This window comes from Apium graveolens, chromosome 10 (assembly GCF_009905375.1).
Source record: "Apium graveolens cultivar Ventura chromosome 10, ASM990537v1, whole genome shotgun sequence".
Lineage (NCBI taxonomy): Eukaryota > Viridiplantae > Streptophyta > Magnoliopsida > Apiales > Apiaceae > Apium > Apium graveolens.
In genome coordinates, this window is record NC_133656.1 from 58,790,983 (window position 1) to 58,863,071 (window position 72,089).

The 72,089-nt window shown below is 34.9% G+C and overlaps 3 protein-coding genes and 1 non-coding gene across 13 annotated transcripts; 2 read left to right on the plus strand and 2 right to left on the minus strand.

Annotated features, from left to right (window-relative positions):
• The first annotated feature begins 29,128 nt into the window (after positions 1-29,128).
• LOC141693694 (uncharacterized) lies at positions 29,129-48,631 on the plus strand. 8 transcript variants are annotated; one of them, XR_012563182.1, is made up of 13 exons: positions 29,139-29,434; positions 29,517-29,545; positions 29,817-29,902; positions 30,738-30,818; positions 33,028-33,107; positions 33,461-33,512; positions 33,924-34,013; positions 35,846-35,914; positions 36,075-36,176; positions 36,411-36,479; positions 37,866-37,922; positions 44,037-44,173; positions 47,360-47,446. XR_012563182.1 is itself a non-coding variant. In XM_074498854.1 (13 exons), the coding sequence occupies exons 1-12, from the start codon at positions 29,337-29,339 to the stop codon at positions 44,152-44,154; spliced, it is 843 nt and encodes a 280-aa protein (XP_074354955.1). In that variant the 5' UTR covers positions 29,139-29,336; the 3' UTR covers positions 44,155-44,173; positions 47,360-48,631. The 8 variants fall into 8 exon arrangements, 6 of the variants coding, with proteins under 6 accessions (XP_074354949.1, XP_074354950.1, XP_074354955.1 ...); XM_074498854.1 differs by having other exon boundaries at positions 44,125-44,173; positions 47,360-48,631; XR_012563181.1 differs by having other exon boundaries at positions 29,140-29,434; positions 44,037-44,197; positions 47,360-47,435.
• On the plus strand, positions 38,729-39,719 carry LOC141693695 (uncharacterized). The gene is made up of 2 exons (XM_074498855.1): positions 38,729-38,951; positions 39,301-39,719. Exons 1-2 carry the CDS (start codon positions 38,783-38,785, stop codon positions 39,717-39,719), a joined length of 588 nt encoding a protein of 195 aa, XP_074354956.1. The 5' UTR covers positions 38,729-38,782.
• Positions 48,632-49,696: 1,065 nt separating the features above from the next.
• On the minus strand, positions 49,697-58,475 carry LOC141693413 (signal peptide peptidase-like 2). 3 transcript variants are annotated; one of them, XM_074498513.1, is made up of 14 exons: positions 58,125-58,475; positions 57,063-57,221; positions 56,819-56,930; positions 55,494-55,613; positions 54,975-55,126; positions 54,679-54,861; positions 53,811-53,845; positions 52,909-53,065; positions 51,861-51,914; positions 51,114-51,206; positions 50,873-51,015; positions 50,665-50,735; positions 50,268-50,351; positions 49,697-50,107 (listed from the first exon to the last, which is right to left on the minus strand). In XM_074498513.1, exons 1-14 carry the CDS (start codon positions 58,284-58,286, stop codon positions 50,010-50,012), a joined length of 1,623 nt encoding a protein of 540 aa, XP_074354614.1. In that variant the 5' UTR covers positions 58,287-58,475; the 3' UTR covers positions 49,697-50,009. The 3 variants fall into 3 exon arrangements, with proteins under 3 accessions (XP_074354614.1, XP_074354613.1, XP_074354616.1); XM_074498512.1 differs by having other exon boundaries at positions 52,909-53,071; XM_074498515.1 differs by lacking the exon at positions 58,125-58,475 and having other exon boundaries at positions 52,909-53,071; positions 56,819-56,923; positions 57,063-57,190.
• Positions 58,476-67,770: 9,295 nt separating this feature from the next.
• Positions 67,771-67,877, minus strand: LOC141694863 (small nucleolar RNA R71). The gene has a single exon (XR_012564144.1). It is a non-coding gene; the product is annotated as a small nucleolar RNA R71 (small nucleolar RNA).
• Between the last annotated feature and the right edge of the window lie 4,212 nt (positions 67,878-72,089).

The window sequence follows — 72,089 nt, forward strand, 5'->3', positions numbered from 1 at the left end:
GTTAATTAGACCTTTATTTAAGTCACATAATTCCTTAAAAAATCATAAAAATGTCACAGAACACATAGTCATGCACACAGACAACAATCTCATATATATAATCACATAACGACTCAGGTCTAATCATGGAATTTATCCTTCTTTAATTTTTATCCTTTTCTACGCTTACCGGGTCACGTTCAGCCTGACGGCCTGACGCTCATCGTTTCAATTACGCTTCTCATTATCTTTTCCAATCAACACGTCATTTAGGACGAAATACTTTATTTACTCATTCATTTCATTCAATCACACATAATTCACATTTTATATTCTTTAATTCCTTATTAGGACGGGTTATGTTCTACCTGACAGCCCGACGACACAGCTTAACTTTTAAGCTGACTCTTTAAATTGGAACATTTTTATTTACGCTCCTATATTCTAATATACAGCAAAGACATTTGATCAACACTTAATCACATAATTATAATCACATAACATACTTTATTGACTTGAATACGTCGCAAAATTCTCAGTCGTCACAAACATGCTAGATACATCATTATCAATGTGTGGTATCATGGCATTGTTCTCAGGTAGTTTGAAACAAGACTGTATATCATCATAGTTAATACAGTAATCTTTACCTTTGAGAGAGAAAGTGATGGTCATATCTGTGGGATTGAACTCTGTAGTTGTCCAAATCTCCTCAATTTTCACAGTAAATAGTTGGGGCTTCTAGCATTGCATAGCTTAGTTTGCAATTTTTGATGAAGATCAACACTTAATCACATAATTATAATCACATAACATACTTTATTGACTTGAATACGTCACAAAATTCTCAGTCGTCACAAACATGCTAGATACATCATTATCAGTGTGTGGTGTCATGGTATTATTCTCAGGTAGTTTGAAACAAGACTGTATATCATCATAGTTAATACAGTAATCTTTACCTTTGAGAGAGAAAGTGATCGTCATATCTGTGGGATTGAACTCAAAAGTGAAAATAAGAATTCAAAAGGCTTTTATACTTTCTCGAATTATAACGTAAGGAGAATGATTAAATAATACTTTTAAGTAAATTACAGTTGTTTGAGAATAAAGAGAACTGTATGAATTCTAAAACTGCCTTTAATACAAATACATACAACTATGTATATATATATGTATCAACGGTTAAGTAAAAGAATCAACGGTTGTGACTTACTTAAAACAACTGATGTGACAATTCAACGGATAAGGTAAATAGTTATCCGTTGAAGATTAACACAGTTTTATCCGTTGAAGGATAAAATTACCAGAAATGTATTTGTCTTTCAACGGATAATGAACATCCGTTGATAGAACAATTTTGGCTTTCAACGGATAGGGAATATCCATTGATAGAATAATCTTTACTTAAAGCCAACTTTGTTCTTGCAGCAAATTCATTTCAGGCTTCAAAATAGATTATAATTAGGACATGAATTTATGAATAATTAAGCATACCTAGCTCACTTACTAATCTTGTGAATGTTGATTCATCAAGTGGCTTGGTAAATATGTCTGCAATCTGCTTTTCACTTGGAACAAGATGAAGTTTCACTGTACCATTCATCACATGTTCCCTTATGAATTGGTACTTGATGTCAATGTGCTTGGTTCTTGAGTGCTGTACTGGATTTTCAGTAATGGCAATGGCACTGTGTTGTCACAGAATATTGGAATTTTGTCAACAGTTATCCCATAGTCAAATAGTTGATTCCTCATCCACAGTATCTGTGCACAGCAACTACCAGCAGCAATGTACTCAGCTTCAGCTGTTGATGTAGAAACAGAATTTTGCTTCTTGCTGAACCATGACACAAGCTTATTCCCTAGAAATTGACAGGTGCCAGTTGTACTTTTCCTGTCTATTTTGCAACCTGCATAATCTGCATCTGAGTAGCCAATTAGATCAAAACCAGACTCTCTAGGATACCAAATTCCTAGATTTGGAGTCCCTTTGAGATATCTGAAGATTCTTTTAATAGCCACTAAGTGAGATTCTTTAGGGTCAGCTTGAAATCTAGCACAGAGACATGTAGAAAACATTATATCAGGTCTACTAGCAGTTAAATATTGAAGTGAGCCAACCATCCTCTATAACTTGTAATATCCACAGACTTTTCAGCCTTGTTTAATTCAAGCTTGGTGGCAGTGGCCATGGGAGTTTTTGCAGATGAACAATCTATTAAGTCAAACTTCTTTAAAAGATCATAAATATATTTAGTTTGACTAATGAAAATTCCACCACCAACTTGTTTAACTTGTAAACCAAGAAAATAAGTTAGCTCTCCCATCATGCTCATTTCATATTTACTTTGCATTAACTTAGAAAACTTTTTACAAAGATTATCATCTGTAGAACCAAATATAATATCATCTACATAGATTTGAACAAGTATTGTAGAGCCATTAACATTTCTAAAGAAAAGAGTTTTGTCAACAGTACCTCTTGTGAAGTGATTATCTAGAAGAAATTGTGACAAAGTCTCATACCAGGCTCTAGGTGCTTACTTTAGTCCATAGAGTGCTTTCAACAGATAATACACATAGTCTGGAAAATTTGGATCTTCAAATCCTGGAGGTTGGCTTACATAAATTTCTTCCTCCAATTCTCCATTCAGAAATGCACTCTTGACATCCATTTGATAGACTTTGAAATTGGCATAGGCTGCATAGGCTAGAAAGATTCTGATGGCTTCAAGCATTGCAACTGGAGCAAATGTCTCATCAAAATCTATTCCTTCTTGTTGAGAATAGCCCTTGGCAACCAATCTGGCTTTATTCCTTATGACAATGCCATTTTTATCCATCTTGTTTCTGAATACCCATTTTGTATCAATAGAGCTCTTGTTCTTTGGCTTGGGTACCAGCTTCCATACCTTGTTCCTCTCAAATTGGTTTAGCTCCTCTTGCATTTCTAAAATCCAATCTGGATCCAATAGAGCTTCTTCCACTCTCTTAGGTTCCTCATGTGATAGAAAACTACTATATAGACATTCATCTTGAGTAGCCCTTCTAGTTTGTACTTTAGATGTAGCATCACCAATGATCAATTCAAAAGGGTGATTCTTAGTCCATTTCCTTTGAGGTGGTAGATTAGCTCTAGATGAGGTTGCCTCAGTATTGTCATGATGTGAGATAGAGTGTTGATTGGTTGAAACTCCCCCTGAGTTACTGATCCTCTGAAAGGAACTGGGAGTTCTATCAAATGATGAGGTAAATTGATTATCCATTGATAGACTATGATCAACGGATGCTTCATTATGTACTTCAACGGATGATGCACTTTGTCTTTCAACGGATGCTGAATTATGACTTTCAACTGATGCAGCATTTTGTGCATTATCCAAAGGCAAATTTTGAATTCTTTTCGAGGTGCCTTCTCCATCATTCTCATCTTCACTATCATCACAATATATCTCAATGTTATCAAATTTGAGTCCTTCATGATGTCCCTCATCTGTTAGTCCATCAATCTTTTTATCATCAAACACAACATGCACAGATTCCATGATAATATTGGTTCTTAGATTGTAGACCCTATATGATTTTCCAGCAGAATAACCAACAAATATTCCTTCATCAGCCTTTGCATCAAACTTCCCTTTGTGATCAGGTTGATTCCTTAGAATGTAGCATTAGCAACCAAAGACATGAAGAAAGTTTAAAGCTGGTTTTCTTCTCTTGAACAATTGATAGGGAGTCATGCCTTTTTCCTGATTGATTAGAGAAATATTTTGAGTGTAACATGCACAGTTAACAGCCTCAGCCCAAAAGTATGTTGGGAGTTTTGACTCTTCAAGCATAGTTCTTGCAGCTTCAATTAGTGATCTGTTCTTCCTTTCCACCACACCATTCTGTTGTGGAGTCCTTGGAGCTGAGAACTCATGCATGATCCCATTTTCTTCACAGAACAACCTCATGGTAGAATTCCTGAACTCAGTTCCATTGTCACTCCTGATATTCCTTACTTTGAAATCTGGATGATTGTTGACTTGCTTGATATGATTGATGATGATTTCACTAGCTTCATCCTTTGATCCAAGAAAGTAGGTCCATGAAAACTTTGAGAAATCTTCTACAATCACTAGGCAATATCTTTTTCTTAAAATTGACAAAACATTGACTGGTCCAAAAAGATCCATGTGTAGCAGTTGTAATGGTTCATCAATTGCTGATTCAAGCTTCTTGTTGAATGATGCTCTCTTTTGTTTTCCTTTCTGACCGGCATCACACAGTCCATCCCTTGAGAATTCCACTAGAGGCATTCCTCTAACTAAGTCCTTTTTGACTAGATCATTCATTGTCTTGAAATTCAAATGAGACAGCTTCTTGTGCCATAGCCAACTTTCATCTGGACTTGCTTTGCTGAGAAGACAAGTAATTGATTATGCATCTGTAGAGTTGAAGTCAGCCAAGTACACATTCCCTTTTCTAACTCTAGTTAGAACCACTTTGTTGTCCTTCTTACTTGTGACAATACAGGCTTCAGAATTGAAGGAAACAGTATTCCCTCTGTCACATAGTTGACTGATGTTCAATAGATTGTGTTTGAGACCATCAACTAATGCAACTTCATCAATGATGACATTTTCTTTTGAAATCAAGCCATATCCCATAGTGAACCCTTTGTTGTCATCTCCAAAGGTTATGCTAGGGCCAGCTCTCTCCTTGAACTATGTGAGCAGGGTGAAATCTCTTGTCATGTGCCTTGAACAACCACTATCCAAGTACCATAGATTCCTTCTTTTTCCCTGCACACAACAAAATCAATCAAGTTGATTTTGGTACCCAAGTTTCCTTGGGTCCAGCCTTGTTAGTCTTTTTACTAGACTTCATACCTCCTGCATCTTTTGACTTAGGTAACTTTGGGTCAACTTTGGTCTCAGATGTAGTTGGTTGAAGTGTAGGGTTTGTCACAGAATCATTTAGCACATTTGGTTGAATTTGATAAGGCATAGATTGTGCAAACATATTATTCCACATAGGCATGTTGTATGGCATTTGAGGCATACTGAATGCAGCAAAATAAGGATTATTAACATATGGCATGTTTGCAAAATGTGCATGAGGATTCTGTTGAGACATAACAGGCATAGCATGCAGAGGTGACATAGACATGTTAGGCATGGAAGGAGTTAAAGGCATGAGAGCATTCTTAACTGACTTGCAGTTAGCATATAGATGATTAACACTTTTGCAATGCACACAACTTTTTCTAGGAGCATATTTATCAGGTGTGTAATTGTTATGTTTGTTAATCCTTACCTTCCCATTTCTATTTGATTTTCTTTTAGTTTCCTTTTTATCCTCAACCATCTTAAGCCTATTTTTCAACTGATCTAAAGTCATGTGTCCTATATTCACCTTACTGGCATCTTTGGATGTGCTAGCTTCTTATTTGACAAAGTTCTTGGAAGTTGAACCAAACTTCTTATTGAGATTTTTCAAATTGTTCTTTTTAGAGTCATTTGCCTGTTTTAATTGATGAGCCTTCAACAGATGCTCCTTTTCTTCCTTCAACGGATAACTTTCATCATCCGTTGATTCCACAATCTTGATAATCCATCAATTAATTCTACTTCCTTTTTGTTTTTCTTCCAGGCATTCTCACAGAGTGATTCAATTCCCTGAACCTTGACAATCTGAGCACTAACATCCCTAGATATTTTTCAGGCCTTGATTACATCTTGTTCACGTTCTAATTGTTTAGAAAGAATTTCCACTTTCTTAACAGATTCTTCAAGTTCATTCTCAACAGTTATGCATTTAATTTTAATCTTTTCAAGCTCAATTACCTTACCCTCTAACACAGCATTCCTATCATTTAAAAACAAATTATTCTATTTAATTCTTGTGTTTTCTTTAGCTAGTGATTTAAGAGAAACACGCAAATGATATAATTCATTGGACATATCATTTATAGCTTCATTGCATTCAATCTTAGAAAGCTGGGAGAGGTCAGTAGTAATTACCTGGTTGCTTGATGAACTAGTTTTATTTTCATCAGAATTAGCCATCAGGGCTAGGTTGACATATTCCATATCATCATCTTCATTGACTCCATCTGCTGCCCAGTCATCCTGAATCAGAAAAGCTCTTTCCTTTTGTTTGAGCAAATCGAAATATTTCTTTTTATAATCCACCTGCTCAAATTTCTTCTTATCAGAGGTTGGCTTTCTGCACTCATTTGCAAAGTGTCCACTTATGCCACAGTTATAACATTTGAACTTAGATTTGTCCACCATGTTCTTGTTTGACTTAGTGAATTTAGCATTTTTCTTGAATTTCATCTTTGCAAACCTCCTGGACAGAAAGGCTAGATGTTCATCAACATCATCAGAGTCATCTTGACTGGAATTATCTTCAACCTCAGCTACTTGCTCATTTCCCTTGCTTGATTCTGATTTGCTTGTGTCAATTTTGAGACTTGGCATTGTCTTTTCTTCATTCCTGGCTTCAGTCTTCTCATTTTCAGCTACAAGTGCAACTGATCCACCTTTTCTCTTTCCCTTTTCCAACATCTCATCTTACTCCATCTCAAGTTCATAGGTCTTCAAAATTCCATATAATCTTTCAAGTGTGAAGTCCTTATAATCTTGAGAATTCCTTAGTGAAACAGTCATAGGCTTCCATTCCTTTGGTAGAGACATCAGAAATTTTAAGTTGGAGTCCTTGACTTGGTACACTCTGCCATACAGCTTTAATCCATTCAACAGTTTCTGAAATCTATTGAAGGTATCATTCAGTGATTCTCCTTCTTCAAAGTGAAAGTATTCATACTGTTGAATGAGAAGCTGCATTTTGTTTTCTCTAACTTGTTCAGTACCTTCACATATAAGTTGCACAGTATCCCAAATTTCCTTAACAGTTTGGCTGTTAATGACATTATCAAACATATCTTGATCTAGACCATTAAACAGAATGTTCATGGCTTTTTTGTCCTTGTGAACCTCTTCAATATCTTCATCAGTCCATTCTGCTTTTGGCTTGGGAATAGACTGTCCAATAGCAACTGTGGCAGTTGCAGCTGTGGCCACCTTGTGAGGGATGTGAGGACCATTTTAAATGCAGTTGATGTAGCTTTCATCTTGAGAGAGAAGATGTAGATGCATCTTCACTTTCCAGTGATGATAATTATCTCTTTCTAGGATTGGAATCTTTACACCAATATCCTTCTTACTCATGATGTTAGTAGAATAGATCTTTAAACTCTTTGTAAGTTAAGAGCTTGCTCTGATACCAATTGTTATTCCCAAGGAACTAACAATGAGATTTACAGAAGGGGGTTGAATGTAAATCTTAAAACTTTTTCAAGTTTTGAGCAGTTTCAAAGGCTATGTGTTTTGATGAACAAGTGTGTGTGAATTGCTTTGAGCTGGTGCAGACAGATATATATTCAAACACAAATGTAAAGAACAAAAAAACTTTTTTGGTGGATTTGTTGTTCCACCAGAGATGTGTTATTTCAGAAAATCTGTGATTCAAGAAATTGATCACAGCTGCTTCCTAGTACAAACTAGATGATTTTCTCTCAATGTTTTTCTAAACAGCTCTGGAAAATTCACACTCTAATTACTAGCTGTAACTTGGTTTATATATCACCAAGTTTACAAGTAAAGACAAAAAAATATAAAATACAATTGAAAAGATTCTTCAAATGTTTCTTCTTCATTTCTCTATCCAATGCAATCTAGGATAATCTGTGAATCTTTGAATACTTCCTTGTTTGCACCAGAATGGAAATGCTGCATTTTCTTGATTCCTCCTAGAGGCTGCCACATTTCAATTATCTCTGTCAATCCATGTGCCTCTGTCAGCTTATGAATTGTCACTGTCAACTGCTATTGAACTTAGCATCCGTTGAAGCTTTCATCCGTTGATGGCTTTATCCTTTGATGCATTAGCAGTTGAAGCTTTATCCGTTGATGCACTCATCCGTTGATGGATGTTATCCGTTGAAGCTTTAGAGACATACGTTGAAGCTTTGTTTCTTATCCGTTGAAGGCCTTTAACTTATCAGTTGATACTACTTCACTTATACAAAATTACAAGGCATGAAATATTTACAGTTAGCCCTCCTATTTGCATATCCACTAGTAGTCAACATGACTTATAATTTCCCACAATATCTAAGAATCATAACTTGAATACAGAAACTGAAATGTGCTACAATACTAAACTTATTTTTAAGTAAAGCTACTCCATCAACGGATAGCGATGGTCTTATCCGTTGAGGCTATAGACACTGGATTCCTACTTAAGTGTTTTGTTTAACTTATCATCAAACTAATACACATATTCTTAACAGTGTAAGATTAATGGTAAAGATTAACTGATAAAGGAAAATTAAAGTGAACACAGGATGCTAAAGATATGCTAAGCCAGAAATGGAAGATCTGTTTTTCTATAAATAGAAATGTCAAGTGATAGTTTAGAAAAGCTAATAGCATGTCTTATTACACAATGTGTAAACCAGCAGTTAACTGAGTTATAAAGTTAACACTGGTCCTTAGTCAGTAGAAGAGGACTGAATAGATTAGAAATTGTATTCTCTCTCAAGAAAAAAGCTAAGTTCTAGACCAAGAACTTAGAGATTTTGTAGCAAAACAATGCTTTATTTTTAATATAAAATTAAGTGAGTTTTGAAGATCTTTGTTTTACATATTTGCATTGTTATTTATGTTTAACATCTATTCTACAAAATCATTGATAACAACCAACTGGTAAACCCTAAGTCGATCAAAAAGTAACCATTTAAGCCAAAACACATTCACCCCCTCTATGTTGTATTCATATCTAACAAGTGGTATCAGAGCAAAATCTGAAAGTAAACAGATTATATCTTGGAAAAATGAATACACAGAAAATCAGTAGTATCAAGATTCCTCCCTTTGATAAGGCCAAATACACTTTATGGAAAAAGAAAATGTTGTTATTTATAAGAATGGTCAATCACCTTTACATTCAGATCCTCAAGAATGGGCCCTTCACTCCTATGGTTAGAGTTGAGGAAACCACAGATGGAGACATGGTTATTCCAGCTCATTTTGCTCCCAAAGATGCCTCTGAGTATACTAATATTAAAAGAGAGAAAGTTTCCCTAGACAGTGCTTTGCAGCTGATACTAATTGAGTCACTTGACAATGTAATGCATAATAACATTGTCAACTGTGACACTGCTAAACAGATCTGGGAAAAGATTGAGATACTCTGTGAAGGAACTGAGGAGGTTAGGTCAAATCAAAGAAGGATATTGATTTCTCAGTATGAGGGTTTTATAGCTAAACCAAATGAAGGTATTACTGATATGTTTGAAAGGTTTAATAAGCTGATAAATGACTTGCAGCTTCATGATAAATTTTATGATGTTAAAGAAGTGAATTTGAAGTTCTTGCTTACTCTCCCTGATCATTTGGAACAAAAGATCTCTACAATCAGAGAAAGAAGGGATTTGAGTAGAATCACACTGGAAGTGCTCTATGGGGTTCTGAAAACTTATGAACTTGAAATGATTCAAAAGAAATCATTAAGGGCTGGTCAAGGATATGTAATAGATGGCTTAAGTGCACTGATTGTGAATGATGGCCAGACCTCTAATGATGAGCAAAGATCTCAAACTCCAGAAATTTCTACAAGTGAGAAAAGAGTCAATGACACTAAAGAGCAAGTCATACTGGAATTGGATGAAGAAGATGAGTTCTACACTCTTGATGAGCTTGATGAGCTAGACAAATCAATGGCTTACTTGGCTAGAAAATTCTCTAACATTAGAGTGAAGAAACCAAAATTTTTCAAGAGCAAAGGACAGTCCTTCAACAAAGACAGCAGCTGGAAAGGAAAAGGGAAGTACACTCCTGATAGCAAAACTGGCTACAAAACTGGATATGTTGACAGATCAAACATAAGGTGCTTCAACTGTGATGAGTTGGGCCATTTTGCTACAGAATGTAGGAAACCCAAGAAGGCAAAGAAAGACAAAACCTATCTTGAATCGGAAGCAAAGTATGATGCTCTTCTAAAGAAGCAACAAGGGAAAGCTTATATTGCTGAGGGCAAGAGCTGGGATGATTCAGATAACGATGAAGATGAAGAAGTTGGAAACTATGCACTCATGGCCTTGGAGCAAGGAGACTCTTCATCATCTAAATCACAGGTACCAACTCTTACCACAATTGATTTAAATGTGAGTCAATATAAGGAAACTGTTGAAAAGATGAGCACAGAAATGTTCCACATTCATACAAGCATGGTTGCTATAAATGAGGAAGTTAGCAGATTGAAAAAGATCAATGAAAAACTTGAGAGTGAAAAACAAGAGACTGAATTGTTGCTGGTTGAGCTTGATGCTGCTAAGCAAGAAAATGCATACTTAAAGAACAAATTAAAGTGTGCAAGTGAAATTGAAGCAGTATTGAGAGAAAGGCTGGAGAAGAATGAAGTGAAGCTGAAATCCTTCAAAAATGCTTCTGAGTTGATTAGCCAATATCATGAAAAGAACAAGCCATGTGCAAACATTGCCATTGGTCTTGATTATGAGGGTTTGAACAACAAAAAGAAGTCTGTCAGTGACAAAAGGAAACCAACTGAAACTGAGAATGTTCCAATTATGTTGAAGAAAGCTGAATCACCTTTGTTCAAGGCATGTGAGGTGAACTTCGGTGAAGAAGAGTTGATCATCAAATTAGAGATAGCTGATGAGGACAAGAAAAAGAAAAATGATGAGACAACTCAGTCTTTCATCTCTGTTGAAACACTAAAAGCCAATCAAGAAACTAAGGAGCCTGTGAAGGAGATTAAAGTTGAAGAGGTCAAAAAGAAAAAGAAGAATAGAAATGGAAAGATTGGGATAAATAAAAGAAATAATTTTGCTTATGTTGCAGATGCTCCTAGAAAGAGGTGTGAGAATTGTGGATCAATGAATCACCTAACTCACCTTTGTAAAAAGATTGTTAGCAATCCACCTGAAGGAGTCTGCAAGTACAATGAAGCTAAGGCTAATGATCCTTATTCATTCTGTGACAAGTTTGACTGCATTCCCTGCAACATGAAAGTGATGAAGAGTTGCCATAAATTGAGAATTGATCTCATAGAATCAAAAGTTGGTTCTATATCTGAAAGGAAAAATGCTCAATAGTCTATGAATTCCATTTTATCTGAAAATTCTCATTCTACTTCTGCAAAATCAGTTAACAAGAAGAAAGTGCCCAACACAGCTTGGGTAGCTAAACACACTTAATCCTATTTGTATGCAGGGCAAAGGAAAGAAGGTCATATGGATCATTGATAGTGGATGTTCCAGGCATATGACAGGTGATAAGGCCCTACTATCACAATTTGAGGAGATGGCTGGCCCTTTGGTGACCTTTGGAGACAACAACAAAGGATTCACAATGGGATATGACAAGATTATTTCTGGAAATATTGTCATTGAAGATGTAGCACTAGTTGCTGGATTAGAAGTAAATCTTCTAAGTGTTAGTCAATTTGCAGACAGAGGTTTTCAAGTTGTTTTCAACAAAGAAGATTGTGCTTTTATTAGCAAAAAGACTGGTGAAATTGCTCTTAAAGGAGTAAGAAAGGGAAGCTTGTTTGTTGCAGACTTAAACTCAACAAATAAGGATGGAGTATGTTGTTTCTACACCAAGGCATCAGAAGAGCAAAGAAATTATGGCATAAGAAGCTATCTCACTTGAATTTTAAAGCAATCAACACCTTAGTCAAGAAGGAGCTTGTGAGAGACATGCCTAGACTGGAATTTGCTCAACTGGAAGTTTGTGAAGCTTGTCAGAAAAGAAAAATGAAAAGATCAAGTCATAAGTCAAAATCTATGAATTTTGTAAGTGCACCTCTGCAACTTGATCACACGGACTTGTTTGGGCCAGTAAATGTCTTGTCCATTTCAAGGAACAAATATGCCCTTGTCATGGTTGATGATTTTTCAAGATACACTTGGGTTGAGTTCATGTACTCTAAAGATGAAACTCCAAACATTATAATTGAGCACATCAAGAAAATTGAGAAGCAAGCTGAAGGAAAAGTTAGTGTGAAAAGATTGAGGAGTGATAATGGAACAGAATTCAGAAACTCAATATTAAGTGAATTCTGCAAAAGCAAAGGCATTGTTCAAGAATTTTCAGCAGCTGGAACACCTCAACAGAATGGAGTAGTTGAGAGGAAAAATAGAACATTGGTTGAAGCTACTAGAACCTTGCTACAAGATGCTCAGTTGCCAACTAGTTTTTGGGAAAAGGCTGTTAATACTGCATGCTATACTCAAAACAGATATCTCATCAACAAAGCTCATGGAAAATCACCTTACTCAATCATGTCTAACAGGAAGCCTACAGTGAAGCATCTACATGTATTTGGAAGCAAGTGTTATATTCTAAAAGACAACTCTGAATATATGAGAAAATTTGACTTTAAAGTTTTTGAAGAAATTTTTCTGGGATATTTATCGGAAAGAACAGCCTACAAAGTTTATGTGATTGATCAAAAGAAAATTATGGAAAGTACAGATGTGACTTTTGATGATGACAAGTGTCCAGGCTTGGAATGCCTTGATGTAAATGATGCTGAAGCCCTTGCATTTGAGAATCTAACCATTGATAGTGATTCTGATGAGGAAGATGAAGTTGTGGCACAACAAATGAAAAATGAAGAGACCTCTGAACAAAATCATGGGAATGAAAGCTCTCTTCAGACACCTGAATTTGATGGCACAAACTCAGGGGGAGAAGGAGAGAATGGAAATGACAGTCATGGTAATACTGAAGAAAATGATGAAGGCACTAGTCAACAGACTCACACTAGAAAGTGAGATATGAGTCATATAGTAGAAGCTATTATTGGTGATCCCTCAGCTGGTGTGAGAACTAGAAGTGCAACTGCTAATAAATGCCTACATGCATGTTTTCTATCTCAAGTAGAACCCAAGAAAATTGAAGAAGCCCTATTGGATCCTGATTGGATATGTGCTATGTAGGAGGAGCTGAATCAGTTTGAGAGAAACAAAGTGTGGAAATTAGTCCCTGCACCAAAGAACAGAAGCATAATTGGAACTAAGTGGGTGTACATGAACAAAATGGATGAAAATGGAATTGTTACTAGAAACAAAGAAAGGATGGTTGCTAAAGGTTACTCACAAGAAGAGGGAATTGACTATGATGAGACTTTTGCTCCTGTTGCAAGACTAGAAGCAATAAGAATTTTTCTGGCATTTGCTGCAAACTCAAATTTCAAGGTGTATCAAATGGATGTCAAGAGTGTTTTTCTTAATGGTGAACTAGAAGAAGAAGTTTATGTGCAAGAGCCACCTGGCTTTGAAGATCCAGAATTTCCTAACTTTGTTTACAAATTACTCAAGGCTCTATATGGATTGAAACAGGCACCTAGAGCCTGGTATGACACACTGTCAGAATTTCTACTCAAACATGGTTTTACCAAAGGTACTATTGATAAGACTCTCTTCTACAAGAAGCATGGTGAAGATATGATCCTAGTTCAAATCTATGTGGATGATATCATCTTTGGATCTACAAATGAAAAGCTTTGTCAAAGATTCTCTAGGCTAATGCAGAGTGAGTATGAAATGAGCATGATGGGAGAATTGAGTTACTTCCTTGGCCTTCAAGTTAGTCAAAGAAGTGATGGTATTTTCATCAGCCAAACCAAATATGTGAATGACTTATTGAAGAAATTTGGTTTGGTGGATAGCTCACCTGCATCTACACCAATGTCTACTGCAACCAAGTTGGATGAAGACAAGAAAGGCAAGAGTATGGATATTTCAAGCTACAGAGGGATGATTGGATCATTGCTTTATTTGACTGCTAGTAGACCAGACATCATGTTTGCTACTTGTCTATGTGTTAGATTTCAAGCCAATCCAAAAGAATCACATTTGATGGCTGTGAAAAAAAAATTCAGATACTTAAAGGAACTCCAAACTTGGGATTATGGTATCCTCAGGGAACTGGTTTTGAAGTTGTTGGATACACAGATGCGGATTTTGCTGGATGCAGGGTTGATAGGAAAAGTACTAGTGGAAGCTGTCAATTTCTTGGTCAAAGACTTGTATCCTGGTATAGTAAAAAATAACAATCTATGTCAACTTCCACAGCTGAAGCTGAATATATAGCTGCTGGAAGTTGTTGTGCTCAGGTGCTTTGGATTAGAAATCAGCTAATGGACTATGGTCTAGTGTTACACAAAATTCCTATTATGTGTGACAATACTAGTGCTATATCTATAGTAGCTAATCTAGTTAATCATTCTAGAACAAAGTACATTGATGTTAGGTACCATTTTATCAGGGAACATGCTGCAAATGGTACCATTGAGCTCATTTTTGTTCCAACAGAGAAACAATTAGCTGACATTTTTACTAAACTTTGGATGAAGCAACCTTCACTAGACTTGTGAGTGAAATTGGAATGCTCAATTCTTCATCCTAAGGCAAGAACTCAGCTAATGTGTTGCAGCAGATTAATTTCTAATAAATCAACCTAGTTTGATTTAATTGGAAATTAACTGAAATATGAATTATAAATATTTTAGAATCTCTGTATATTTATTTTCTTTAAAATTCAAAAATTAACTTAGAATATTTCAAGTTCTAAGTAAACTGCTTGGTTTTTAATTTACATATTAAATGTGTAAAGTTAACACAAGGCAAAATAACAGTACTCAAAGGTATAGAGAACTTAGTTCTCGATAAGTCAAAATGACTTATCGACAAGTCAGTTTAGAGTTCTCGAGTGAGTCCTCGATAAGTCTATTTACAGGCTTCTTGAACGACTTCTCGATAAGCTCTATTATGACTTATCGATAAGATCATGTAGAGTTCTCTAATAGTGTTAATTTACAGAGTTCTCGACAAGGATATTTTGAGACTTATCAATAACTCAGAACTAAAATAATTTAATTCAATGAATTACTTTAGACAAATACTTTTGAAAAATTTATTCTGATTTCAATTTGATTCAATTCAAATAAATTAGAATCATTTTTAGTCCATTTTCAGACAAACTGGGCATTTATCAGAGTTCTCGATAAATCATTTCTTAGTTCTCGAAAAGAATTAATAAAATGACTTATCGAATATACCTTTTTCAAATTCAAAATTACTTTTCGATAAGTTTAATATCAAACGTTTATTTGACTTCTCGATAAGTATTTTACTTTTTCTATAAATACCCAGACTTCTCGATTAATTTGAACTTATAATTTTTCAAAATTCTAAGTAAACTGAGTATTTATTACTTCATATCTTCAGTATATGAACTTAATAGATAACATATCAAAAGAAGCAAAAAGTATGAAAAACTGAACAAATTTAATTCTTAAATTCTTTTCATAAAAATACTTTTGACATTCTTTGTCTCTAATTTCTCTGACTTATTGACACATTTACATGCTTATATGATTTCTTGTTTACGTGAAAATAGTTTAGTCCAATGTCAGTAGACTAGTACATTATTTGTGTTATTTTGAGTATGCTGATAGTGGTTAAATTATTTGACTATATGCTGATAGGAGTAGTTACTTTTATGTAGGGAGTAATTGTTTATTTGCATGGGGAACAGCTATTCTAAATAGTGAACTAATATTCTTGAGTACTTGCATGGGGAATAGTAACTAGTCAATTCTATCTGTCAAATATGCTTATATGATTATTACTCTTATTATCCGGGCAACTCAAGAGTCTATTGGTTTCTATCTTTACTCCCTCTATAAATTAAAACGCTTCACTCTTTATCATTCATCACTCTCTTATTCTCAATAAACATCTACTTTCAAACTCACCTCCTGTTCATCTCTCTCTCTCACTCAAATGGATGCCCTAGACTTTTACAGACTTATTCATGGAGTTTACCAACCGGTCCATCATTTGGATGATGACCTAGTTTATTTTGATCATATCGGACTTCGTATCCGTCTCAAGGGGGTTGTTTACATCCCCTTTGATATTCCACTTGAGGTCTTTTACGAACTCTCGTGGAATGATCAAATTAGCATTCTTTTCTTTGAAGAGGAAGTCTCTCTGGAGATGGAGAGACGTGCAAGGGTGGCTGAGCAGCAACGCCTTGCTGCTTTGGAGTTGCAGGAGAGGATCATCTCTCTTGCACACTCCATGTCCAGAGCTTACCAGCGCATGGCAAGGAGGTTGGAGGCCGAAAAGAAGGAGTCTAAATTAGAGTAGTTAGGATTAGGATTTACTTGATGTATCTGAATCTTAATGTACTCTGTGTTTAATATTAATGAAATTATCTTCTTCTTTATCAATTTATTTTTGTTGCTTGATTGTTTATGTCATGATTGCCTTGTGTTTACAAATTAATTGATTATTAGTTTTCCTGTCATAATGCTTGCAACTGTATGTCTCAATGGTTATGCCTAATCAAAACAAATAAATATGTTCAATGCATTACAGGTTCAACACAATCCACTCAGACAATAACAGGAGACTCAAAGTTTCAATCAACATGTATTTGTGTTAAAATGCAGCTAAAACATCTCTAAACCAAGCTGCAGTACTCCCAAATGCAGCAACACAAACACAAACTCAAACACAATCCCACTCAGGTGACTCTCAAAAGCCACATGTTTTACAAAAGGACATCCAATTTCATGACGTTCTTCAGATTGTTCTGTTGTTTGAGAAAAGAATCCACCAAACATGAAAATTTATCAGTTTACTGAATATTTCATGAGTATTCCTTATGCACCTTCATGTGCAAAATAGTCTTCACAGACTGAAAGGTTTGGGGGTAGTACTCCTGAGGGGGAGCTATCTAAATCCTCTCCAATTCAATTGAAGCTTCCTCAAGAAGGAACAACTCCCCTCATAACTCTAGCAGAAGCTGTCTTACCAGTCAAAGATAGAAGAACAATTGCCTATGACAATGTCATAAGAAGGGCAATCTTAGCACATTCAAGTGCCAGTGTGTTGCAAGACACACAAGGGTTTGAGGCTGGTGCACATGGAAGTAACCCAGTCAAATCCCCTCCAATTCAATTGGAGGTTCCCACTACAAGTGGAGGACAGCACACTGTCACAACCATAGAGCAATCTGTGAGTCAAACTGTGACCCCAGTCATAGATGCTTATGCACTCATTTTTCTGGTGAAATGAGTATGATTAGCCCTATATGGCCTTCCTCTAATCATATGATCATAAATTAACTCTTCTCAGCCACCTCTTATTTCTGTAGGACAAACAACATTTGAGCCTTTCATGTGAGGATAAGAGAAAAGATTGAGTGAAAAACAGAGAATAAGAGAGGCATGATCCTTCCTGGCAAAAGGAGAGGTAGAATTAGTGTCTAGATTTAGCAATTCTTGTGAGGTAACTCTGACTCTTAAAAGTCATAAGACTAGTGTTGTGAGAAGTAGTGAGACTACTTATTCAAAAGATCAGAGGGCTTAGGTTTTTCCTATTCTAATCTACTTGGTAAACTCATCACTACAGACTTCACTAAAACTTGAAGCTACTGATAGTGTTCTACATGAGCATTGACAAAAGCTTGAACAATGTGCATATAGCTGGATCTTTCTTCTTGAAGATAATGTCAAAAAGGGGGAGAATATATCTAAATGCCAAAACAGCTAATGGATGTTGCCAGATAATAATATTCTTTTCTTGATAGGGGGAGAAGGAAGAATAAATCTAAATGCAACTCACAAAAGAAGATCAGATGGGAAAATTGGGTTCTTGGGTTCTGCATTTAGATAAAGTTTTGACATCATCAACCAGAACTTGTGCATAATTTCATAATGAACAAGTTGGGGGAGATTGTAATATATAATGGATGATGTCAAAGATTACTGATGCTGACAATGTCATTAACAATCAGTTATATAATAGATGATGTCAAAGATTACTGATGCTGACAATGTCATTAGCAATCAGTTAAGCTTGGGGCCAACCCTAAGTAAGTTGTATTGTAACCTTAGTCTGTAATTTATACTTGTAACACTTAATGTCTGTAAAATGTAAATGGAGCAGACTGGAGCATTTTTCCCTAAACAGTGTCAAGCCTAAGAATTTTATCTGGAAGAAGATCAAGAAGGTCATGCCTCAGAAGAATTATGAAGAAGCTTGGAGTTGAATAATTCTGTTTGGTGAAAAATATTCTAAGTCAAGATCTCTACAAGTCACAGAATTAGTATTATAGAGAAGTCATTCGAGAACTCAGGAATTGTCTATCGAGAACTCAGGAAATGCTATTGGAGATATCGATAAGTCAGATACTCATTCGAGAACTCAGAGATATCGACAAGTATACATTCATTAGAGAACTCTGATTTATCGATAAGCCAAAGTCCATTAGAGAACTCTGAGTTATCGATAAACCAAAATTCATTAGAGAACTCAGAGTTGTTGATAAGTCAAGTCAATAATGAAGTTTCAGAGATATCGACAAGCCAACATGCCTATCGAGATGTCGAGTTCTCTACAGCTTAATTGGAGATCTCGAAGTGAAGAAATTTCTCTAAGTACAGAATTGTAGAACAGTTTAATATCCAAGGTTGCAAATCAACAAACAATTCACACAGCTGAATTGACAAGTCTACAAAAAGCAGCTTGAGAGATGTGCAAGATTAATGGTAAAGATTAACTGACAAAGGAAGATTAAAGTGAACACGGGATGCTAAAGATATGCTAAGCTAGAAATGGAAGATCTATTTTTCTATAAATAAAAATGACAAGTGACAGTTTAGAAAAGTTAATAGCATATCTTATTACACACTGTGTAAACCAGCAGTTAACTGAGTTATAAAGTTAACATTGGTCCTTAGTCAGTAGAAGAGGACTAAATAGATTAGAAATTGTATTCTCTCTCAAGAAAGAAGCTAAGTTCTAAACCAAGAACTTAGAGATTTTATAGCAAAACACTGCTTGATTTTTAATATAAAATTAAGTGAGTTTTGAAGATCTTTGTTTTACATATTTGCATTGTTATTTATGTTTAACATCTATTCTACAAAATCATTGATAACAACCAACTGCTAAACCCAAAGTCGATCAAAAAATAACCATTTAAGCCAAAACACATTCACCCCCCCCCCCCCCCGTGTTGTATTCATATCTAACACTTGGAACAAAATGAATTTCCACAGTACCATTCATAACATGCTCTCTAATAAAATGGTACTTGATGTCAATGTGCTCGGTCCTTGAATGCTGTATTGGATTTTCAGTGATTGAAATGGCACTTGTTTTATCACAGAAAATAGGAATCTTATTCATATGTAGACCATAGTCCAACAGTTGATTTTTCATCCATAAAATATGTGCACAGCAACTACCAACAGCAATATATTCAGATTAAGCTATAGAAATAGAAATTGAATTTTGCTTTTTACTAAACTAGGATACTAGCTTATTTCCTAGAAATTGACAGGTTATTGTTATACTTTTTCAATTAATTTTACAACCTGCATAATCTGCATCTGAATAACCCGTTAGATCAAAACCAGAATCTCTAGGATACCAAATGCCAAGTTTTGGTGTTCCTTTGAGATATCTGAAAATTCTCTTAATAACTACTAAATGAGATTCTCTAGGATCAGCCTGAAATCTAGCACAAAGATAGGTAGCAAACATTATATCTGGCCTACTAGCTATTAAATATAAAAGGGAACCAACCATGCCTCTATGGCTTGAAATATCCACAGACTTTTTAGTAGTATTTATTTCAAGTTTAGTTGCAGTGGTCATGAGAGTTTTTACAGATGTGCAATCCATTAAATCAAACTTCTTTAGAAGATCATAAATATATTTGGTTTGACTAATGAATATTCCATCACTAACTTGTTTAACTTGTAAACCAAGAAAGTAAGTTATGTCTCCCATCAGGCTCATTTCATATTTACTTGGCATCAATTTGGAAAACTTTTTGCAAAGTTTTTCATCTATTGAGCCAAATATAATATCATCTACTTAAATTTAAACAAGTATACTAAAGCAATTAAAATTTCTAAAGAATAAAGTTTTATCAACGGTACCTCTGGTGAAATTATTTTCTAAGAGAAACTTTGATAAAGTGTCATACCAGGCTCTAGGTGCTTGCTTCAGTCCATAAAGTGCTTTCAAAAGATAGTAGACATATTTCGGAAAAGTTGGATCTTCAAAACCAGGAGGCTAACTGACATAGACTTTCTCCTCCAAATCTCCATTCAGAAAGACACTTTTGACATCCATTTGATAGACCCTGAAATTGGCATAGGCTGCGTAGGCTAAGAAAATTCTGATGGCTTTAAGTCTTGCGACATGAACAAAAGTTTCATCAAAATATATTCCTTCTTGTTGACAATAGCACTTAGCAACCAATCTAGCTTTTTTCCTGACTACTATGCCATTTTCATCCATCTTGTTTCTGAATACCCATTTGGTGTCAATAGGATTCTTTCATTTAGGCTTGGGTACCAACTTCCATACTTTATTCCTTTCAAATTGGTTTAGCTCCTCCTACATAGCTAAGACCCAATCAGGATCCAACAGAGCTTCTTCTACCTTTATAGGTTCTTCCTGATATAGAAAGTTGCTATAAAGAAATTTTTCTTGAGTTGATTTTCTTATTTGCACCCTTGAAGATACATCACCAATGATTAGTTCAAATGGGTGATCTCTAGTCCATTTTCTCTGTTGTGGTATGTTAGCTTTGGATGAAGAGGCCTCATTGTTGTCTTGATGTGTGACAGAGTTTTAATTAGAAGAAACTCCCTCTGAGTTTGTGGATCTTTGGCTGGAAGTTGGGGTTCTTTCTGATTGTGATCTAACTTGGCTTTCAACTCTTATTGATGGATCAACAGATGTTGTTCTTTGCCTTTCGAGGATGATGTGGATTTTCTTTCAACGGATGATGCACTTGATCTTTCGACGGATGTTGAATTATGTGCTTCAATAGGGCTAGACTTTTCTGCATTGTCCTTAGATATTGGTTCTTGATCACTTTCATCATCACTATCTTCACAAATCATCTCAACATTTTCAAATTTGAGGCTTTCATGGAAATCTCCATCTTGTAGTCCTTCAATCTTTTTATCATCAAACACAACATTTACAGATTCCATAACAATGTTGGTTATGAGATTGTAGACTCTATATGCTTTTCCAACTGCATATCCAACAAAGATGCCTTCATCAGCTTTGGCATCAAAATTTCCATTTTGATCGGTTCGATTCCTTAAGATATAGCATTCACAGCCAAAGACATGAAAAAAGTTTAATGTTGGCTTCCTGTTCTTGAACAATTGGTAGGGTGTCATGCATTTTGCTTGATTAACCAACGAAATATTCTGAGTTTAGCATGTAGTATTTACAGCTTCTGCCCAAAAATATGTTGGTAACTTTGACTCTTCCAGCATTGTTCTTGCAACTTTAATAAGAGATATGTTCTTTCTTTCCACCACTCCATTTTGTTGTGGAGTTCTTGCTGCTGAAAATTTATGCATGATCTCATTCTCTTCACAAAATGATCTCATCACAGAATTCTTGAACTCAGTTCCATTATCACTCTTGATGCTTCTTACTTTGGAAAATCAGGATGATTGTTGACTTGTCTTATGTGATTGATGATAATTTCACTAGCTTCATCTTTGGATTTGAGAAAATATGTCCAAGAGAACTTTGAGAAATCATCCACAATTACTAGACAATGTCTTTTCCTTGAGATGGACAATACATTGACTGGTCCAAATAAGTCTATATACAGTAGTTGCAAAGGTTCTTTAATTGTTGAATCAAGCTTCTTTCTGAATGATGACTTAATCTACTTTCCTTTCTGACATGCATCACACAGTCCATCCTTTGAGAATTCCACTTGAGGAATACCTCTTACCAAATCTTTTCTGATCAACTCATTCATAGTCTTGAAGTTAAGGTGGGACAGCTTCTTGTGTCATAGCCAACTTTCATCTTGACTTGCCTTGCTAAGTAGACAAGTGAGAGATTCTGCATTTGATGAGTTGAAGTCAGCTATATACACATTTCCTTTTCTCACTCCAGTGAGAACCACTTTGTTGCTTTTCTTGTTGGTCATAACACAGGCTTCAGAATTAAATGTATTGAGTTGCCCTTATCACAAAGCTGGATGATACTCAATAAGTTGTGCTTGAGTCCATTTACTAGGGCAACTTCCTCAATGATGACATTATCCTTTGAAATCAAGCCATATCCCACAGTATAACCCTTGCTGTCATCTCCAAAAGTGATACTTGGGCCAGCTCTCTCCTTGAACTCAGTGAGCAGGGTAGAATCTCCAGTCATGTGCCTTGAGCACTTCATCCAAATACCAAAGATTTTTTTGTTTCCCTACATACAGAAAAATCAAATCAAGTTGATTTTGGTACCCAAGTTTCCTTGAGTCCTGTTTTGTTAGCCTTTTTCTTAGGTTTCTTAGTCTTGTCCTCATTTGACTTAGGCATTTGAAATTCATCCTTAGCCAATTGGGTAGAGCCCTTAAAACCATTCATTATTGCAGAATTATCATGCATAGACTGGTTAACATGGAAACGCATATTCTGTGCAAACATGTTATTCCAGTATTGCATGCTAAATGGCATTTGTGGCATACTAAATGCAGCATAATATGGATTTTGTGCAAATGACATGTTAGCATACTCTGCATTCAAATTGTGTACAGGCATAACATTTACAGGCATTGTAGGCATACTGGGAAATGAAGGAGGTGCATACATGGGAGCAGGCGTAGTAAGTTTGAAATTAACAGAAATTTTTAACACTACTACACTTAACATATATTTTTCTTGGTGCATATTTATCAGATGTGTAGTTGTTATGTTTGTTAATTCCTACTTTCCCATTCCTATTGTTTTTCTTTTTAAACTCTGCTTTCACTTCAATTTCCCCCAATCTGTCATTTAAGTGCTTAATAGACAGATGCCCTACATTGACACTCTTGTTCTGTTTCACTTGACTTGTTTCTCCTGGAACAAAGTTCTTATAAATTGATCTGTATTTCTCATTTAGCTTAGCTAGTTTGGCTTTGCTAAATGGCTTTCTTTCACTCAACGGATGTGATTCCTTGTCTTTCGACGAATAATCCTTTTGGTTATTCGACGGATAACATTCATCATCCGTCGAATCCACATCCGTTGAAAGTCCTTTTACCAAACTAGAATCTAGTTTCTCGTTGCTCTTTTTCCAGGTTCCATCACAAAAGGATTTTATACCTTGAACTTTAGTAATTTGAGCATGGACATCTCTAGATGATTTCCATGCCTTAATTACTTCTTGTTCTCGTTCAAGCTGCTTTCTTAAAATATCCTCTTTTTTTAAGGATTCAGTCAATTCATCTTTGGCAATCTGTCACTCTATTTTCAATTTTTCAAACTCAACAAATTAAGTCTCTAACACATTATTTCTCTCACTTAAAAAAAAATTCTCTTTAATTTTAATATTTTCTTTGGTGAGAGATTTGAGTGTAACAAGTAGATGATATAACTCAGTAGACATGTCATTTATAGCATCGTTACACTCGGCTTTAGATAAATGTGCTAGATTAGTGGTGATTACCTGATTACTGGATGAACTGACCTCTGTTTCATCTGATATGGCCATAAGTGCTAGATTGACATAGCTTGTATCTTCATCCTCTTCTAATCCATCTGCAGCCCAGTCATTTTCTTGTGTGATGAAAGCCCTTTTCTTTTGTATGATCAACTCAAAATATTTATGCTTATAATCAATATGCTCAAACTTCTTTTTACAAGAATCAGACTTCCTGCATTCACTAGCAAAATGACCTGCCAAGCCACACTTGAAACTTATGAATTTAGATTTATCAACCATGTTTCCATTTGACTTGGATGCTCCAAAATTCTTCTTAAATTTGAGCTTGGAAAACCTCCTGGATAGAAAAGCAAGATGCTCATCTATATCATCCATGTCATCTTGACTAAGCTGGTCTTCATGTTCAGCTACTAGCCCTTTTCCCTTGCCTTCACAAACTCTAGGGTTTGGTGCAGATTCAACAACTTCAACATTTATCTCCTTCTTCTTTCCTTGTTCAACAACCAATGTAATGGATCCTCCTTTCTTTATTTCTTTCTCCAGCTTCTTATCTTGCTCTATTTCAAGCTCATAGGTCTTTAGAATCCCATACAGTCTATCCAAGATGAACTCCTTGTAATCTTGAGAATTTCTTAATGAGACTGTCATAGGTTTCCATTCCATTGGCAGAGATCTAAGAAATTTGAGGTTTGAGTCCTTTATTTGATAGACTCTTCCATGCAACTTTAGAGCATTTAGTAGCTTTTGAAATCTACTAAATATGTCAGTGAGTGACTCACTTTCTTCACTATGAAAATGCTCATATTGCAAAATCAAGAGTTGCATTTTGATTTCCCTTACCTGCTCAGTACCATCAAATATAACTTGAATTGTATCCCAAACCTCTTTGATAGTTTTGCAGTTTATGATATTGTCAAACATGTCACCATCAACACCATTAAATAAAATGTTCATGGCCTTCTTATCCTTATGAACTTGTTCAATATCTGGATCAGACCATTCTACTCTAGGCTTTGGGATGAAAAGCTTCATTTCCTGTAGCAGCTCTCATAGGGACATGTGGACCTTTCTCAATGTAGTCCACATATGCTTCATCTTGAGATAGGAGATGCATGTGCATCTTCACCTTCCAATAGTGATAGTTGTCTTTATCCAGAAAAGAAATTTTTACTCCAACATCTTTTCTGCTCATCTTGTTAGTTGTTGTGATCTTTAAACCCTTTGTTTTTCAAGAGTTTGCTATGATACCAATTGTTATTCCCAAACAATCTAAACAAGAATTACAGAAAGGGGGTTGAATGTGATTCTGGATTCTTTTTTATTTTAAGAACAGTTCTGCTATAAATATATAACTGTGTTTGATTTAGCAATGGTGTGGAATGAAAGTAGTATAAAAATCAAGACACAACGTAATCAAATACAAGTATTTAAAAACTTTCCGGTGGATTGAACTTTTCCACTAGAGATATATATTTAGTAGAGAACTTTGTGTTACAATGTTGTACACAGCTGCTTACAAGTTGAACTCAAAGAATAGAGAAATTCTTTACAGATTTTGCCTTATCTATTTCTCTGGTTTTTGCTTGCTTACTTGATTGAATTTCTCAAGTTCTACTTGCTACACTTGGCTTATATATATATATCACCAAGTTACATGATAAGAAGACAAACAAATAAGATAAAATGTTTCTAGTCTAATTTCATGCTCCTTCATTTCTATATCCAGCATCTTTGAATATCTTCAGTTTAGCATGGAAATGGAAATACTTCTTTGTTCTCTAAACCCTGCAAATAAGCTGGTACATTCCATTTGCATACAATCAACGCATGTGACTGTCAAGTCAATATCAACTGCTCTTTTGAATTTGAACATCTGTTGAAGCTTCATTGAATCATCCATTGAAACTGTGGTTGATCATCCGTTGAAACTTTGGCTGATCATCCGTTGAGACTATGTGAGTCATCCGTTGAAGCTTTCGTTGAGCATCCGTTGAAGCTCTGTGAATCATCCGTTGAGACTTTTACTTGGAAGTTAACTCCATTTCATTTATACAAGATTACAAGGCATCTAATATTTACAATTAACCAACCTATCTTGCATATCAAACTAGTAGTCAACATGACTTAAACATTCTGCAACATCTAGTTCACTAAGGCATTATAATATGCAGGAATGTGCTACTAAACTTATTTTTACATAAACTACTCTTTCAACGGATGTTGAAATGATCATTCGTTTAAAGTTACAAAATCACCTAAATAAAATCTACTAAGTATTTTGTTCAAGTTATCATCAAGTACACAACATATTCCTAAAATCGGTCCAAAATTGGATCGAACCGAATTATTTCGATTCGGTTCGGTCCGGTCCATAATACAATTCGGTCCGATTCGGTCCAAGAAAAAATGATAATTCGGTTTTTGGCCTATTCGGTACCGGACCGAACCGACCGAATGATCAGCCCCATTTGCAAATAACAAGCAAAAGCTATATGTAATATCAAATTTCATAAAAAATGCCCGAAAATAAAATCCCCAATTCGAAATAAGAATCCTACAATCGAGTTTAATTTTTTATTTTAGTGAATATGGACCGGCCTATTAAATATTCTCTTCATTTATAATTGGATTTTTTTATTGGATCGAATCTTGGATCGAATATTTAATATGCCGATCCATATCCGTTAAAATAAAAATTAAACTCAATTCTAAGATTCTTATTTCGAATTGGGGTTTGATTTCCGGGTATTTTTCATAAATTTTGATATTATAGATAGCTTTTGCTTGTTATTTGCAATCGATTCATGTATTTATTTGTAGGTTTGGATTGGGAAATCGAAGGATCCAGCGATTTGTTCTTGAAGACCAAAAATTTCCGATTTTACCCCTGATATAAAAGTTAAAAACGGTCCAGGGGTGTGAAACAAAGGGAAATTCAAAGTTAAAGGTGTATCTTGCAAGGAAACATAATATCGACCAGAATTGAAAAAACGCCCAAAGAAATGAATTATAAAGTGTCGGTCACTCTTATTTTCTTCTATTTTAATTAGTAATTTACTGAAATATCTACGCTTCCGTTAAAGATACGGTCATCTTGGATGGAAAGTTGTCAATGGGGTGGAAATAGAAGCGAAATTAATTTTATGGGGTGCATGTTGACAAAGAAAATAATATAGACCCAAATCGCAAAAATAAAAATAAAAATGAGTTACAAATTGCCAATTACTCTAAATTTTAACTTTAGTTAAGAATTTATATTATATTAAGAATCATGTTAGATTTTATTTAATTATTCTAAAATTTAGGTGTGATTTCTTATTGGTCTTAAAATAACTTATCAGATATTACCATTAATTAAGTGCATATTTGGATAGATTCAGATCTTATAGAATAGGATAGTGGAGTTTATGACATAATTGATCTTATAGAATAAATTCAAAGTAAGTTTATTTTAAAAATTAATATTAAAATTTCTATAAACTTGAATTTACTTATTTTTTAAACTTAAAATAGATTATTTATAATTTTCGTAAATTAGACGGTGGCCCACTAGTTAGACTTTGGATATTCTGGTGTTTATCCTTAATATCACAATTCGGAAAGAAATACCAAAATCTAACAAGAGCTAAAATATGGCTCTTTCCATCAATAAAAATGTATTTTTATATGCGTTTTCAAAAAACCCAATTTTATCTTATGTTTTCATTAATTTCAAAATATTTATTTAAAAAAAATAAATTAAAAAAAATTAATTCAGAAAACGCATGTTAAGAATGCATTTTACCATTAAACGCAGATTTTTAATGCGTTTCTCCCATATTAACGCATGTGTATAATGTGACTAAAAAAGAAAATTATAGACCCAGCTGCAAAGCTCAGTTAATAAACAAGAATTTTAAAATAAGTGATAAAGGCAAGATTTGGTTTCGTTATTAAGGGATAATAAAGGTCATTCGGCTGAATTGTGATATTTTGACCATTATTAGATACCAGTTTTACAACCAGTGTATTCATTAATATTTTTATATTATATGAAATTATAATAAATTTCTTTTAGTTAATATTAAATAGTATATAATTGATAAAATTTGAACCATTAATCTTAATAATATGTTTATAAATAATAATATTAATATTTGTTGTTACCAGTGTTCAAACTTGAAACTGGGATAGCGTATAAATAATAATATAAATATTTGTTGTTGATGGGTTCGCACCTAGAAGCTTGATTAGTGTAAAATATTAATATAAATATATGTTGTTGGCGAAATTCGAACCTAAAACTTAAGTATTGTATATTCTTTTAGTATTTTGATCTAACGGTTCTGATCACTTGATTAAAAATATCTGACGATTATAAATGGGGATAACCAAACTAACCAAAAACAAGCATACAAAATTATACCATATTCTAGTTATTATAAGTAAACTAGCTTTACAACCCGTGCGATACACAGTCTTTATTAATATTTTTATATTATTTAAAATTATAATAAATTACTTTTTAGATTATTACCTTATTAGTATATTTATAAATAATAATATAAATATTTGTTATTAGCGGGATTCGAACCTGAATTTTTGGATAGTGTATAAATAATAATATAAATATTTGATGTTGATGGAGTTCGAACCTGTGAGTTTTAGTATTGTATAAATAATAATATAAATTTTTGCTTTTAGTATTTCAATTTAATGGTCCTGTTTATTTGATTAAAAAAATCTGACAGTCATAAAAAAGATAATCAAACCAACCAAAAAATGCATACCAAATTATAACCCATTCTGATTATTATAATAGAATTATTATAATAGAAGTATAAAAGTATAGATATGAAATTACATTACACCTTCTTCGTATACTAAAATGCAGGTTTTTGTTCACCGATTACAAGAAGGGTATAGATAGGTGTGTAGCATGGAGTTTATGAACTCATTAGGCTAAAGTGCACTTTTTTTTTAATTTCGTAACTACAAATGTGGAAATGCATTTTATTTCAAATAAATAATTTTAAGAAAATTATCAAAACTACCTATATATAATAAAAATTAGGATTTTAATGTTTTCTAAAATTATTTGTAAAAATACAATTTAAGCAAAATCAACTAATTTCAATTAAACAATTGAATTTATTTTTATTACTTTTAAGGTTATAATTGATTTAATCAATTCAACTTTTATGTTAAATATTAAAACTATTTGATGTTTGTTATTTAAAAATAAATTTTATTATTTTATTTATTTTTTATTTTTATCGTAAGTAACCCGCAGCGGCTACCTTTCGGTTTCATTATTTTATTTAAAATATATTAAATAGATTAACGCGGACAACAAGTTTAAATAAAAACAAATAAGTCAAGAAAAAACACATATATTTTAAAAAAATGATAAATAACAAAAATAAATTTTAACGCGTAATAATATAATCAAAATTCAACTAACAAAAGTTTATAAAGGGCTTTCAATGTTCCTTGTGCCAACAATAAATGGACAGAGGATGTCCCGAAAACTATGATAATCTTATCAAAGATATCAGGGATATTATTGTAATTATTTATTACTGCACGGAGCAAAATATTACTGCATTTAGCGATCTATGTTGTTTTATTTACCGTGGGGGAGAGCTGTATACGTTAGGACGGAGTTTCCAAACGACGCCGTTGTCATCTTAATTTCACCATAAACCCCTGGGATCATAAAACCCCCTCCCCTTCCCCCTCTCTACATTTATAGTCTCGTCGAGATTGAATTGAATTGAATTGAATTGAAATAAAGATGTCTTCAAGAGGAGGGATGATTAGAAATGCAGTTGGGGCGATCAGAAATGTATGTGTTACTGGTGGTGGTAGTGGAACTCAAATCACTAAATCCTTGTAAGTATATTAATGCCTCTCTCTCTCTCTCTCCCCCACCTGCTTATCACTTATTAACCTTATTGTTCTTTCAAACTTTCAGGCTTGGTGGCTCAAGAAATTATCACCATGGTTCTCTCTCTCTCCCCCCCTCTCTCTCTCATCTTTTTAAGTATCTATGCCTGTTTGTGGTTTTTGGAGTTCTTATTTTTCAAATTCTAATCAGAACCTGGTTGTAATTATGTGAATTAAATTGACTAATGTTTCATTTCTATAATGAGGTCTAATTGTATCAATGCGTGTTGTTGATACACGAGACTTATTGCCAGATCTCTTTGGTGAATTGCAAATACAAGATATAAGATTGCATTATGTTCATTTCAATATAATTTATTGATCTCAGTTGCAGGAATATATTCAAGTATGCTCAAGGGCTCTTGTGGAAGACTTTGGACTTGTGGAGATTCAAATGTTTTTTGCTCGACAGTGGTATTTATTGATTTATATCAAATGTGATTTGATTGCATTGTCTCAGAGAGCCCTATCTCGACCTGTGGAAGGAGGTGACTATTGGCGCTAAGGAGCTTTTGTTTTTGGAACAGACAGCAGTGTCGTCTCCTTCCCCATAGGCCTGAAGAAATGGGAGGAGGCAACAGAAACCCTCCTGCAAATTGAAATTTAGTACTCCATTTCTGTGTTATATTTCCATGAAAATTCAAAATTTATCTCGTATAAGTTAAAGGGAATAATATACTAAAGCCACTAGACCCGTAGTTAGCTGTGAGATTCTTGAATGTTACTGCCTCTTTTTGCTGATCTTGTTGTAGGTATCCATTACTAATACATGCCATTCTTATACCTCTCAAATGCCCATCAGCCAACTTTTGACGAAGTTGTGGATTTTATAAACAGAGTGCCTTGTTTAAAATTAAAAGAGTAGAATATTTGTAGTTCGAAGACTTAGGCTAACCATCTCAACATTTGAGGGATTAGAAAATCAAATTTCACTTTCCCAATTAGGATTCATATCTTTATCGTCTTTCCCACATATTAATTTAAATGGAGTCCTATACCTTACATCTTAACTTCGACTACATTATAAGATTTATTATTTTTAATTGAGAAGAAATAAATTTTGGCTTTTCCTCCAAATTTTAACTGGTACAAACTAAAAAGCTGAATCTTTTGTTACCTTTAACTGGAACTGTTTTATGCACCCTTTTTATACCATCTCCATTTCCAAGTGGCATTTTCAATTATCCTTTAGTAGTTTCCTATAATTTCATATGCACAATTCATTTTCTGCCTTATTGTGTATATCTAGGTTGTTCAACAACCAATCTTCTGGAGTCATCAGAGAATGGTTACAACACAAACAAAAGTCCCTGCCCAAGCTCGACATAAAGTATGGTAGTGTTATCTTGAATTTTGAATTTCTCTTTGTATGTCTGTCAAGATGAATTTTATTATTCCTTACCTGTTTGCCAAACATTGATTAATATATGTACACAGTTTGTATGAGTTGCATGGTACATCTATACATCTATACAGAAAACACAAGAAAACATGGACTAGTGTATTTATCATTTTTTCCTCGACTGACACAATTCTTCAATCTGTTTAGTTTAATATTTTGTTTGGGTACAACCGACACATCAAATGGAAAAACTCATTGGTGTTTCACCATTCTTAATCTAGATATAAGTCACATGCAAGATGCAGGGAGTTGTACACTAATAGTAATAATTACAAAAAAAAATTGGTGATTTGTAACCTACAAATATAGGTGATTTATACAAAATTAATGATGATTAGAACACATCAAAGGCCTACGCTTAATTCAGATTTCTACGGTGATTTGTCTAAATGTAGGAAATGATTCGAGCATAAATGACTTGTCCAAATCACCATTTGGAACTTCACAAATAACCATTTTACTATGTACAAATCACAAAATTTTCCTTTCAAAACATCGAGCTTATGCATCTTCATTATTTCTCATAAAGTATGTAGAACAAAATTGTTAAATTAGTATTTGGAAGCTGAATTGGGGGAAGAAGCTGTAGAATATGAAGGTAGTAGCTAAAGGAGAAGAGAGAGGTGACTGTTGCAATGGTGAATATGCATTACCAATGTGGATGTAGTTCAGAAGTCGATTTGTGGAGTAGTTGGAGGGTGATCGAAAAATTCAAGAAAGCTGAGGTACAGCCAAAGGAGAAGGACATGCTGGTGTGGGATTGGTGATGGTGCTGGAGGAAGTGGAGAAGATGTGACAATGGTAATGACCGTATAACAGGAGAGATCTGGAAAGGGGAACGTGGTTTGGAATTGGGTGGAATTACAAATAAAAGAGAAAGATAAATAGTTATATATGTATGTACGTGTAATATTTCAATAAGTGATTAGTTACTCGGTAATTTTTCTTCTTTTCCTTTTTAAATTTAAGCTGATGCCTCATCAGTACATTAATCTAGTGAAATCAGATTGTAGTAGTGTAGAAACTTACACATTTAGATTTAGGGCTATTTATGTATCGGCCATCATAGTATGCGCGTTTGTAGTTTGTGCACAAACTCTTGAAGAGATAAAAACAAACGGTTCAACACTTGAAGTTTGGCACTTGTATGGTTCGACTTTTTTTCATATTTTTTCTCACGAATATACCCTTTACTGGATGAACATAGGATCTCATAAACAACTATACATTAATTCGTTCACCGAAAGACGTCAACCTATTAATGTTATAGTTTGCACTATAATTCTTCGTTCACACTTATCAATTATAGTGCAAACTATAACATTCCAGAAACCATACATATATCCATACGCAGATATGGTGATTGGGATTGAAAATAAAAGGGAACTCTTAATTTTACTAGTATATAGTGTGAAAACAGTTTAGCTTAAAGTTGAAAGGGATCAGTTTGTTTTGTAATTATTATGTGACTTTGTGCTATGCAGTTGGTACCATGTATTATTATTTGGCTTCTTTTTTTTTGCTAATTGTTATTATTTGGCTTCTTACCAGGTCGATGGTAGATATATGTTATAGTTTAATTTATTGTTATTTAGTTGCACTTAGTGTATTCCATATTTAAAGCTTACCATCTCTTTATATGTGTGTTTTGATCCCTCGTAAAATTAGGCTTGATTAATAAATTTTGATTTACATCAATATTGATTGAGCTTCTTCCTTCTGTGTCGAAATACTATTTGGGACATATTTTTATGCGGTTCAATTTCTCAATGTTGTTACGGATGGTGCAAATTGTATACCAACTAGTTTATATATTCAGTTACCGTATTTACTAACAATGTTTCTTGCTGAGGTATGACACAATTATTGAAATTCCAAGCTGTGTTTGTTGTCTTGGTCAAAAGTGATGCAGGACGAGTTCCACATCCAAAAGTACTTGTAAACTGGCTAAATGCCAGAGTGGCCCATTTTTTTTTCTCTCTGAGCAGGATTGTGCCTACTTCACAGAATAGCACGATTTATGCTACAGATAGTAGATTATATATCTTACAATGTATATTATAAACCCGAGTGAAATATCCTTTTCTGCAAATAAGTAAGATTTTTGTTTTGACAATTTGAATATCCTTGCATACAGGGCACCCAACTTTCTATGCAGAGTCCTGGATTTATAATTGAGCCATATACACGTCGTGAACCGATTGCCTTTTGGCGAAGGTTAGTAATTGATATACTTTATTTAAGTTATTATTTTATTTCAAACTTCTAATATATAGAATCTTTAAGGCACTCATATTTATTGCAGCGTAGTAGTGCACACATTAGTAATACGATAATACTAAAATTATTATTTTCATAGAAGTTAAGTCATTTTTTTAAAATGAAGCAATATTAATTTTGATTGTTATTGAACAATCTTATGTATAAGGTAACATTTATACTAGAAATTTTGAGTAAATAGTATAAAATTAAATGAAAATAAAATGAAAATAAAATGAAAGGTTGATAACATTCATTACTCGCTTCAATTGGTTTGTGATATATATTGATCAATTTCTTTTGTGATGCAGATGCTTCACTAGAAGTGGATGGAGAAGAACAAAAGAAGACGTAATTTTAGAGGTATATTTCCTCGTGGCTTTGTGAAGATTGTATAAGTTTCCAAATCGTTTTAAGACTTGTAGAGTTATGTGACAAAAAAGTTATCAGAAAAGAGCATATGAATGTAAAGTAAGGTTTTGTCTTTGATGACGGAAACTAGTTGGTCCTGGGTAAAATCATGATGTATATAATAGTGAAGTATTGTAATGGTTTTGACATGATGCAAGACTCTCATAAAGTAGTTATATGTGCCTTGTTATCCGGACTTTCTGGAAGTGTCCGACATGGACGCTTGTCAGGGTCACAATATATTAAATATTTTAAACTGAAGAGGCGAATTGAAGAGTCCATGTAAAGAAGGAAATGTGTGAATCTGTCAGTTTTCCTAATGCTCCTTGATATTACTATTGTTCTTTTTTGTATGATTTGCAGCTGAAAAGTGCATATGCCATTAGTAAATTGCGGAAAAAAGGATATTCGAAGCAAAAGTTCTACACAGAAGCCTTTAATTTATACAAAGAGGTGCATATTTTTCTTGCTGATACTTATGCTTGTAGCAATGAATTTTTGGATAACCCCATATTTAAAATTAAATTAAGACATTTTTAAGCCAAACAAGTGTGTAGAGGTGTTTGTATTTTCTCTATGTATGCTTACTATCGAGTTATATATGGTTCCCATGGTTGTAGAGTGTGCTAGATTAGGGACTATATTGCAATTTTTTTTATAGATTTATCAAAAATTATACAGCATTTATTTCTGTTGTTACCGGAAATGTCTCTTTTGTGCAGCTCTAGGCTGTAAAGCGAGCAATATTATTAAATTTATTGTAAAGCAGTTGAGATGGATAAAAAAGAAATAACCGACTTTATTTCATCATTATATGTGAAAACATATACAAGTCGGAACGAATATCCCCTGAAGAGAAACTACTACTCTCTTGAGATTCTAGTAAACATCTACCCTGATATTATAAACTTACATTATTTTAAATAGTAAAACCATTTTTTTCTGATGCCAAATCCCACGAACTGATTTCTGTATATATGCAGAGAGTAGAATGATTATTCTTAGTTGGTGTCTATAAAAGAGCATAAATTCTACCCTTCCAGGAATATTTCTCAATGGCTTATCGTTAAGCAGTGTTAGTTGCAACTTAAGTACTTGAATAAACTCTAGTTCTAGTTTGTTTCCTACATGTTGCAAATTTTGAAATTTTAATAGTCCCCCCAATCCTAAGAAGCACCGACACTGATAGGGCGTCACGGGACACGGGACACGGGGATTCGTCAATTATCAAAGTGTCCTGGATACGGGACACGACAAAAAAAAGTTATTAAAATATAAAAATTATTTTTATATGTGTTTTATATATATAGATGTATGTATATATTTGATTGTATATATATAGGGTTATAAAAGATGAAGAGGGGAGGTTATAAAAGACAGAGATGCACAAAATTAGGATTAATATAAGATGGTTTGGGCTTTTAAAAAAAGATTTTGGGCTTTTTTAAGATGATTTTGGGCTTTTTTATATGGCCTGAGTCGGTGGGCCGTGTCGGTCGCGTGTCGAACCTGTGTCGGTCGCGTGTCGGTTGCCTTTTTTTGTCGACACGCCATGTGGCGTGTCGGACACGTACTCAGCCGTGTCGGTGCCGTTCCGACACGGCGACACGGCATCATTTTTGGAGTGTCGGTGCTTCCTAGCCCCAATCTTATGCTGTCATTCACAAAATAAAGTAATTGGGATTTTTTGAAAAGCTATACTCCATATCACATTAAGATTTCAGAATCTTTTTTGGTGGAAATAGAATGCAATTATGTATCTTATATTAAAATTTATAATAAACTATTTGGATAACACATGCGTGATATTCCTCAAATAATTGGAAATAGGGTGGTGCTACAATTGGTTGGAAATTTATAGAAAATTGTCAGTAAATAGACTGCTATTAAGGATTTTACCACCATTCCTAGATTAATTTGTAGGAAAACGACATAATGTGAGAGAGTAACAAAGTCCTCGTAAGTAATACCTCGGGTGAACTATCCATAGAAAATTATTATGATTAAGCATCTATTGCACATAACACATGAGAAACAATGCACAGAACCCCAGAAAATGACAAACAATAATCGAAAAATTCTAGTACGAGATTTGAGATTAGTAACTCGATGCATCTTTTTTCTTAATTTGGATTATTTAGACTGGATTGAATCAGAGTTGAAATTATATATTGTCTGTACTTGTGCGTGACCTACTAATTCTGGACATTTGAATTATATGCTCCCAGAGCTGTGCATTTCATGAATATCACCGAATTGTTATCAATATGGGTTCTTTTTGGCAGATAAACTCTCAAATAGCAACTCGTGACAAGGCATCATTAAGGAAAGCAGTTACCGAGAATATGTATTCTGTATGTCCTGTGCATTTTTCCTTTCAGTTGCCTTGGTTCTGATCCTCATTTTGTGTTAAAATTTTCTTTCTTCCTCAGTCTTGCTAATCTCATAGTAGTTAAAGTGATTCCTATTCACCTGAACTAGAAATTTGTGTATTTGTATATTCTTCGGGAACAGACACTCAAAAATGAGATTAAGCAAAGACAATCAGTGTGGAGCAGCGTTTACTTGGAACTGATAGAACCTGCTGTTAAAATTCGAACGTTAAGAGCTCGAATGGTGAGTATCATTGTTTCAACAAAGTGTGTAGAAGATTGACATTTGGCTTGTCTAATCTCTATATGGTACTAAGAGAGGCTTCAATAAAAATCATAAAAGAATACTTTTTCATGCTTCGAATATTATTTTTCCTGTCAGATTTAGAGTAGTTACTAGTGCCTGAAATTTAACTTGGACAGTGTTCAAATTAATCCCAGCTAATCTTTTTTTTCCTTGTACTTTGAAATTGTATAGATTGCTCTTGACAAGGATGACCTTCGTAAATTCTTCATACAGCTAACACTTGAGTTCTTGACTAAGCAGGTAAAAGTGATTGCCCAACAATGCAACTCCTTTTCATCTCTTTCATTCAGAAAAATTATTTACCCTTCTGATCACATATAGCTTCGATTAGGAGCTTCTACTGATTTTTAATAAACTATAATATGATATGTGATATAAAATTTCAGATAAATAAATGTCAAAATTAAGTGAAAATCTTTAGTTAGAGGAAGAATGAGTCGGACTATTCTCCAACACTCCAAGTTTATGGGAGAGTGGGTCACCAAAATATAATCTTTATGTGATCTCCCTCTCTCTAAATTTGTTTCTGTCTTCTCCTATAGAAGCCTCATTACTGCTCGAACTATATCTACAGTCCAACGTTTTCTTCTTTACATGGATACAATGTTTGATCTGAAGTCTTTATGGGAGCTATATAGTTTACATGAATCTGGCAAAGCATTCCAATGATTTGAGGGATCTTAAACTTCCATATCTTAATGTAGTCTATACATATTGAATACAGTTGGCAAGAATCAGTTAGTTAGCATCATAGTTATTGGTTGCCATAGCATGCTTATCAGTTACGTAGCAAGCTTAGGGAGCAAATCTTATTTTTCTAGTAAAAGCAACTATGGTTTTCATTGTAATGTGGCGAAATGGCAAATAAATGTACGAACTCTTCTGCCCATGTTTTCTCATCCTAAGGCTCCATTTGTTTGGTGGAAAATAATTTGCAGGAAATTGTTTCGTGATTTTCCAACCTTTGTTTGGCTTCTGGAAAGTTTCCGGAAGCCAAACAAACGCTGGGAAATCAGTAATTTTGTAAAACATTCTCTCTTAAGTTTGTGTAGTTTTAGGAAAATAAAATGTTTCTCGAAGGGGGAAAATTTCTATGACATTTTTTATGAACTTCTGGATCTGGAAAATGACTTCCCCTTTTTCAAAGAGGAAAACATCATCCAAGTGAATTATTTCACAAATTTAATAATTCTTTTCATGATAGTTGGATGACGGAAAAATTTTCTTAGAAAATTATTTTCCCGGAAATGATTTCCAGACAAAAATTTTCCCGAGAATTTGTTCTCTTTCCGAAATCAGATTATAATCCGGAAAACGAGCGAAGCATAAATTACTGGTTTCTCTCTTTTAATCAACAACACATGCATGTTAACATAAAGACCCCTGAAAGCCCTTTATTTCTGTTGTAGGCCCTTACAGTGTTAAATGCTGGGTTTTTTGGATGTTAATCTGAAAATTTTAATTTTTAATAAAGAAGTCAAAATAAACTATTTATCCTCGAAGAACTACGTAACTAATAGATCATTTTTATATGATAGTGTAAACTTGGATATTTGTCATGGCAGGAATGTAAATCAGTTTTAGTTTATATGAAGATGGTACTAATGTTGTTCCTTGATTGTCCAGAAGTTTGAGGCGTATGATTCAAGTGGTTCTATCGTCGCAGGAGACAAAGATAAGGAGGTATGGCATATTTAACCACTTGAATGTACAACACATTCATACATGCATAGACATAAGCCATCGAGATTTACAACACATAAGTTTCCTAGTATGACTTGGTGCAGTTGTAGGACAAGTTAATAATTTTCAGCTATCTTGTGTTATGATAAATTTTGCTCTCCTTTAAATTATACGGTGTTGGAAATGTAGACATAATCAAGGATTAGGATACTCAAGATCAGCATAATAAATTCAGAATATTCTGGAAATATTCTAGAATAATCTGATGCCCATATCACTCCTTAATTCAAGGAGATGATTACTATTGTATCTCCCTACATAAACTCATGCATTGTAAACTAAATGATTAAGGAAAATAAAATATTCACTCCTTCAAAAACTTTCATGGTATTAGAGTTTAGGCTGACAGGAGGACTAAGGTTCGATTCCCAGCCACCCCCAACATTCTCACAATTTAATGTGGACACTAAAGGCAATTAATGCCCCAAAGATGGGCGCCGGTGTTCCACTCTTCGACCCATAAATGGGCTTTCGAGTGAGGGGGTGTTAAATATATGATTCTATTGAGGTCTAACACCTTAAGATTTTAGATGAGCTGGTTACTCAACATATGTTAAATATATGATTCTACTGGGGTTTCCTCTAACACCTTAAGGTTTTAGATGAACTGGTTACTCATCGTGGCATCAGAGCCAGAATAATCTTTTCTATAACTTTTTTTTCAATTTCAAGAAACTATCATGGATTATAGGATGGCAGCCACTGGACAAAAGAGAGATTCCTTATCAAATCCTGACACGCAGAGTGCAAATTCCAGCCATTCTTCTGGTGCGACAGGAGGGAATCAACGCAATGGAAGCATGATGGCGAGCAATAGTGAATTGTTTGGCTCAAATGTGCCGTTTCAGTTGACAAGTCATAAGCTAAACGGACATAATTATCTTGAATGGGCCCAGAGGATGAAATTAGCAATTGGTGGAAGAGGAAAGCTAGGACTTCTAAACGGTGAAACCATAAAATCAGCGGAAGGTGATCCTAGTTTGAGCACTTGGAAATCTGAAAATTCTTTGATTATAGCGTGGTTAATCAACTCGCTGTAATAGGGTAACCCCGTATGTCCTACCAACAGCAAAGGATGTATGAGATGCAGTAAAGGAGATGTACTCTGATATTGAAAACTCTTCTTAGATTTTTGAATTAAAAACTAAGTTGTGGAAAGCTAAGCAAGGAGAACATGATGTTACAATGTTCTACAATGAACTAATAATATTATGGCAGGAACTAGATCTGTGCTATGAAGATAAGTGGGAATGTCAAAAAGATACTGTTTTGTACCAGAAAAGGGAAGAAAACGACAGAGTCTATGTCTTTCTTGCAGGTCTAAATCAGGATCTAGATGAAGTTCGTGGACGAATTTTGGGACGAAAGTCATTGCCTTCACTTAGAGAGGTCTTCTATGAGGTACGAAGGGAGGAAATGAGGAGAAAAGTGATGATTAATACTACTAAATCAGTTTTTGAAAGCCCTGCCCTTGTTTTTAAAGGAGCTGAGCCTGATGGAGAAAGAAGAAAGAAACCATGGTGTGATCATTGTAAACGACCATGGCACACACGGGAGACTTGTTGGAAAATACATGGAAAACCCAACAATGTGAGGAAAAAACAGTTTGGCGACAATCGAAACTCCCAAGCCAATATAGCTGATTCATCGCCTCAACTTTCTTCCGGAATGCAGCCCTTCACAAAGGAACAAATAGAGCAGATCTGTAAAATTCTTTCATCTCAAAACCTTGATTAACTCATCTTGTTCTATGGCTCAGAGAGGTAATTATCATATTGCTTCTTGTTTTAACACTGACTCAAATACCTCTTGGATAATTGATTCCGGAGCTAGTGACCATATGACAGGGTCTTTTGAATTATTTTCTTCCTATAGTCCCTATGCAGGAAATCATAAAGTAAGAATAGCAGATGGTTCCTTCTCGGCAATAGCTGGGAAAGGATCAATTGTTATTTCACCTAATCTTGTCCTCCGGAATGTTTTACACGTTCCTCGACTTTCCTGCAACTTATTGTCAATCAGTAAATTAACTACTGATCTTAATTGTCAAGCTCATTTTTCTGAATCTGATTGTCAATTTCAGGATTTGAACTCGGGGAAGATGATTGGCAATGCTAAGCAAGTTGGAGGCCTCTATTTTCTTGAAAATGGAAATATTTCGGAAAGACTTTCTCAAAAGACTTGTTTTAATTCTGGTTTGTTTACTACTAACGATAATGTTATGTTATGGCACTATAGACTAGGACATCCTAGTTTTCATTATATGAGACATTTATTTCCTAAGTTTTTTATGAATAAAGACCCATCTACATTTGACTGTGAAATCTGTCAGCTTGCTAAGCATCATAGAAACCCTTTCCCATCTCAACCGTATAAGGCCACAAGACCTTTCACAATAATTCACAGCGATGTCTGGGGTCCTTCAAAAATAAAAAGATAACTGGAAAAAGATGGTTTATCACATTCATCGATGATCATAGTCGACTTTCGTGGTTGTTTTTACTTAAAGAAAAATCAGATGTTGAAAGTGTGTTTAGAAACTTTTATAATATGGTTCAAACACAATTTCAACCATCGATGATCATAGTCGACTTTCGTGGTTGTTTTTACTTAAAGAAAAATCAGATGTTGAAAGTGTGTTTAGAAACTTTTATAATATGGTTCAAACACAATTTCAAACACAAATCCAAGTTTTTAGAAGTAATAATGGTTAAGAATACTTCAACATTCATTTAGGAGATTTTTTTGTGGAAAAGGGGATTGTCCATCAAAGTTCTTGCACCAACACTCCACAACAGAATCGAGTAGCTGAGAGAAAAAACAAACATCTTTTAGAAATCGCAAGATCATTAATGTTTTCTACCAATATTCCTAAATACTTATGGGGGATACTCTTTTGACCGCTGCTTACCTAATAAACCGAATGCCCTCAAAAATTCTGAACTTTAAAACCCCACTTCCGTGTTTTAAGACTTCTTTTCCTACCTCCCGGATTTATCATGATCTTCCTCTTAAGGTTTTTGGATGCACCGCATTTGTTCACGTATTTGACAAAAATCAAAGTAAGCTTGATCCTAGAGCTCACAAATGCGTTTTCGTAGGATATTCGTCTACACAAAAAGGATACAAATGTTAATAACAAGAAAGTTTTTTACTTCCATGGATGTTACTTTCTTTGAGAACAAACCTTTTTTTCTGGGATCTCATATTCAGGGGAGACTTTAAGTGAAGATTTGTGAATGATTTCATACTAGTGGATTGTACATCTGATAATTGTGTGAAAACAACCATGAATCGGGAGGTGTGGTTAATAATGATGTCTCAATAAATGAAAATCTAGACATGCTTCCTTTGTCTTTGCCATTACAAACAGAGATCCATAGGAGTAATGAACCTGATGGACGATTCAAAGGGAAAGTATTTTCGAGAAAACATCCAAATCAAGGAAAAAGAGATAACAACTTGCAGCAAGGTCAAGAGTCCAACCAGGTTACAAATCCAGAAGTCAATGAACAAACAGGTAATTCTTTCATTCTCATAGTACCTGAAATTTCTGAGTCTGTTCCTTTTTCAGAATCTAATAATGATTTAGATTTACCTATCGCTCTCAGAAAAGGTTCCAGAACTTTGTGCAAAGTATCCATTATGTAATTTTTCATCTGTTCAAAATTTGTCACCATCATTTCGAGCTTTTACTTCTAAATTGTCAAATATATCTATTCCTAAGAATATACAGGAAGCTCTTGCAATTCCTGAATGGAAGGCTGCTGTTATGGAGGAAATGAGGGCGTTGGAAAAGAATAAAACTTGGGAATGGTTGATCGTCCGAGAGGCAAAACACCAGTAGGATGCAAATGGGTTTTTACAATAAAATACAATTCTGATGGGACTCTTGAGAGATACAAGGCGAGGCTTGTTGCTAAGGGATTTACACAGACCTATGGCATTGATTATTCAGAAACTTTTTCACCTGTTGCTAAACTAAACACAGTTAGAGCATTGATATCAATTGCAGTAAACCTGGACTGGCCATTGCGTCAATTAGACGTCATGAACGCCGTCCTTAATGGATATTTAAAAGAGGAGGTTTATATGGATGATCCTCCAGGGTTTGGTAAGATTTTTGGTACAAAGATTTGTAAGCTGATAAAATCTATTTATGGGTTGAGACAATCCCCTAGGACCTGGTTCGATCGATTTGCAAAATTCATGATTACTCAAGATTTTTCTCCAAAAAATTCAGACCATACTCTTTTTGTAAAAATTATGACAAACAGTATTGTGATTCTAATTGTTTATGTGGATGATATTATTCTCACTGGCAGTGACCTCAAAGAAATGGAGAAGGTGAAACAGATCATTTCAAATGAGTTTGAGATTAAAGATTTAGGAGAGCTTAAATATTTTCTTGGAATGGAAATTGCAAGATCCAAGGAGGGGATTGTCATATCTCAACGGAAGTACATCCTAGATCTTTTGATGGAAACCGGCATGAGCGGGTGTAAGCCATCAGATACACCAATGGAATTCAACTCAAAGTTGGGAGAAATAAAAGAAGGTGTTCCGGTGGATAAGGCAAAATATCAGAGGCTGGTGGGAAAATTAATATATCTATCCCACACTAGACCAGATATCTCATTTGCAGTTAGTATGGTCAGTCAGTTCATGAATGCTCCCTATGAAGAACATCTTAATTCTGTATACAGAATTCTGATGTATTTGAAGTCATGTCCCGGAAAAGGAATCTTGTTCAAGAAATCTGTCAAAAGTACTATTGAGGTATACACTGATGCTGATTGGGCAGGATCGGTAACTGATAGGAGGTCAACTTCAGGTTACTGCACATACTTGTGGGGGAATTTAGTGACATGGAGAAGTAAAAAGCAAAGTGTAGTAGCAAGGAGCACTGCAGAGGCAGAATATAGAGCAATGGCCCATGGAATTTGTGAAATTTTATGGCTTAAAAGAGTGATGATGGACCTGAGAAAACCTGTTCAGCTTCCGATGAAGTTATTCTGTGATAATAAAGCTGTGATTGATATTGCTAATAATCCAGTTCAGCATGATTGGACGAAGCATGTTGAAATTGATAGGCACTTCATAAAAGAAAAACTTGAAAATAGAACTGTTTGCATTCCATTTCTTCCAACAAATCAGCAGGTTGCTGATATATTCACAAAAGGTCTACAAAGACAAAAATTTGAGGATTTTCTAAGCAAGTTGGGCATGATTGATATCTATGCACCAACTTGAGGGGGAGTGTTGGAAATGTAGACATAACCAAGGATTAGGATACTCAAGATGAGCATAATAAATTCAGAATATTCTGAAAATATTCTAGAATAATCCGGTGCCCATATCACTCCTTAATTCAAGGAGATGATTTCTATTGTATCTCCCTACATAAACTCATGCATTGTAAACTAAATGATTAAGGAAAATAAGATATTCACTCCTTCAAAAACTTTCATACGGAGAAACCGATTATGAAATTATATTACCTGGAATGGAATTTCAAGAAATTGTGGTAGGTAAATTTAGAGAAGCAGCCAAATTGTATAAGAACTTGAGATATAAAGATGTGCGAAAAGTTGTTTGTAAAATAATAAAGCAACTGTGTGGTGTGTGTTACGATAATGTTTTCCAGCGTCTGATGTGTAATAGAATGGGTCAAATGACTACAACATAATTGAATTTACGTCTAACTTGCAACTGAGTCATCAAACTCAAAAACTTTGCGATCACCTTGTTTAAAGAGGACTTGTATATTAATCACCTAACAAAGAAACACGGATCATTGACTTTTATTGGTTAAACAGATTTTTTTTTAGTTTTTAAGATGTAAGCTGCCATGTAGACTGACCCAGAGATTTTTCAACCCAACAATTGTAAAACCTTAACCCAGTCCTTCACTCAGTAGCCCTACGCCAAGCACTAACAGCCTGTTAATTACTATCTCTACATATGTTTTACTTGTCTATATTTATCTATATCTATCTTTCTATCTCCCTGTATATATAGCCCGGTCTTATGTAATTCTATCTTTTTTGCTAGTTTCTTTACCCAAATTTTCTAGTTTAAATCGATAGCAGTTTCAAGTACGCGTTATCAATCCTAGTGCCTGACCCTCAAATTCTCTCAGAGGCCATGGACAAACTTCAGCTCTTCGTGATGACAACATATTTGTCAAGGTTTTATTTTTTCGTTCTTTTCAGGTAATATTTAAATGTAGTCAACCCATGTAAAAGTTACGCTTGGTAGATATCATTTGTCTTGGGGTAAAAGTATGTGTTAAATCCTGAAATTGATTTATAAACATTATTAAGCCTAACTGCCTAAGCAAGAATGTGTTTTATGGTGCTCTATGGCTGAGAAACGAGGAGTATGATTGAATGAAGAAATATGATATGGTGTATGAACAAAAAGAACTGGGTAGTGGGTTATAGGTTTTCAACTATTGGGTTGGGTCTCAAAGTTCCATTATGGTTAATCCCAGCAATCCAGGTGTAAGTTCTTAAACACATCAGACCACCAGGTGTAACTATTGGGTTGGGTCTCAAAGTTCCATTATGGGTTATGTTATAAACATGATTTGACTGCATGCTTTTTCAGTCTGATGACTTGTCGCAAGTTGAGACTGAGAACAGTTAGGCATTTAACCTGCAGTAAATTAATCCAAAATTAAATTGTAGTTGGGTTGGACATAGTGATGTGGAGTACTATAAGATTTCTTTGTCATTAGATATCCTTTACACGAGTCCTCTTTTTATCGGTTAATAGTACATTGTAGATTTGTAGTCCAGCCCGCTATCTAGTAATTAAGGCTGAAAAGTAGGGGTTGTAATTTTTTTTATTTTTATAATTGGGGTTGTAATTGTTAAAGTCACCTTAGCCATAGAAAATCTTCCAAGTAATTATATTTTATTATGTTGTTAGTCTCTGGTACCCTTCCTTCGTGGTTGAGATTCTCATAGCGAGTTATGATCTAGTGTTTGATTGATAATAAGTCAAAATAGAATATCTCATTTAACACTTACTCTGATAGGATTATCCGTGTTTAATGCGCGACTATAACAGCTACTACAAACGCATTTTAGAACTACAAAATGAATGCAACTAATAACGGATGTTCTTTACTGCATAATGTACTTGAGGAAATAAATTACTCCAGTGTGCAGTGTCCTCTTACTTTTAGGCACAACCAAATAATACACAATATTGGCTATGGAACTTCTTTGTTTGGTGAATATTTTGCTACAGTATGCACAATATGGTAACTGTTAATTCTCATGCGGAAGTTCAGCCCCGTAAGTAAAAGGGTTTACTTAAACATTAAAAAGTATGTTAGTGGCATCTCCTGCCAAGATGTGCTGTAGCTACCGTCGTTATGCATGAACTTCTGAACTACTTTTACTTCTACATGTCTGCACCATTTTCTTCATTTTCCTCGCAAATATTTAAATTCTTTTTCTTGATACTCTGAATAATTACCTGGTTGAGAGTTGAAACATGTCCTTCCTGTTACAAAATGAGCATAATGTAAATGTGATAGCCGACTTTTCTGCGCAATTTAAAGGGCGTGAGCTCCCTGGGAAGATTGTTGTAGAGCTTTTTTAGTTCAGATGACAAGGAAGACAGAAGCAAGTCTCTAAACTCGGTACTGGAATTGAAGTGGTTGAATATTTCATGTTGCTAGAAAATCGTATAAAATATACTTCATTATAAATAAATTATTCCGTGTTCCAGTTACTGTGTCCTCATATACGTGTCGTCGTCTGCGATGCCCTGTCTGAGTATCATGGTGAAGATCAAGTATCACCACCTCAAGAAGCATCCTAAAACTATGACTAAGCCAAGAAAGGTATTGCATTCGCTGAACGGACGGAGCTGAAAGCAGGATCAAGTCATTTGTTTCCGATTCTCCTGCCTATGTGTAGATTAAACTGGCTGCAACCTGGTGCGTGTACTGATTTTTGGATTTAGGTCCGACATCCAGGCTACCACAAGTTAATTTTTTTATGATTTCCCCGCCTTCTCGAACATGTGTATTTTCATCTTGGGGATATGAATGGCTAAAGTGCTGATTCCCCCCCCCCCAGGGATTACAGTCAAGTTCACATCTTCGACATAACGTCTTCTTCAACTTGAAATATCCTCTATGTTACCCGGACTCGGGTATGGGTGTCGGACACGGGTTCGTATCCAAGTGTCGGACTCGGCAATATTCTGAAAAATTTACATGTTTTCGGCCTAAAATAAGTGTCAAGTGTCCATACCCATGTCCGAGTGTCGAGTGTCCGACACGGGTACTCGAAGCAAAATGAAGAGTCTGGGTAACTAAGAATATCGTAGATGTGAACTTTTCAACCACACACTAACTTCCCCTAAGGACTTGAACTCACTATTGTTAACGCCATACTCATCATATAAGAAGTCAACCATACTTTTCATGAATCATGATAGTGGATCTGTAATGGGAATTTGATATCTCGTGATGATTTGGAACTTGGAAGAGAACTTATAGCGATTAAGACCTTGATTACCTTAATTGAAGACCTTGATTACTGTAACTTCTGTGTCTGTATTCAGAGCTTCATCGACCTTTCCTTTACACCATTGGCATAGTTTACCATAGTAGATATACCATTTATATTAAAGAATCAAATACCTAAAAGTTTCCCTGTTAGGTTTTCTTAAAGATGTTATGTCTTTTTTTTGTGTCAACAGCTGTACTCTTCCATGGAATCAGTCCTATACAGGGATAGTAAGTATATAATTTAATTAAGTATTAGCAAGAGATGAGAATACTTCAGTTACCTAAGGCAACAGAGGGCAAGACCTCCTAATAAATTGAGTAATGGCAGTGGAGTAGTTAGATGTACAGGAATCGGCTAAACTTTACGAGAAGACACCTTTACTTAAGTAGTTGACTTTTCTTGATACTACAAGTAATTCTTTCAAAAAAGCAGCTCGGAAGGATCCCTTTTCTGATCACTGCTTAATTTATACTACTAATTAGTGTTAGTTTCTAGTATTTCTTTGCAACAGAGCTAGTTTTAGTGCTATAGTAATTGCAGAAGTGGAGTTGGTGCTTGTTTCACTCTTTTTCGCCTATATTGGGAATGCCTAGTATTGTGGTTTTTCTTCTTGGGTTAATACAATAATTACTTTGACAAAAAAAAAACCTCCACAAAATATATAAGGAAGACTTCATTTAGACTTTTCTGTGTACAGCTCTACAGTTAATTTTTTTTTGATCTGCTGTTTTGTTTAGTGTGTTGAATCACATAATTGACTTGTTTTGCTCTGAGTATAAATATAGTGAAATATATATATATATATATATATGTATATGTAACTTTTTTCCTTTCTGCTAGGTACTTGTTCGCGACATTTGGGTTTTTGAGAAATCTTTCTTCCACCCGAATTCTTACTGGAGACTGTGTGGACGGATTAAGGTATAATAGGTTGCATTGCTCCGGGTGTTGATGAGATTTTGCTGTACTGAAGTTCAGTAATCGGAACAGATTAGAATTCTTGTTAACAAATATGAAATTGAAATTGTGAGGCGTTCCATGATGCACCATCTATTACTTGAGCAATAAAAGGTGAAATAGGGGAATTCAGTAATTTAAGTTTGTTTACGTCTTTAATTGTTACATGTAACGACAAAACTGGTCCTACAGTCGCCAGTTAAAATTTTGATTTTGACGTGACATCCCTGGCTAATTGTTTACTATTATGAAGAAGTGGTACAAAATCTTGAATGAACAAGGTATGTATCATATATTTTATGTGTGACGTGTGTGTGTTTGGAGTATTGCATATGATATGAATTAACTTGTAACAAGAGGTGATAGATTTGTGGAAGCTAATGAGAGGTAGGAATATCTGAGAAACAATGCAACCTTTTATAGTTTATACTTTGCCAACCCTTGTATACCTTATTCTATTAACATTTCCTAAAATTCCATTTCCCTCTTTCGTTTCTGGAATCATAGATAACAACGAAAACACTATTCACCATTTTCCATTTCACAGCCTAATGAACTATATCGAGAAAAGTTTATCCACATTCGTCCTCAAAACTGTAACTCTGGGATATTTTGGGATCATTGTTTTCGGCAACCTTGCAGCATTTACAATGCAGAGGCTTAAATCATTAGAGTTGTTTTGTTTGGTACGCATGTCAAGCTCTGCATTGTGGATTTGGTTCCCTAATTTCCGAGGCGAGCATGAGCAGGCAGCAGAAGCAAGGCAGCAGCTGCCACGCCTTGTTCTTCCTTTGAACACAACTGGGGACGCTAAAAAGATGGTTGGGAAGACGATACCAAATGTACCTCCAAATCCAGGCGCAGCAAGAAAAATAAGGAAGAGTGTGAGCATCAATGAAAATGTGGAAGAAATCATCCCTAATAAAAGGAGAAGCAGAAAGATATACGGTACGGATAATGAGGATGTAAAACCATTGAAGTCGATTTTGAAGGTTGGCTCTCGCTTCAGGGAGAAGCAATAGTAACACAAACACAACACAAGTATCATACTATTTGTCTAAGTATTGTCCAATACATATATGTGCCATAAAATTGGAACAGATAATGCATCGATAATATGTAGCACTGCAGATATAATTAAAACTTTGTTATTATCATCCTGATGTTGATATATGTATATGGCATGTGTTCAACATGTTCGTTTATCTTAACTGTAAATTAAGTCGATATAACACAAACTGGGGGAAGGCGCGCTATAAAATTTCTCATTTTTTTTAATCTACTTCCTCTGTTTGCCGATTTATTATTTTACATACTAGCTTAAATATCGTGCACGGTTCCGTTTTTATTTAAAAAGTCTATTCATCTCTTCATATTATAATTTTAAAATATTTATATAAATATATAATAATTATAAAGTTATAATAAAAATAATAGGATAACTTGGGGTCGTAATTTAATAGGATAAATAAATTATGTCTAGTAGTTTAAGAATTTAATTTTTTAGTAGATATATACCATTATTTATTTATTTTTTAATAATATGATAAGTTATGGTCGTAGTTTAGTACTCCCTCTATCCCTCCCATTTGTTTACACTTTCTTTTCTGGGATGTCCTTTCCAATTGTTTACATTTCAAAATTTTCCAAAAATAGTAAAGTTCTTATAATATAAAAAGTAATTACATCCACTAATTCTCTCCACTATACCCACTTTATACATATAATATTAATCGGTCTCACTACTTTACTCACTTTTTTAACTTTACTCCATTACTTTATCATTTTTCCTAAACTTCGTGCCCAACCGGGAGTAGTATAAGTACTCTACGTATAGTAATGTAACAATTTAGTAGTTTAGAGGATATATAACATTATTTTTTTTAATAAGTAAAATTAGATAATAACCGTTTAACCAAATTATAACTCATTCCGGTTATTATAATAGAAGAATGATAGATATATTTTTCATAATTTTTATATTAAATAATAATTATCAATTATCAGTAAAAATTGAAAATTATTTTTAGTTTAATTTGAAAATTTGTCAGTTTTTTGTGTACACTGGGAGAGCTCTCGAAGACTGAACTAGAAAGCTATAGCAATGCAGGCACATAGACTGATAAAATAAAGTTCCTTTCTCATAAGCTATTGAATCAAGACTTATTGAGCTCTTCAAATTTTGGAAGATACGAATCAACTTGAAGTTGTCCAGAGTCATCAAAGATAAAACCTTCTATGTTAAAATGCAAGTAGTTAAGAAGTTGGTGTATATGACTTATAATTAATACTCCCTCCGTCCGACTGGATTGTTAACATTGTTCAAATTATGTGAGGGATTCAACAATTTTAACAATCCAATGGGGTGGAGGGAACAAACTAGGTGTATTGGTTCGTTCCAAATTAACATTTTTACCATATGTGACATATTTTACAGAGCAAGGATTCAAAAGTACAAAGTCTAATCTACAGCTATCAGAGTTCGGTATTTCCTAAATGATGTTAGATATGATTCGCAGTCAAACGGTATGGTTTACTGTGTTGGCTCATGCGGGCATATTCTCTCTGGTTCTCCTTTATTCCACAAGTTCTCGAGTTCCCGTTGTTTATTTCCCAGCGTCAAGAGTGTGCCTGCATGAGCACACACTTTTAAGTATCACAATCGAAACTGGAACAGAAATGCGACAATAAAGAGCTCTAATTCATGCCATAATTCATGTTCTTTTCGTAATAGAACAAAGATGCCTACTTTAAGTGACATTAGACTAAATTCGGTAGCTTGAAAGTGTACCTAGCATGAAAGGCACAATGTAAAGCAAAGCCGGTTGACCATGCCCATCCATCAAGTTCAAAGCTAGATACGTGACGAGGAGACCTGTAGCAAATAGCAAAAACATTCCAGGCTAAGAAAATCACACATGATTAAAAATCACTCTCTCTGAACACAGTCTATTCTCTCTCTCAGTATCAACTTTTAAAGCATATTAATTCAAAATTTAGGGATCTTGTTTGTTATAGGTTTATAGATACAAGTATAATGCTTGTACAGAATTTTTAGAAGTGTTACAAAATCACAAAATCTTGTACCGAACTTGATGTGGATCATGTTGAACAGAAGTGTTTGAAAGAGGTATCTCATAAACTCGTACTCAGAGTGTGCATGATCATACAAATTGTTATTTTCATACCTAAACCATAAGCCATTATAGTCCAGATAAAGTAGCCACCTCGAAGATTTTTTTTTGCTAGCCAGTCATACCTGCAAGTAAAGAAAATAAAATAAATTATTAGCTTTCTTATGTATTTATTTTAAATAAAAGAAGTGACATACTGACTGAATAGTGTATATACAAATCCACGATCAGTGGAGACAATGCGTTATCTATACGCTCAGACCTTAGAGAAAATGCTACTAGCAATCCTGGTAAGATAATATCACCAAATCCAATAATGCTGTAGCCACCCCAGGTATCAAACATCCGTGGAATTTTTAACAGCATGGGAATGCCATCTTCGCCGCTATTATCACCCCGAGCTACCTGTAGAGAGAGGAGAAAAGCATTCCATACATGTCATTATATGGTTCCAAATGTGTTTAATGAAGTCCCCAGTGGAATGGAAACATTCAAGAACTCACCACTATCATAACACTTTTATGGAACAGCCATTTGGAGATGAAGACCCAGAAAATGTCATACAAGAAAGCGCAACTGAGAAGAACTGTTCCAACCTAAAGACACGAATTAAAGAGAAATAACATTGAACATGTTTAGCAGCTGAATTATAAATAAAGGAAAACAGTGATTTGCAATCTTCAATTATCTGCAGAAGCTAAGGTAGAAGCTGATTCCTAATAGTTCATACTTCATTCTGTTGACTCTAAGAAGTATACTATCTGGTTCATATCTTGTCGATTTGGAAGTACTCGAAGGACCAAGCACCCTCCAAGACCATAATATTATGCAAATGGCAAAACCTTAGAAATCCCCTAGATAAAAATGGCACAATAATATATAAGCTGTAGAATCAAATCAATCTCACACATGTCGGCCACTAGATCGAAACATAGTTTCCATATGTCATGGTTTACGGATTCTTAATTAAGAAGTAAAGATGTGAACTGATTACCAGTTGTAGCAGCTAGTCTATGTATATCATGTGCAATACATCAACATAATTGACACATTTACTATCAACATGTGCGGCATTTCCCAGAATCAATTTCTGAAAGATAGATACTCTGCTTGTGGTACCATGCGCACACAAACCACAGGTTACTTGTGTGAGTGTGTGTGCATGTTTTTTTTGGGGGGGGGGGGGAGTGGGCGGGTGTCTCCGCATATTAGCCCAGTCGTTCACTAAAGAAAATGGATAGGATAGTTACCTTGAGATTTGGAACCCGTACGATTTGAAGAACTGTTATTATCAATGCAATACCCTGATTGAAAAGGAAAAGTTAAGTTGTACTAAAAAATAACACTTGAAGATTCATCTCAAGTATATATACATTTCCCTGACCTATGTTAATTGTAAGGAATTATATACAGTAAGCACGAAACTATAGCAAGAGTTAGGGAATATCTGAAGTACATACCTCAGGATAACTATAATTAATTAATGTAAAAATGGTAAAAAACTGAAAAAGGATTAACATAACAAACATAGGAGTTCCAGATTAAGGTTACTGGGATCCGATTTATAACTAATGGAATAGGACAATTATATTCCACTTAATACAGCATGGTAGAAACTAGAAATAAATCTGAATAATGAAGTATCTTTTACATCCAGAAAACCAATGTAAATCCTATCGGTGGCACTACCCTTTCCCCAAGTTGATAAAAGATAAATTTGGACTGATGCAGATCTAAAGGCATTACAGAAAAGCAGGTATTTTAAATAGCCCCGAAGACTGGAAGTAGAGTGCTCATCTTTCAAACAAGCTGATAAGTGTTAACCCTGCTGACTTGCATTCATTTTCAGATAATTGTCTGTACTTGCTCGGGTATGTTATATGTTGTATAATCATTGTCTTCATAATTTTTATCATAAAAAATTTACACTCCCTCATATCTTTTTTTTTTCAAATCTTCCTTCCAAACTCCATTATTTTCCTTTAATTTCATTACATTCTATTCTTCCCAAATAAACACAACATTAGAGGTTATACACAGTTAAGAAGACCCCCTACGACCCTGACTAGACACTAGCGATCATGAAGGAATATATGATATTTGTAGCACTTCAATCCATAACGAAGCAATTACATTGAGCACTTTACCCTCGCTTCTTTAAGTATAATCTTCTGAGCTTTCGGGGTTCAAATTAATCCCCTCTACTAGGGAACAGAATGTGGCAGGGAATCCGTGTCCACTCAGAATTAAATGATAATGAACTATTAACGAACAAAATGCATACACAAGAATTCTTACAAGGATATCTTGACCTATCCAAGCAATGGAAACACGGCGATAAGCTGCCCACACAACAGCGAAAGCTATGCAGAATGGAGTAACACCCAGAGTCAAGTATGAGACAGCACCCAGAAAGGGTATTTTAACATATGAATCACGAGCATGGTCAAAAAACCTGAAACTGTATTCAATAAAAGTTAATCATTCTTAATAGATCTTATGCAACAACAACGTAGATAAAATCGTGTCATTGCAATAAATATTTACTTGAAATTTAACCAAATTAGGTATAAATATTCTAGCAATCAACTGACGGAAAAGAATGAGAAAAGAATAGAAATATCCCTACTTTAATGACTAAGAATAATGGCTATTGTATGCCTCAACGCAACTATTAATTTCTTCACTAATTTTGCCCAAGTTCAGGTATATACTAATATTTATGTCTAGTAAATAGGACTAGATTACCTTATTCAAGAACATTTGGAGGTGGAAGAACGATATTACCAGTATCCTAATCTGAAAACTCCTATGCGTAACTTGTTAAGTAACCAACTCTGAACTCTTCCGGAACATGTTAGAAGAGGCCTTGATTAGATATTCAACATTTCATCTCACTCGTATGAATGCACAACCAACTTTCTCAAAACCCTAAGGTGTTAATTGGAGCATACATTTTGTTCAACTTAACTCTCTCCAGAGTTAAAGAATTTACACATAAAAGGAGAAAGGAAAAAACATCAATATTCAGATTACTCTGAAGGATAAGATCTCGAGTCCCATATATCTCAACATGAAAATAGCAGGAAGACGCAACAAAATGGGACATTTTATTTCCATAGATGTTTTTTGAAAGTTAGCCAGACAATAAAAATTATATTACACAGAAGTTAGGACCCATAACAGAACATTTTGTATACCATGATAACAAAGCCACCAGACAAGTTTGCAAACCCTGTCAATGCAAAAGGACCGGTATTAGCACTAATCACAAGAACAATAAGTGAATAAGATAAATGCAAGATATTTTTTTCCTAATAATTTTCAATAGAGAGTACTTCCAAATGGAATAGGACCTGGTTTTCAAGATATCCAGGCCAGGTCTCAAATCACATTAAAAACTAGAATAAAAAGAGGTCGGTAGTTGAACAAAATTACATAATCCACAGTATGCCAGGTATTTTTCAGATAGATAAATTTGTATATTCACGACTGAAGTATGAGTGCGTAGTTAAGATTTTTGTTTCTAACAAAATAGCACAATAAGTAGCATAAAAATGAGGAAGCAACTAGAACAGCTTCCAGTTAAAAATCAATTAGTTCGTGAATGCATGAAGTAATACCATATGGTGGCCAGAATATCAAACAAGCCAAACTCCTCTCTAAATAATGTGTATGTAATAGTCTGGTAACATGCGATACCAGACTGTGTGATGCTAAAAAAAAGATTTAGAAATATATACAATTATACATTGATTTTTCCTCTAACAATTCCAGTCATATGCCTATTTTATGTAGGAGAAATTGACAACTGATCATGAGCACAAAAAACATGTCAACAAAGGAGAAGAAAATTACATCTAAAAGGAGCAAGAGAGGGATTTTAAACTTCATATCAGGTATAGCTTGAAACGGAATTGTGAAAATGTACATTCATACAGTTCATTAAATTTTCAATTAATCATGGCTAAGAGCACAAACAAGTGACAGAACAAATTTTGTTGTGAATTTCATAAAGTAAAAAAAGCACAAACAAACAGAAATAAGTGATGTGAAGGGAAAGCACACCTCGATTCCACCAATGCAAAATATGACCACCAAAATTTCAATAAATCTGTATGACATAAACTTGTAAAGCAGGACCAAGAAACAGGATGCTATCACAACAAATAAAATCGCGGATTTTGTGGTGATGTCCACCACGCTACTGTAAGAATTTTCATCTGTCCTCAAATAATCATCTGCTGCGTCCTGCAAGAACATTAAACATATCAAATTGAAGCCCAAAGAATTTTTAGCAAGTACCTAAAACTATGAACCAATCATCCTACAACATGAACAAATTATCATAGGACTAGAAGGACCTTCAGGAGCTTCTCTTGTTCAATAAGGGCTTCTCTGTCACTCCATGCTGACCAATAGGACGCACATAAGATGGTTCCAACAGCCATTAGCCATAAAAATACTTCAGCCACATCAACTGATGGGCGATCAGGAGAGTGTAGTCGAACGGAAACTGAACAAAAAGAAGATTTTGTAAATTGAAGTGCATGACGAACGAATTGCAAATTTTACATAACATCTATAAAAATGAGAGGCTTCAGTCATGTACAATAATATAATAGACCATTACTATAATAGGACACATCTTGTTACATAAGAAAAGAAACAAAAGCTAAAAAAAAGTAAAAACTATGAAAACAGCATTTCAGAATAGATGACCCTTTAACATGAAAACCCACCTTTCCAATAATGAAAAAACGATAAAATGTGCAAATTTGACAAAACAATTTTCGCAATAGAGTTTTGTTTTGTAGTCTTTGAATTTCCATTTCAAATCATAGTTACCCTTATCTATAACTTGCCCACTAAATAAGTCTTACCATTAAGATTTCTGTTCATATTTTCTCTCAAAGTTGCACCGACATCTTGTGGGAGCATAACAGCGGGTATGCTGATTTCCTTGAATGTATCATTCACTTCACATACCATTTTGAAAAGCTCTGCAGAAGAAATTAAGTTATAAATTAATTTTAATTTATACATTTTTGCTAATTAATAATATACAACATTTAACTTCATGAACAATATTAAAGACCCTTTTAACATCGTAAGGACCGGCTACATTCATGTTAAAGACATTGTATGTTAATGTTAGCTCCTGTTTTTATTTAAGGAGCAACACATACAAAAATGTGAAGGAAATGAGTTTCAATGGTGAAAGTTAAGGAGAAACAGCATTGAGATGGCTTTCTTACTTCCAAGGTAACTTTTTTTATGCCTTAGCCAGAATGACTAGGATCAAGAAATTAGACCAGTGAGGGAGATAAGTACTTCAACCCAATGAGACTTAGAAGACACACAAGAGAGTAAAAGATATCATTTATGCTATGGTGTGCACAACCCAATGTGGTGTATGGGCCTTGGACAATCCAAGAGAAATATGGGTTGTGATTTAATTATTTGTATCAATGTTATTATTTAGATGGTAAGTCTTGGTCACAAAGTTAAATCGTTAGGTATCAAAAATGGTATGACTTGAATAACAAATATAATATCTCTATGTGGTTAAGTTTGTGATAGCTATATATACATATTCATAATAAGTTTGATGGTACGCTTAGGTAGTATTAGACTTCGATATTGTTTGAGAAACAGCATGTTCATAAGATTAATTCACACTGATTTGTATTATTGATAATTATATTAATTAATAATACAACTTAAGATGTTGGGACATATTAATTTGGTGTTCTTATTTTACTTCTACTTGACGATTTAAACAAGAAGTAGAAGTGATATTTGAATTAGTTTGTTATCTCATATTTTCTTTCTAACATGCTAGTCGTAAGACATGGCAATCTCGCTATGACGTTATACCACAGATCTACCAGCAATCTATACGTTCTTGTTTTTCCCTCCTATTATTTATATTATTTGCTGTGGAGAAAGAAGTTACTGTATTTCATCTTTCAATGCTTTAGTAGATTGCCCAGTTATTATTATTTTTATTGTTTTTCTAGTTGTTTATTTACTTTCACTACTAGATGTGAGATCTACAGCCCACAAAAACTAAAAGATTGATGTCATCTTGAGTATCAATCTTAGGTTTGACAAAAATAGTCTTTGACAGTTTGACTAATATGGGAAAGCGCTGGAGACCAGTCTTTATAATTGACAGAAATAGTATGATGTGAAACTGAAGTACCTTTACGATTGTTTACAATGAGGATAGCTGATGCGCCAGCAGCTTCAGCAATATTGGTCTTTGATGTAAAACTGCAGTTACCGCGGAACACTAGGATAACCTCACCTGTAAGCTAACATAAAACAGGTCATCTGGATGTTAGAGTTCACCACAGGAGAAATATTTTTTGAACTTCTAATTGAAGTGTGACCTTCACAGGTAAATAAGTATCCGTCAATGAGCAGAGCAGAGTTGCAAATAAAACCTTATTTTTGGGTTTACTGCAACAATCAGGCGGATCTGCCAGGACAACACTTCTTTGTTCAAAGTCCTCCTTCTTTGAAGGTAATGTGGGACCAAATCGAGCACCAACACCAACAAACACATCTTTTGCTTCATTATCAAGGTAGGTTCGAACTTTTACCTATTTATTATGTTTAGTGAATAAGAATTTAACACAAGAAGAGATAGTTAATATAACCAGATTTTTTTTATTAAAATAATTTCTGTCCCCAAAATATAAATATCTACTAGTATTATTAACCACAAGGAGGAATTAGATTACACACACTATATTCGCTAAACAGTGTCAGACAACTCATTTTTTCTTCATCTTAAGTTATTAGAAAACTTTAGTTCAACCCATCTGTTCACATCTTAGAAAGAGACACACATCTTAAGTTATTAACATAAAGAATGTGTATGCATCATAGCCACTTACATCATTAACTACAAAAAAATTACATGCAATTGTAGTTCAACATAAGACTACAAATACAATATAATAGGGTATTAGATAGCACCACAGAACAGAATATCTATATTCATAGTTCATTCCCAATTAGCATCCCTTATACAATATTATTTAATTTAATTGATGTAACTAAAATCCACAAACTAAACTTTCCAAATTAATTAAAGGGTCACTTGAATGAAAAAGAAAAATCTTTTCCATGAATCCAATACAACAACATAGTAAAACTAAATTCAAAATCAATAAAATCCACATGTCCAATTCACATTTCCCTTTTTTGCAATTACATATTATCCGTAATTTCAAGCACCAACGACACAACTTGTTACCCGAGTGTCTTCAATCCGACATAATCTTTGAATATTTCAATCATAGACACACAATCTGTACATAAAACAAAATTCTCCACACATATATTAGTCAACACATGACCATCCAATTAAAATCACCTAGCAAACCAAACCCAACTCAAAAATCAATCACCCTGATCATCAAAAAATCAAACCAAGATAAAAAAAACAATAATTCACACCAACCCATCAATAACAAATGAAGAAAAAAGAAGGGTATTACCAGAACAAAGTCATTCTCACAGCCAGGCTGCTTTGGAGCAACGTTATCATGATGAACTACATCATTAGCAAACACAACTGATGAAGAACATAATAAAGCAACAACAAGTACCCAAATTGCAGCTAAATTGAGTCTTTCAAGCTCTTTCATTGTTGCCAACATTTTTTTTCTCTAGATCAAACAAAAGGGCTGTCTTAAAATAAAGTTTTATGTATAAATGTTTACTTTTTGTTTTTTTTTTCTGGGTTTGTATGGTTGAGCTATGTGAAGAGGGGAAGAAAATGGCAAGAACAAAATGGAGATAGACACGAGAGAGAGAGAGAGAAACGTTTGTATATATCACCAGTTTCTTACGTCTGACTTTGAAAATTTGGAGGAAATTTGTATTTGTCTAGATTTAATTTATTTCTTACTTAATTTTTATGAAAAATAAAATAATATATATTAACTAACATCACGTGATTTGATTTTTTTTAAAAAAAATTAATACAATTGTATAGTGTAATTTGTTATAATTATATTAGTTAAATAAAATCTATATTTAATATGAGCTTTATAATTCAAATTTAAAATTATTTAACCAAAACTTATTTTTTGTCAGAAACATAAAATATTAATTTAAATATTTAAAACAACTCTAAAATTTTAATTCTCAAAACAGGTGAGTACAACTCAATAATAATAAAATGTTATAGTTTTTGTCGGAAAATAAATCATTTGTAGGTTTAAGAAGTTTGAGAGGAAATCACCTGTAGGCTACATTTGAGATTGCGGGAAACTAGTTTCTTTAATTAAAAATACTTTACCAAAACCATGTACTGGGTTGACTTGTAGCGCTAACATCTTAATTTTATAGTAATATATTTTTAAAATTAGTAAAATATTTACTAAATATACAATACAAAATTCAAAATGTTATTTTTAAGATATATATATATATATATATATATATATATATATATATATATATTTTGTCATGAGCTTGCTACGAGATTACACCAGAATAACAACCCTAAGGTTAACATTAATATAACATAAATAGGGGTTACTTTTGTAAATATAAGTCGTTTCAATTATTACAAAAATATCATTCAGTATTTATATAAAGTATAATATAATTTCAATTAAGTTATCTCAAATCAACCTCGCACCGCGTTTTCTCATATTGTAATATGTAATGAAACATTCATTAAAATATATATTCACATTTTTACTTAATTATTGAGATTAACTTGATTAAATTATTATGATATAAAAACTTAATATGTGACTAATAATAAAAACAATATATAGTTGTTAAACTTTGGGTTGTAACTTCATTTCGTGGGCCGTGTCACAGATAAACTATATGCTTTGTTAATTTTTAGTATACTAAAAAATAACTCTTCTTACGTATTATGTAATAAATGTAATAAGGGTCATCAAACAAATTTATATTTACAATTTTTAAAAGTTTACTAATTTTTAAATTTTATGTCTAGAAAGTTTATTGTTCAAACTTTTCTAAACATAAATTTAACTAAACATAAAAGTAATTCGGGTAGAATTTTAATTTATGTTTAACAAAATGAAAATTATGAAAAGAATATTTTTTTTTAATATAAATCAATTATAGACATCATATTCTTTCTATCCAATTAAGTTGTTAACTTTTTTATTTTGAGATATCCAACAAAATTGCTAAAATTTTAAAACTCCTAAATTAGTAATATTTTAATTTAAATACTCAATTGCAACTCCTATCTCCCGTTAACTAACACTATTTTTTTTGTTAAGCATTTATATTGAGAGAGGGAAAAAAGCCTTGCAATACAAATCATCAGAGGTGAGTATTAACCCAAAAACCAACTTCTACACAATACATACAATCTATATACTAAACCTTACACCTAAAATCTAGTGTTAGGAAGGTGGTTATCTGACTACGCTAGATTAATTATATAATTACTAGCTAATCTAGTGTTAGGAAGGTGGTTATCTAGTGTTAGGAAGGTGAGTAACTAGATCCTTCTTGATGATTCTTCCATCTGAAGCTACCGGTTCAGTCCACCGGGGGAATGTCTCCTGCAAATAGGAGCCCATCATCAGAAGCTATATCACCCTGAAAGTGATCCTCTTGAACATCATCCAAGCCAACTGGATTCTCGACTTCTTTAACGTCCCAAGCCACAGATTGAAGTGCATTAAGCTGGCCTAGTCCCAAGTCTGTCACATTTCCTCAAAGAGTAAGAGCTGAGCCAAAATCTACGGGGTCTGGAGCATTAGTTGCTAGGACGATATTTTCATAATCAGGGTGGTCTGGACCCATGCCAATGTCCCAATCTAGTAGTTCTTCCACCCCTGCAACTGGTCTGTCCAGAGTATAAAGACGGTCTCCAAGTTCCAGACCTACTCTAGTTATGTAACCTATTCTGTTACGAGCTGGGAATATAAAGGAAAGTATGCAAAACCAGCGAGGATCCCTTATGCGTATATCAATCTGTGATACAATGTCAAAGATCTGAGCTTCAACTCTTAGGGAGAAGTTTTTGATGGCTATATATGCAGCAAGATTGTCCGTTTTTATTATGACATCACGATAACCCTCAAGAAATGCACGTTTGAGGACTATGAAGATGATCCATAGATGTGCTCCTATTACAGTGAGGTTAGGGATGACCCCAAATATGATGTGCCTTAGTTTCCCCATTGAGTCACAATAAATGGCATCCATACCGGCTTCATTATCATATCGAGTCGGGACTGTTGCAGCTACAGCATGGGTGTTGATTTTTAACGTACCCTGAGGGGGGCATCCAGTGATACGCCATGAGAAGGAGAGTGAAAGGTAGGGTTAAGAGGAATGAGAAGGTGGTAAGAATAGGAAGAAGAAGGTCTGTTATATAAGGAGCGTATTTACTACTCCTTTCACCCACCAGCTAACTAACAAACGGTGAGTCATCACAATGCATTGACTGCTAAGACAGATTTAAAAATAGGGTAGTAGGCAAAATCTAAAGAATCTTCAGGTAATAATATAGGCCAGGAGGTACTCGAGTATGCAGATAAGGGTCAGGGATAAGTGGCTGAGAATTGAATGTTTCTCTGAGAAGGACTTAAGTTTGTTAACAGAAAATCTGTTGTGGCGAAACTTCGCCTGAAGAACAAGGTTGACATCTGAGGTACTGAATTAAATGAACTAGTTAAGTCGAGTTGTATATTAACTCCAACGTGACACCATGGAAGGACGAGCGACACCCTTTTTTGCTAGTAGGTCTGCCTCACCATTTTGGGTTCGATTGATTAGTATCACTTTTATATTGCTCATACTGATAATGGGTTGTAGGTACTCAGTTGCTCTATCAGCCTGTCTAAGATTAGCCCTGCTCCTGCATACGTCTTTATATAGCAGTTTAGAGTCCGTAGTTAGGCAGCATGATGCATGCAACCCCATTTTGTTGATGATTGCTTCACATGCAAAGCTAAGTGCTATGAATTCAATTTCCCAACCTTCAACTGAGTTGTATACTGGGCCAGAGAAAAGAAAACGAACCTTACGATTTTTGTCCATAATGAATCCTCTTATACCCATTTTGCAGCCCACTTGAGTTGTTTTCCAAGACCCATCTATGAACCCACCAAAGGTGTTATCATGGAGCATGAAGTCTATCAGTCTAATTCTGGCCCAAAATTCATGATTTTTATAAGATAATAGAGGGTTGATGAGCCAGTTAGCCTTAAAATCTTCCGTGATTTGTTGTTTAGAAATGCTCCACTCCCAGGCTCTGTTCTTGAATCACTGATCTATTGTTGTTTCCAGAATTCTTGTGTTATTGAATACGCATTCATTTTTGGTTAACCATAGGGTCCAAAGCATAGCTATGAGGCAAGTCCCCCCTCCTATTGATTTCAGATCTTTGTTGAAGTAAAATAATGCTGCATGCAGGGACAAAAAAGGTAACTGCACTGTAGTGAGGTTAAACCACTGTAGGAGGAGTTTCCAACCAAGTTGAGCTAGTGAGCATGACCATAGAAAGTGGGATTGATTCTCTGGATCGTTATGGCACCATTTACAAGTGTCATATAGTATGATTTTCCTAGATTTGATGTTAGTAAGGGTTGGTAAGGCATCATTGATAGCATTTCAGAGGAAAAATTTGACGTTATGGGGGGTTTGTTGCTTCCACAGTAAAGACCAACATGGGGAGTTGGTTATGTTACCTTGGAGGACAGAGTACCCTAGCGATGGTGAATATTCCTGATTGTTCAGTTTCCAGATTACCCTGTCTCTCCTAGCTCGAAGTTGAATTGCTGCAATGAAATTATGAAGGTGCGTTTCTTCTTGCAATTCCCACCCTCTAAGTGGTATTCTCCATCGCATGGATGGAGATAGATTGAGCTAGGAGGACACCATTGCTTTGACAGAGATATTTTTGATTACAATGAAGCAGATAAAGGCGGTTGAATTGTTGAGCCAATTTGGTCCCGTCATGCCAAATACATTCCAGAATTGCACCAATTTTCCCGTCACCTAATTTACGGTAGACATCCTGTCTTTGGAATAGTTTTAGTTGGTGATGGTGTTGGATTTGAGAGATACTCTGTAGGATGGGAGATAAGTCATGCCGTGCTATTCTTGGATTAGTTAGAAACTGATCTCCTTATTTGGAAGCCAGGACCTTATACCACAGTTTATCTGGTTCTAACAATGCCTTCCACCACCATTTTTCTAGCATAGAAATATTTTTTTATCCAGTAGTTTGACACCTAAGCCACCTTTGTTTTTGTCTCTGCAAATTGTTTTCCAGCTCACCAAGTGTAACTTTCTCAAGATCATATGGTTCTCACTAATTTCTCACCAGTAAAATCTCCTTTTTAATCTTTCAATCTCTTGAATGATTCCTTTAGGGAGTCTATACAGGGATAACCAGTATAAAGGTAGTGTGTCTATTACCGCATTAATAAGAACCAGCCTCCCTTGCTCGGATAATACATTACATCTCCAAGTGCTTAGCCTGGTTGAGATTTTTTTCGTGAGAGGTCTCCAAAATGATTTCTTTTTGCATGGAGCTCCCATTGTTGCACCCAAGTGAGTGAATGGAAGTGTGCCCTTATTACAATTGAGCCAGGTTGCCTAGGAGTCAACCACATGTGTACGGGTGGAAGGTGCAAAAAATAAAGCTTTTGGAATAATTGACTTGAGCTCAGATAGCAATTAAAAAATTGTAAGAACAATTTTAAATCCTTTGATTGACTGCTAGTCGTCCTCTAAAAGCAATATTGTATCGTCTGCAAATTGGAGATGAGTAATGCTGAGAGTACCTCCTATTTGAATTCCTCTGATTAAGTTCAGTTCTTTCGCCTTACTAATAAGTACATGGAACACTTGTGTGGCTATGATGAAGAGTAGTGGGGAAATCAGGTCCTGTTGTCGTAAATCTCGCTCCATTCCAAATTCTCTAGAAGGACTGCCATTAATAATAACTGATTATTTGGCCGTTGAAATGATTGCATGCACCCAAGAAATCCATTTCAAGCCAAACCCCATATTCTGTAATGTTTGTAGCAAGAAGTTCTAGTTGATCGAGTCGAATGCTTTCTCAAAATTGAGCTTGAGTATAATACCTTTAGAGTGTTTATTTTTTATGCTGTGTACGACCTCATTCGTGATGAAAATCGAGTCTGCAACTTGTCTACCTTTAACGAAAGCTGATTGTTCCTCCGCAATGATGTTTGGTAGAAGAAGTCTACCTCCGTTGGCTAGAATTTTGAAAATTATTTTCATGATGGTGTTGATAAGGCTTATGGATCTGAATTGAGCTAATAGGGTAGGGTTGATGGTTTTTGGTATTAACACTATGAATGAAGCATTCATACCTGCTGGTAGAGTAACATTGGAGTGGAAGGAATGTCGAAGGTGACAGTAATCTGGGTAAATGAACTTCCACATGGTTTTGATGTATTTGACATTAAATCTATTCGGACCAGGTGCCTTATTTAGATCCATTTATTCTAGTTCTAATTTCATATCCTCGTACGTGAAAGGATTTTCCAAAAGAGCAGCCTCCTCGTTATTGTTTTTGTCCAGTTGTAGTGATCCTAATTGAAGGATTCTAATTTTTTCTGCTTCCCTAAATCTTTTTTCAAAGTGAGATGCGAATAAATATTTGATATCATCTGGTTTAGTCGCCCATGATCCCCTATTCCAAATCCTTGTAATATGGTTCGTGTTGTTCCTTCTTCTGATGTGAGCATGGAAATATTTGGTGTTAACATCCCCTTCTTTGATCTAGTTGATTCTCGATTTTTGCCTTAGTATTGATTCTCTAGCCAAGTACTCTTTCTTTAATAATCTTTCAATGTCATTTCTGTTAGTAGAAGAGGATGACTGATCACATTTTGATAGCTCAGCCTCAAATAAGTTGATATCTCTATCTGATAATCTTTTGTTATTGATATTCCATGCTTGAATGGTTTCCCTCACCTTTTCGAGCTTCTGTTGTAGAGTTAGATGCGTCAGAGAATAAAGTTGAAAAGATGATCGAATCATTGAGTGCACTAGTGGGTTTTGAAGCCAGATGTTGAACGGTTTGCAAGGCTTGGGACCCCAGTTAACTGGTGTTGAATCATAGAGTAATAAACATACATGGTCAGATTGTTTTCTACCCACTCCTTTAAGTGTCAAGGTAGAATTTTCAGAGGCCACATGGTTGATAAGAGCTCTGTCAAGTCGACTACATTTTTGTAACGGTCCAAACCAGGTGTAGTTGTAGTTCTCATTTGGAACGTCCCACAGATTGTTAGAGCTGATGAAAAGGTTAAAGTAGCTAAAATCACTGTTTCTGTAAGTACATTTACTCCTCTCTTGTGCATTTCTGATGCAATTGTAGTCTCCTAGGAAAATGACCGGTTCTTTGTCATGAGCATTGAGTATAAGTTGCAGTTGCTCCCATAACTGTAATTTGCGTAGTTGATTACACGAAGCATAGATGTTGATAAAGTTAAACACAGTGAGTTGATCATTTACTAAACTTCCTCTTATCCATATCCAATTATGGAAAATCTTCTGGCTTATTAGGTGTATCATGCCGTTATCCTATGATGTTAATAATCCTCCTGATTTCCCCCCACTACCTTCAGAGGGTGAGAAAATCCAACCATGCAATGTTGAGTCCCAAATAGTGTCTATTAGATCATCTGTTATTGTTTGGCATTTTATTTCCTGGATGAGTAGTAATGTTGGTTTGTTTTTAAGGACAAGATTCCTCAAATTTCTCCTAGCTACCATATTATGCAGGCCCTTAATGTTCCAACTCAGGATTGAAGAAATGGGATTCATAATAATTGATTTCTATCACCTTCTCCAAAATTGAAGTGGTTCCCAACAACTAAGCTCCTCTCCTTATTTGGCTGTGCCTCGTCGCTAAGCCTTTCTGAGATGAGTGCTAGTGCTTCCATTCTGTTTTTAGAGATTGTAAGTCCCATATTTTCACTTGCCTCTAGAATTTCCAGTGCTAGAGATTTGGCATTTTGAGGGTCCTCTTGAGTAATACCCCGGTGCATGTCGTCTTGTTGTTAGTTTTATGGGCACCTCTTTTCTTCACATGCTGTTAAGTGGCATTTATGTCCACTTAGAACGCTTCATAAAGGCTCGAATTGGTGTTTTGTACTCAAGTTATTTGTGTATTTGATGTGTTTTTGTAGTGTTTTACATTTCAGGGTATAATCGGAAGAATGAAAGGTTTTTACATTATTTTTATGCTAGAAGAGTGTTAGGATGGAGCCTCGGTCAAATGCTCGAAGAAACCAGCAAAAGAAAGCAATAAAATTAAGTTTTGGCAGAAGCACAGGGCGGCCACGCTCAGTTTACAGACTATCAGGGCGGCCGCGCCACTTCACAGAGCGGTCGCACCAGGTCGAATTCTGAGAATCATGATTCTATTATGAGATTGATTTTCTGGACTTCTATTCGAGTTGGGATGCTATATAAAGACCTTTTAAAGACATTTTTCATAACGGAGACTAAGGAGAAGACAAGGAGAAGACCTAAGAGCACATATACAACGAAGGAGAAGAAGATCTAGTTTTTACTTGTGATTATTTGCTTAAGTTGTAATCTTGGATGCTCGTTTTCTTTATTGTTGAACCTATTACTCTTGTTAACGTACTTTGATTATTTATTCATTTTATAAAGACTTAGTTTTATATACCATGCTTTCATCGAAAACCACGGTGATGATGAGTTCGGTTATGAACTAATCGCTATGGTGGGGTTCTAATAGATTTACTTATGGATTTCAATAGTTAATTTGTTTCGATATCTTAGTGTGTGGTGATTGTATGATATCCTAGTATTGGTTGTACTTATTCATCTTATGAGTGTCGCGAACTTATAAGATAGCGTGTTAATCTCTATTGAAGCGACAGTGAATATAGAGGTTTAGAACTTGCCATGCTAGCATGGATTCATGTATTTGTTATGCATGATTCGTAGGTAATTTTAACCATCTTACTTGCCCTATGTAATCATGATAGATAATTTGCGCATTAAACCTTTATGTTGTCAAATTCTATAGACATATAGGGTCTCAACATATTTGGTGTCTATTCAGCTTCTATCTCTTTTGTGGATGTCTGGTAGTAGGGTATTCGTACAATGAAAGTTGGCGTTTACTAGTTTCGTGTTATCTGATTAGTTGTCATCACCATTGCATGCTAAGGATAAGAACAATGACTTTGAATGAAGTAGTAATGAAGTTGGAATCCCATGTTTGTCTCATATAAGTAATTCAACCTCAATTCTCTTAGTTAATGTTATTTAGTATAATCTCTCAGTTTAATCAAAACCCAAATTGTTATCTGTCTTAGCATTAAACGATAGCCATATCATTGTTGCATAAGTGCATAAATTGAACTTAACCTAAACCAGTCTCTGTGGGAACGAACTAGAAAGAATTCTATATTACTTGCAAACGCGTATACTTGCATGTAATTTTAGCGCGTGTTTTCGTCCTAACAAGTTTTTGGTGCCGCTGCCGGGGACTCAGTGTTAATTTTTAGTTTATGTGTTTAACATCAATGGTCGTTAAAGTTCACTGACTCGGATATTTTACTTACTTGTTTGCTTGCTGCTTTTTCAGGTACTCTTGAGAGCGTTTATATTAACGCGTTCTCGATCTCGCAAGAGAACACTGGATAAAGCGGAGGAAGAAGTTGTTGTTGAGGAAAAAGTAGAAGAAGAAGTCTTAGTTGAGAAAGATCAATAAGAAGAAGTTGTTATTGCAATGGGAGAACCAGCAGCGAATCCGAAGGCTTTGATGAATTACTCTCAACCAAAGATTAATGATATTCAGTCTAGCATTGTCAGACCAGCCATCGCGGCTAACACTTTTGAAATTAGAGCTAAGTGTTGGTGCAGAACTTAGTCTAGTTTGGGGGTTCTCCAACGGAAGATCCCAACATACATATTAGAGATTTCATCGAGATCTGTGACACTTTCAAATTCAACAATATTTCTGAAGATGCAGTTAAGCTGAGGCTTTTCCCATTCTCTCTGAGGGATAAAGCTAAGTGTTGGTTGCATTCTCTACCACCAGGCTCGATTACTACTTGGGAAGATCTTGCTCAAAAGTTTCTCACTAAATTCTTCCCTATGGCAAAGACAACTGCAATCAGAAACGCTCTTACTCAATTTACGCGGCAATCGGAAGAGTCTTTATGTGAAGCTTGGGATCGTTATAAAGAGATGCTTAGAAAGTGTCCTCATCATGGGATGCCCGACTGGATGATTATCAACTGCTCTTATAATGGCTAGGGAGCACAGTGTAGACCCATGTTTGATGCAGCATCAGGTGGAGCCTTATGGGCTAAGAGCTACGATGAAGCTTATGAGTTGATTGAACTTATGGCTGCTAATGAATACCAGAACCCTTCTCAAAGACTATCTCAAGGCAATGTAGCAAGAATTCTGGAGGTGGATGCAGCTACTGCTATAGCTCCTCAACTTAAGGCTTTAACGATGAAGGTGGATTCTTTGGCTAATTATGGGGTTAATCAGATCACTAGTGTTTGTGAGCTTTGTGCTGGTGCGCATGAGACAGAGCAGTGTGTTATTTCCAGTGAATCCGCTCAGTTCGTGAGTAACTTTCAGAGGTCACAGCAACCAGTTCCAGCCACCTATCACCCCAACAACCACAATCATCCTAACTTTAGCTGGAGCAACACTTAGAATGCGGTGCAACATCCTTATCAGCAGCATGCAGCAAATCAATTCAACCCTCCTGGTTTTCAACAACCGCAATATGCACCGAGACAACAACTCCAACTTCAACAATCTAATGAAAAATCTGAATTGGAGGAGTTGAGGCTCATATGCAAGAGCCAAACAGTTTCTATTAAGACCTTGGAAAATCAAATTGGGTAGATTGCCAATGCCTTGCTGAATCGACAACCCGGTACTCTCCCTAGTGACACAAAAGTTCCAGGAAAGAAGGAAGCAAAAGAGCAGGTTAAGGCAATTACATTGAGGTCTGGGAAGGTTGCGAACCCCGAAAAATCTCAAGTTCCAGAATTTGAAGTTGTGGCTGAAGAAGATGTGTAGAAGGAAGTAGAAGTGGAACCAAAGAAGAAAACTTTGGAACACACTCCTCCTGAGGGTAATAAAGGGGAGAAACAGATCTATCCTCCACCTCCTTTTCCTAAAAGACTGCAGAAGCAAAAGTTGGATAAGCAATTTGCTAAGTTTCTGGAGGTGTTCAAGAAACTTCATATCAACATACCTTTCGCTAAAGCATTTGAACAGATGCCTAGCTATACGTAGTTTATGAAAGGTATTCTCTCTCGGAAAGTGAAGCTCGATGACTTAGAGACCGTTGCTCTTACGGAGGAATGCAGTGCTGTACTTCAACAGAAGTCCAAAGCTTAAAGATCCTGGAAGCTTCACTATTCCCTGCACCATCGGAAACTTGTTGTTCAACAAGTGTTTATGTGATTTGGGAGCTAGCATCAATCTGATGCCTTTGTCTGTCTTCAAGAAGTTTGATTTACCTGGTTCAAAGCCTACATATATGTCCTTACAGTTGGCCGATCGTTCTATTACATATCTACAAGGCATTGTGGAGAATGCCTTGGTCAAGGTGGATAAACTCATATTTCCTATTGATTTTGTAATTCTTGATTTTGAGGAGGATAAAAAGATTCCCATAATCTTGGGAAGACCATTCTTGGCTACTGGCTGAACCTTTATTGATGTGCAGAAGGGTGAGCTCACTATGCGAGTATTGGATCAGGATGTGACTTTTAATGTTTTCAATGCCATGAAATTCCCTACTGATAATGAGGAGTGCTTAAAAGTGGAATTGGTTGATTCTGTGGTTACTTCAGAACTTGATCAAATTCTAGGTCTGATGCCCTAGAGAAAGCCTTGTTGGGAAATTCAGATAGTGAAGATGATGAAGGTGATGAGCAGTTACAGTATTTGAATGCTTTTACTTGGAAGAGAAGGCTAGATATGCCTTTTGAATCTCTTGGAATGTCAAAACTCAAAAATGCTTAGGGCCGTCTTAAGCCATCTATTGAGGAAGCTCCTAAACTCGAGCTTAAACCATTGCCTCAACACTTAAGTTATGCTTTTTTAGGTGATGCATCTACTTTTCCTGTTATTATTGCATCTGATCTTTCAGGTAGTGATGAGGAAAAGCTCTTGAGAATTCTGAGAGAGTTCAAATCGGCAATTGGATAGACTATAGCAGATATCAAGGGAATCAACCCTTCTTATTGCATGCATAAAATTCTGCTAGAGGAAGGAAGCAAGCCGACTGTTGAGCAACAAAGAAGGCTTAATCCGATCATGAAGGAGGTTGTGAAGAAGGAAATTCTCAAAGGGCTAGATGCAGGGATCATCTATCCTATTTTAGAAAATTCTTGGGTGAGCCCATTTTAGTGTGTACCGAAGAAAGGAGGCATCACAGTGGTTGCTAATGAAAAGAATAAGCTCATTCCTACTCGCACCATCACGGGGTGGAGAGTTTGCATGGATTATAGGAAGCTGAACAAGGCCACGAGGAAAGATACTTCCCTCTTCCCTTTATTGATCAGATGCTTGACAGGTTGGCTGGGCATAAATACTATTGTCTTCTGGATGGTTGTTCGGGCTATAATCATATTTGTATTGCTCTAGAAGATCAGGAAAAGACTACCTTTACTTGTCCGTTTGGTATTTTTGCCTTCAGAAGAGTTTCTTTTGGGTTATGTACTGCACCTGCTATATTTCAGATATGCATGATGGCTATCTTCTCTGACATGATTGGTTAGAAAGTGGAGGTGTTCATGAATGATTTTTCTGTATTCGAGGATTCTTTCGACGAGTGCTTGCAAAATCTTGGCGCGGTTCTTAAAAGGTGTGTTGAGACCAATCTGGTTCTCAACTGGGAGAAATGTCACTTTATGGTGCAACAGGGCATCATTCTTGGGCACATGGTCTCTAGTAAAGGTCTTGAGGTGGATAAAGCCAAGGTGAGGGTCATTGAAAACCTTCTACCACCAAGTTCTATTAAGGGGATCCGCAGTTTCTGTTAGATATATTTGAGATATCATGTCTAATATGATTTGTGTTTAGTTTTCAGAACTTAACAAAAGGACATATCAGGACCTACTGAAATCAGGACTTACTGGAAGTCAGAATTTAATATCAGAACTTAAGGTCATATCAGAACTTAAGTGCGGGAAGACTTTCAGTTAAGGAATGAAGCTGATTTACAGGAGAAGATCGAGACTAAAATAATAGAAGATATGCATGGAAAGAGTTAGAGGACTAGAAGACTTGTAGAAGATATCTGATTGATATATTTTAGGAGACAGAATAGTATTCCATATCAATTAGAATATATCTTGTAACTGTGTAGTATATAAACACAACTTAGGGTTTACACTATATGTGTTATCATTATCGAGAAGATTATACATTGTAATCTAGCAGCTCTTAGTGATATTTTGTTCATCACTGAGAGAGAACAACAGTTTATATTGTAACAGAGTTTACTGAATATATTTGATCTTTGTTACATACTTGTGTTTAAATTGATTTGATTGTGCAAACACTGTATTCAACCCCCTTCTACAGTGTTGTGTGACCTAACAAGTGGTATCAGAGCTTATCTGTTAACACACATACAATAAAGATCCAAACAATCATGTATGAAGAAACACAAACTCCAACTAAGCCCACCAAAACTCAAAAAACTCAAAACACCCAAACCCACAGTCGATATGAGACTATTAGGGTTCCCATACTGAGACCTTCTGAGTATCCCATATGGAAAGTGAAGATGGCTATGTTTCTAGAAGCTACAGATCCAGAATACCTTGACAGAATTAATGAAGGACCGCATAAGCCTACCAAGCTCTCTGTTGTAGTTGCTGATAAACCAGCAAAGACCATACCTAAGGAGAAAAGTGAGTACACAGCTGAAGATATCTCATCTATTACCAAGGATGCAAGGGTAAGACATTTGCTGCATAGTGCCATTGATAATGTCATGTCAAACAGGGTAATTAATTGCAAGACTGCAAAGGAGATATGGGATGCTTTGGAAATAAGGTGCTAGGGAACTGATGCAATCAAAAAGAACAGGAGGACTATACTCACTCAAGAGTATGAGCATTTTGACTCAAAAGCTGATGAGTCATTAACTGAATTATATGACAGGTTTGTCAAACTCTTGAATGATCTGCCACTGGTGGACAAGGAATATGATCTTGAAGATTCAAATCTAAAATTCCTTTTAGTTCTTCCTGAAAATTGAGATTCGAAGTCTACTACCATAAGAGACAACTATGACCTTGCTGAAACTACTCTTGATGAAATTTATGGTATGCTCAAGACTCATGAACTTGAGATGGATCAAAGGAGCAAGAGGCATGAAAGAAAGTCAAGGACAGTTGCTCGTAATGTTGAGGAGGAATCTTCTAAAGTTGTTGTCTCAAAGA

Coding starts and splice junctions, on each gene's coding strand:
- LOC141693694 (XM_074498848.1), top strand. CDS start 29,337: ATGTCTTCAAGAGGAGGGATGATTAGAAATGCAGTTGGGGCGATCAGA. Junction 29,435..29,516: donor ACTCAAATCACTAAATCCTT/GTAAGTATATTA, acceptor TCAAACTTTCAG/GCTTGGTGGCTCAAGAAATT. Junction 29,546..29,816: donor CTCAAGAAATTATCACCATG/GTTCTCTCTCTC, acceptor TATTGATCTCAG/TTGCAGGAATATATTCAAGT.
- LOC141693695 (XM_074498855.1), top strand. CDS start 38,783: ATGATGGCGAGCAATAGTGAATTGTTTGGCTCAAATGTGCCGTTTCAG. Junction 38,952..39,300: donor AACCATAAAATCAGCGGAAG/GTGATCCTAGTT, acceptor TCTTTCTTGCAG/GTCTAAATCAGGATCTAGAT.
- LOC141693413 (XM_074498512.1), bottom strand. CDS start 58,286: ATGTTGGCAACAATGAAAGAGCTTGAAAGACTCAATTTAGCTGCAATT. Junction 53,072..53,810: donor CTGGTGGCTTTGTTATCATG/GTATACAAAATG, acceptor TATTGAATACAG/TTTCAGGTTTTTTGACCATG. Junction 51,016..51,113: donor ATAAAAGTGTTATGATAGTG/GTGAGTTCTTGA, acceptor CTCTCTCTACAG/GTAGCTCGGGGTGATAATAG.